General features: G+C 29.4%; 1 long non-coding RNA gene across 2 annotated transcripts; it reads right to left on the bottom strand.

Annotated features, from left to right (window-relative positions):
* Positions 1-11,201: 11,201 nt before the first annotated feature.
* Positions 11,202-11,970, bottom strand: LOC132740715 (uncharacterized). 2 transcript variants are annotated; one of them, XR_009627199.1, is made up of 3 exons: positions 11,844-11,970; positions 11,567-11,629; positions 11,202-11,313 (listed from the first exon to the last, which is right to left on the bottom strand). It is a non-coding gene; the product is annotated as an uncharacterized LOC132740715 (long non-coding RNA). The 2 variants fall into 2 exon arrangements; XR_009627198.1 differs by having other exon boundaries at positions 11,567-11,964.
* Between the last annotated feature and the right edge of the window lie 60,119 nt (positions 11,971-72,089).

Raw genomic sequence — 72,089 nt, forward strand, 5'->3', positions numbered from 1 at the left:
GCCAATTCAGACCAATTTGCAATGAAGAAAAATGAGGATAATGTCACTTTAATGTAATTATGCAATACATTAAAATATAGAACGTATCAAGGGCCAAATTGACAAGTATAGAAAGATTTTTGGGAACGCTAGTGTAAAGAAACATATGGACAATCCATATAAAGGACACATTCTTTGGATAAAATATATCGCTCTATACCTGTCTTTGTTCCCTTGATTCTACATCGTAATTGTTTTTTATTACTCACAACAAATGAATGATAGAATAATTATTACAAATAATGTATATAATCCGATGAATCTATCCCTATCTCAAGATGTTAAACTAGCTACGTTCAAACTCTTATACCTTATAGTCATATCAATAACAATGAGGTCTCTAATGAAACATCAATTTGTCCACAGTTTTGTGTAAGATAAATGTATAATAAGAAATATATATGAGTATATATTATTTATAGATTGAGACGAAAATCTGTAAATCTTACTTAGAGATATAAGGACCATTTATTCATCATTTGTGTCCTTAATTCACCATTTGAAAGACCACACGTTCTTCTTCAAATTATATCTGATAACATGTTACTAATATTACCTAAGTTGACATTATCGGCTATATCATTTCATGCACAAAGGAATTCATGAGTGTTTTCATTGTCTCGGATTTTACAAATCATTTCATAAAAGAACAAAACAGAACATAATTATAATTTCTGATTTGTACATAGTACATCGTCATAATTATACATAATTATTTTCAAGTAACCACGTAACATCTACTTTTCAGTGCAATCAATATAAATAAATCAATAATATAAATACTATTAAGAAATTAATAATTTTAAATTGTCATTAAGCCTCAGTTAATAGAGGATGAACATATTTCAGAAGAAAAATTGGATCATATCATTGAACATTATTTAATACTGAAGTTCTAACAGTCATAACAGTTATGTAATTATCAGCTAATTTATGTAGCTCACTTCTATTTTTACTTTGCGGCAATGCAATGAATTTGTACTTACTTGGGCTAACAAAATATTATCTTTTAATATAAAGGTTATGAATATTTGTATAACACGGACACATATTAACAAAATGAAATTCGTGTTCTTAGTCTTATACAGAAGAACATTGACAGTTGCGTGCATTTCTTTGTATTCTTTTTCTAGCATATCTACCAGTTTGTTCTGTACAGAAGCTCTCAATCTAGTAACAAGTCGTCTCAAATGTTCAGGCAATATATCTAAATAATCTTCGTAACAAAAATTTATTTTATATACATTATATAATTTCAATACAGAACTTGTTTTTTTAGATACATGCCACCCCTGTATAAAACAATCAAAAATCCGTTGTCTAAATATCGGGATCTTTTTGTAAATACAATATCATGTGGGGTATTCCAAACATCAGTAAAATCATAGTCACACAAACCCTTTATTACAATCATTTAATACTAGCTGATTAAATTAGCGTAAAATAATAGTGTCATCGTGCAGCAACTTGAACCAATATTTAGCAATGCGTACATAACGGGATATGAACAAATGATATCTTCTCAACTCACAGTACAGGTAGTTTATCTTACTAACAATATATTTTTACAAAATTTCAAATGTATCCTTTCAAATTTGTTTTGATTTTGTAAAGCCCCATATTTCTTAAGAATAAATCAAAATTGAGCCAACAAAAAAAGAGCTGACATAATAACTTTAGTTTAAAACAATACTTTTTACAATTCAAAAGCAAAACATTAAGCACCTCTAACGCTTTACCTGCAATTTCTGATTTAAAGTAAAAAAAATTTCAGTGTAATTGAAAACTCTTGCTAGATAATTAAAATCATTTACTACTTCAAATCATTATCATCATAATTATATATATATCGAAACCTCATTTCTTAGTTAAGCCCCTCTTTTCCTAAATAAAAACATTTTAGTTTTATCTGCATTAACTTATCATCCTCAACTTTTACAATATTCATATAATCTATCTAAATACATTTGCAATTCTTAAGAAAGAAGAGAGAGGAAGAGATCTGAAGAGAAGAGAAAACAAAACCAGCAAAGAAGGGCGGCATTCAATGATACGAATCCCCCAACACAGGACCATCGGCAATTAGCCCAGAAGTCCACCAAACATGATAGGGCTCACGGGCAAACATTGGCTGGGATAAAAAGTCTATTTCGATAACTTATACATATACAGCCTCTCATTATACACAAAAACAAAAATATCTATAAAGTTATCCCATTTAAATGAATCAATTACAGTGGAATTCGGTTCACTTGTCATTAATGAAAATAGAAACAAATGTTACATGCCAGCAGCTGCAATAATCAATTAGTGCTATAGTTTACAAAATCATAAACACATAAGATTGCAAATACAACAAATAGTTATTTAATGAATGATTTCATTTTTAAAGATTCATTATACTATTGACATGTTGTATAATTTTGTAAGTTCTTAATTGCAAGTTATTCACAAAGCCTCTTAATAATCAATTCAATAACTAATTGATATGCGTTTTTGTTTATAAAATATATCTTTAATTCCCACCATATTATTTTGTATTTCTTTTCATAAATGAAATGTTGTTCTTTTTGTTCAAGCATTTTAAACATTAATTTACAAAAACAATATTAACTAAGCGTTTTTCTAATACTTACCAATCAAAGAAAATTTAATTAAGGCTAAGAATAAACTAGCAAATAAGTTTACTTAAACGATGCCAATATTCCAATAAATCGTGACACAAAATCAAATAAAGAAATTCTATAATGCAATGTTGACACTTGCAGCACTTGCAAAAACATTTTTCATTTAAATTTGAAAGATAACAAACAAATTTCCATTAAAATTATTGAAAAACATTCACATAGAACTTATTTCGTTGATTTACAAGACCTTGATTTAAAATGTTTGATAAGGCATCATCAACTACAAAAATAAAACATGGAATGTAACTTTACATGATTAATTGCTGATTGTATACGTGTGAATATTTTATTCCATAGACTGATCATAATCAGATATTGATGGAAACTATTTTAGATTTTCATATTTAAAGATCATTTTAAAACTGAAAACATTCTAAGTTCCTTAAGATAGATTAAATGACTGTATTGGACATGTGCCAATATCTTAACTGATGAGAACAATTGATTTGTGATCGTGAAACAACATGATCGAACCTGGAGTCAAACGTCTTTGAAGGAGCGTCATTGTTGTTCAAATATTTAAAAATATAAATAATTTAAATGTATTGTAAAGAAAATATATTTAAGTTAACAAAACAAAGTATTTAACATATTGCAAATGGCACTTAAAATCTTCGAATATTACCAAAAGAGAATAGAATATACAAAATATAGCCCTTACTGCGTTAGTCACACATTAGAACCATGGTGATTCATACCAGTACTGCAAAATTTGTTGTTAAATGCAAGTAACAAGTAAATCATTTCTTGAATTGTGATTAATGTTTTTTTTACAAATCTTTTCTACGAATCTGTTTTCTACTTTTTTCTCAAGATAGATTTTCTTGCAATATTTTTGGCTCATCTGGAGGCATGCAGCTTTAAATCTTTAGCGCCTTTTAATTTTTGGCAACTTTGCATGATTAAAATTTGTATTGAGTAAATATAGAGTGAGCACATGTTCTGAAATTTTGCACAAAAGTTGATATTTATATTATTTAGAAGCAACGTTGCCCATTGAATATGACACCTATAGCTCACTGATTCAAATGTCAAGGGCACAGTGATTTTAATCAAAATCGTTGTCCAATCAGTGACTTCAAAAAGAATAAATGTACGGTTATAAAAAAGAAAATTGCATATTTTTAATGTTAAGGTTATCATGTTAATGTCGTAGTGACGCTTTGTATAAAATCCTTGTCGGCTTATTAATTAAAGGGTAATCAGCTTCTGTTAGTTATATTTAGTAGAGACATTGAACAAGGGTATACGTAGTAGGTGACCTTTTTTTATTCTTTTGTCATTTGCTAAAGCAAAAAATACACCTCATTTGAAATCCTTATCTTATCAAGATTATCTAGTCATATGTTTATGAAAGTAATTAGTGCTTATACAATTTATTCGGTATATGGTTTGATATTAAGGTATGAGCCCCCTTATTGGCACTTTAAGGAACTATAAAATTGACAACATAGGTCAGTTATATACCTTAAAAGACAGGTGTGTGCAAAATTTAAACAAAGTTTACCGTATGGTTGACGAGTAATGGAGATTGTTCTTAACCAAAACTTAGCTATTGGAAGGGCTCTTTTTCAGAAATGAGAAACTCTAAAAAGTCTATTATATAAACATTATTCAAGAATAGCTTTCCGACTGAACATTGTATAGAAACAAAGAATAGCATTCAGCTGCTTAAAAGTGTCATAAGTAAAATTATTGTTTCTACTCAAAATGTTTGAAATATGTATAAAAATGTTACCCTACCGCACCCATTTTAAATTGTTGTTTGACCATTTTCCTTCTTGGGGTGCCTTATTCAAAATATCCCTCAAATTTACCAAAATGAGGGGATGTTTACAAATTTTGCATACATTTCTAAAAAGTGTATATTGATTGATCTTTTTAAATATAAAATACTTTTACGGTCAAGTTTTTATTTTATTAGACTTTGAAAATATCAGGTACCATATTTAATAATACATTTTGCATAGTTTAGCCAATACATACCGATAATAATTTTATAATTAAAATGAAACATATTTTTCTTACCAATAGTCATACGAGAGACACATATTCAAAGAAAGAAAAAAAGAAAAGAAAAAAAGCCTCTTGTGGGCTTGAACCCACGCCCCTCAGTTTCAATCTCTAGCCTATTTGAATACTCTTCAAAGTGAAGGTAATGCATTAGGCGTGTCATACCTTAAGCTTATTTTCACAAAAGATTTGTAAGCACCATTTAGAATTAAATGTACAAAAAAACATATTCTTTTGAATAAATTAATATCTCCATTTGTCAATTCTTAGAGGCAGGATATTTGATCTTTTGAACCATTCAAGTTTTCAACTTACAGTCATCAAAATATTAAAAAATCAACAACAACAAATATTTTAAAATCTAAGCATGATTTTACATATACAAATAAAAGTAATGTAAAATTACTTTTAGCGAATGTTTAAAATATAAAATGTAAGAGATAGTATCAGTTTCCAATCGTCTTTATATCTGTGTAATACATCAAATTTATTTATCTATAAAATATTCTTTATCTGCCTCTTTCTCATATTCTGCTATATTTAACCTATACTGAAATATGGTATTTTCGAATTAAGACATTCATACAACGTCTCATACGTAGATAATTTCATCTGAGATATTGTACATTTTTAAAGAAACACTAAATAAAATCGTGAAAGTATCACGTGGTATTTCAAACATGCGCTGATGGCATCATAATTTTTTTGTCTACGATTACACTTTAATTAAATGATAGCATTGATACGTATAACATTAACACATTCGAAATGAATATTAGTTCTGGCATCGATTTCTCTGTAACTGTTACAATTGTAATAAATCATCTTTACATTTCTACAGTTTAAAACCATATTTGAAAGAATATAAATTGAAACCCATAAATCATCATGACAAGATTGTATTGCACTGACACTGACAAGTTACACTTAACGTATCAATAATGCTTTATTCCAGTAGTTTTTGTAATCGTCATATGATAAAAATTCATATTTAAGTGGAGACAACAGTAACACTCTTCACACATTCAAATCCGATGTAATTTGAAATTAATTACATGGTTTAAAGCGATAAATTTTGGCTTTCCTATTATTTAAAAAAACATAGTTTACATGAGTAAGTTAGGAACGTAATTCTCTTTTATTTACAAACTAAATTCTCATTTTGAAGTTGCTCCTCAACATTTCTGACCGGCTTCTTTATTAACTTTAACTTCAAGATAATTGTCTTCAATCTTTTACTTATTTAGAATATTTTTTCTGCGAATTAACCCGTATTTTGTATTCATCAAGCTGTCCATATATTGTTACAAAAAGAAATATAAAATATCTACAGCCATAGTGTAAAACAAACAAAAATGCCTTTCATTCTACATTCAATCATCATTTTTTTAGATTAATAGATAAACAATCTATCATGCTAAGTACCATGGTCGGACAATCTGATTCATAGGCAATTTTCGCATTTTTGTCAATGCAATTTTGATCAATTTACTGACAGATGGAATCCAATACCCATTTAATAACACACAAACATATTTTCTGGTAATTACCTGCAACATTTAACTACGTAAACAACAGTAAATTATTCAGTCTCATTAAGGTTTACCTACTTTGTTTTAATGTGTTTATTGTTCAAAACATATCAACATATGAACTTTACTAATTGCAACTGAACGTAAGTTTTCTTATTAAGAAATAACTTTTCTAGAGTGATTCCATTAAATAAAGATATGTCTATTAAATAACATATTGCATGTTTTAATAATGCTACATAAAAAACAACTGTGGTAGTATGCCATTTTGTGATATAATGTGTGCAAAACAAGGACATACGTAAAGCCACCATCACGTAAATGTTTGACAATTTCAAAACTAATTAAATAAATATAAAATGACTGAAGTATTGTCTAGATTTCAGTTTTACAATGCAATAGAATTTATTGAGATGATACAACAAAAATCATGTAAAAAAAGAAACACAATATTTATTTCTGTTTGTTCAATATTAAGTTGCTCACGTTGCTCAAGTACAATAATACTACTTTTAGTAGCCGCAAAAATAAAAGATACTAACTTTATAAGATGTGAATTATATTTATCTTTGCTGAAAAAAAAACATAATTAATAAATATCTTTTAAATAAGAACTTTTGTTTGTCAAGAGAATATCTCCAATTGTCCTTTACAACTACGATTCATCTTACCGCTGTGTTATCTTAATAGAAACAATAATTCATAATAGCATTTAAGTATTATTAATAGGTCTTAAAGGAAGACTGTACCTATATTTTTATCAAATTATATTCTTATAATATCAGTCGGTCAGTCACAAACAGGAATTTGTCTATAATTTGAATTACCTTCATGCATTTGTAAATAGCCAGGTTTCATACTTGAAATATTACTGTCTCGCACGCTTTTGGAGATATTAAGATAAAGTTTTATTTTATTTAAAAATAACATAAATGAACAATATCATTTAGTAGCAATTTAAAGTTCTAAGAGGTTCCTGGGTTTCTTAAAAAAGAAAACTTCTATTATGCAAATCGTCTATTCGTTTTACTCCAACTTTTAGATACGCGGAAATTTCATTAACATACAAAGTCATGTGGAATTTACTTAAGGTACTTGCAAATACCAATACTGTCCACGAACATTTCGTGTTAGACATATTGAGCTTCCAGGCTAGAGTTACTTTTACAACAAAACAACATTATATAAGCAAGTAATTATAAGATCATGTATACGGAAATTCATTAGATACAACATCCGTACAGTGAATATTAGTTGTTAACATAGCCGTTAACAATTCCGTCGGAACTAATTACGAACGTTTTCCTGAATTTATCAAAATGAACGTTTTGATCTTTTTCAAGTAATGTCTGAACGTTCCAATATAAACATGACCTAGGTAATTGTAATTTATGTCAGTAGAGCAAATTATCATTTCTTACGGTGAAACTAAACACTTGCTACCGGTTAAGTAGCTTTTTTCTAATTCGAAATTGAAGATAAAAAAACAAAAACAAATAGATTCATACAATTGCAGGTCACTAACTTAAGTTTAAAATATAGTTTAATTAGTTTAGCTTCTTGGAAGATTATAAAATGAATTAAAAAGTGTTTTTTGTTTACTCAATACTTATAAGTGATTAGCTTTAGTAAAAATCTTAACGTGACATTATGTCCATTCAAGGGTATATAGTTATTGAACATGTGAAAGTATAGTAAGCTTAGATTTCCATTTTTTATTTACTTTGGATGAACTATAAATAACTCAAACTGCCGTAGAAATCTTTCGCTTATATTAATCAGATTAACCTATAACATTCAATTCATGAAATTCGTGGGGCAGTCTTTTTACGTTTTAGGCAGACCTAATAATATCATCTGTTGGCCAATCACCATTATAACACTAAATATTTTGAAATATGCAGTTAAATAAGCTTAATTTGACAATGAAAAAAAATTACCATAATATCACTTTAATTTAATTATGGAATAAATTATAAAACATAATTTAAATTTCAACAGGACAAATTAACCCTTCCATTAAAGAAAGATTAAAGGAAAATGGTAGTCAAAACAGACATATTGACCATCCATATTAAGGACACATCTTTGCTCCCTGGATTCTACATCGTATTTGTTTTAATTAATCACAACGAATTAATGATATAATAATTATTACAAATAATGTATACAATCCGATGTATCTATCCCAAGACGTTAAACTAGCCACGTTCAAACTCTAATACCTTATAGTCATATATCAATAAGGTCTCTTATGACATATCAGTATGTCCACAGAGTTTGTAAGATAAATGTTTAATGAGAAATTGATATGTGTATATATCATTTATAAGTTGAGACGAAAATCTGGAAATCTTACTGAGTAGGTAGATACATATAATGACCATATATTCATCATTTGTGTCCTAAAGACACCATTTGACAGACCACACGTTCCTCACTGAATTACAACTGATAAGATGGTCCCGAGCAATTTTACCTTAGTTGACATAATCGGCTATACCATTTCATGAAAAGAGAAATGTATGAGTGTTTTCTTTGTCTCGGATTTAGCGAATCACTTTATAAATGAGAAAAAGAGATCAGATGAAAATATGTTAAACAAATCACATGGACGGGCAGGATTCAAAAATACGCGTCCTGAAAAACCGGACCATCGGCAAGGAGCCCAGCAGGAAATCCAACATGACAGGGCACATGGGCAAACATAGGCCGGGATTTAAAGTCTATTTTGATAATTTATACATAAACAGCTTCTCATTATAGACAAACACAAAAACTATAATAATTATAATGTAATCTCATTTAAATAAATCAATCACAATGTAATACGATTCATTTGTCATGAATTGAAATAGAAACGAATGTTACATGTCAGCAGCTGCAATACTCATTTAGTGTTATAGATTATGAAATCATAAACACATAGAATGTAAATACAACATATTGTTATATAATGAATGACTTCATTTTTTTAAATACTCATTATGCTATTGATATGTTGTTGTATAAGTTTGTTTATTCATTATGGTTGCAATTTACATAAACGCATTTCAAAGGATTTGTCAACATGAATTCCTTTTGTTAAACCTCTTAACGCTATCAAAATCATAAAACAGAAAGTCGTGTAGCCTAAATCTTTTAAAATATCACTAAATTAACTATAAGTTCACATTTTTTTTATTTTCGACAGGAGGAAAATTGCTGGATCTGCATCGCCTGAAAAGTGTATGATATTTATATATTATCTTTTATAAAAACTAATTATCTTGGAAACAAAACAGAAAATAATAACTCGTCAAGTGTAAGTTGCTCAAATACCTAACTAAAAAATTAAGACGATAGTCGCCAGCTTTTATTATTTAACAAATAGATATTAATTACATTAAATGTCAGCACGTATGTTTATAAATGAGAACGGCACTACCGTTAAAACATCATTAAAACGATACCGGATCACATTCCTATGTAATAAATATTTTCAGAATATGAACAAGTATGAATTGAATATTGAGAAATGTTTAGTCTTAAACATCTTTAAACAAATCATAGTTCTATTTCATTTTTTTCGCATACAGTCTATATTAAAAGAAAATGTACTACAAATTGGATATCAAACTATAAATAGATAACAACAAGATATTCAGAAAGCGTGTAACAACAAAAACACACATATGATGTATCAAGAAGTGAACAGTAGACATCTAGATAAAAACAAAAGCTGTTGTCTGCAATTTATCTGATAACAGAAATATTTCATTGTTTTTTTAATGATTGATTCATCACAGGCTATTTCTAGTATCCCTTGTCAAAATAGTTTTCAAGTGTATCTCGGATAATACACCTTAAGGTGATAGCGTAGGAAAGAAACGTACGCTTAGCTTAAAGTTTTCCAAGTACCGTACACATATTTGATAACCGCCGTAAAAACACTTCTGCGGATATTTATATATTCAGAATTTCACCATTTAAAATGTTGAATTCAGCTGATGCGGTGCTAGGGGTATAGACAGCGGCTTGCATTTGCCAGTACTATCCATATACATGCTCAATCAAACCGAACCTGCAACATTTTCAATTTTACTGATGGTTTATTGACGTCAAGTGATGTGGTATCATTCGTGTTTTTATGCTGTGTTTATATCGTGTAATATACTGAACTTGCACTATCATTTTAATGTGACGCATGTTAAATAGAATATTGGTTTACATCCACTTACTTTTTCTGCATGTTGTAATTCTTGAAAATAAATAAAACAAATTATTTTATTCATACAATATGATTTCATTAAGTAGTATGGAACTAAAAATGTGTAGTTGGAATTGTGATTATAAATCGATTGTGTTTTTTGTTGTTGTTGTTGTTTTCTAAATTCATTATCTCTCTAATGCTCAGATTTATGTTTTAAGTGTCAATACCGCACCAATTCGATAAAATGAATTAAAATGAAATTCTGGATGTTTGCCTGTCTGTTTGATTAGTAATTTTTATAATATTGTTCAAATTTCCAATGCTATTTTCGCAATGTAAGCATAAAAAGTAAATGTAAAAACTTTATAAATGTTTTTCCCATATTAAATTAACATGTTTAAAAGTTACAAATTCGATGTTTTATCTGTCCAGGATTGCATGTTTAGACTCATCAAAATCGTAAGACGTGTATCATTTCAGGCAGAAAGATCGTGGATCTGGTTTTCAATTTACATAAGTTATGACAGATTTTTACATTATGTTTATCTCTAACAAACATAAAAACCCGTATATTTACAAGAAAGGACCGTACGGGTATTAAAATATAAAAGGCTGGTAAACGGACTTTTATGTATTATACATAAAACACTAGATAAGTATCCTGAACGTCATATTCTTACTGTTACAGGGGGGTTTTCTTGGGTGAGATGGATACAGGTGGATAAACAACTAAAGAGGTTTCAGCTTCATCTTGGTTTATACAGTTTTTCTTTTATACATAGAATTCGACTTATGATATAGTTCTCTCAATTCTTCATAACCAAGCTAATACTTGTCAATAAAAAACGTCCTGAAACCAAGAAGAATTTATTAATAAAAAACATAAACTCATTACGAAAATAATTATTAAGACAGCATTACAACATTTCTCATTTTCAACATTTCACACAATGGTTCAAACAATATTAATGGTTCAAACAATATCAATGGTTCGAACAATATCATTAGATAGCTGGAACAGCATCTTATCAACTTATTAATTCTAAACAAGTATTTAACAAAGTTTAGTTTAATAAATAATAATAATTCAAGTCAACACTTACAAAGGATAAGCTCCTAACGACATATGACATTATAATCTTGGCATGTGCGTCTCTCTCTCATTCCTATATGGTGAAAAATAAAAGTGTTCATGCATATTAGACAGAGCAAAAGTAGTTATTTTAACTGCCCGAATATCGATGTAAATAATCTCAATATAATTGAAATAATAACATATAACGCGAGACCAAATACTCAACGATAGAAATAAACCAAAATCAAACTAAATACATTTCACTATTTAGAAGGATGGCTAGATATAAATACCAAAATTCCTACCTATCATAGATCTATCTGCAGCCTAACCGGAAAGAGAATGAAGCGCTACGTAAGATCAGCTGTTTATATATATTTTTTGTGATATGGTAGAACACCACCAAATAATCGAAATACACCACTAAATTTCACTTGTGATATCCTGTAATACTTTTTATAATGATATTTTTATAAAAATATTGTGAACACTTTTGTGTATATTTTGATCCCAAATTGGATAATTGATTAAGCATGTTGAAAGAATACTCTTTAATGTGTCAAACTACCAGGGAAATTAAATTGATAAAGATATCAATTCAAAATTTTTAATTAAAGGTACGTTTATTGATAAAAGACAGAAAAACAATAATGAAAAAAGAATCCCTAAGGAACGCCCGAATCTGAAAAAATGACAATTTTGCAGTTTTGTTTAATAGAGACTGTTCGTAATCCAGGACCCTTAGCCTCATATTAAACAATACATTATATCATAAGGCTACGCCCTCGTGATATAATTCCTCGCATCCGAACTCCAAACAGTGATGTTATTGTGCGATAAAATCACCGATTTGGATATATTATTTCGATTCTAACACGACATCAACAAATTTAAATGCTGCCGTACCTGATATTAAGCAAAATTGCGCCTGATTTGTTTCCGTACTTACTTTAAGCGCATCGGATTCTTTTAGTGGTTACGTCACATGTATAATGATTACGTCACATATCTAAATATAGAACGTCAACTGTGACTCTGTTGCATAATAACACACACTTTCGGTTCTTCTATATTCAATAGTGAAAAATGCAGGTCGTGTTAGAATAAACAATACAATCACTGCTGGGTACATATGTTCATGTTTTGCTTTAAAAAGGCGTTTTTGTATGTAAGCAATATATTTATTTCCCACGATACTATTTTATATTCATTTAAGAGTAAATAAAATTCTTGCTTTTTTCAAGCATTTGCATTTGAACCTAAATTTATCACAAACAATATTGGCGTTTTTGTAATACTTTCCATTCAAACAATATTGAATTAAGGCTGAGCATAAACTAGCACATAACTTTACTTAAACGTTGCCACTGTTCCTTGGAGTGGTGAAACCAAATCAAATAAAGAAATTCATAAAGCAATGTTGCATCTCGCAACACTTGCTAAAACAATTTTTCATTTACATTTCAAAGATAACAAAACACATTTTTCCATTAAAACGATTAAAAAAACATTCACATTGAACTTATTTCGTTGATTACAAGAACTTGTTTTACAATGTTTGATAAGGCATTATCAAAACAAAACATGAAATGTAACTTTACATGATTAATTGCTGCTTGCCTATGTGTGAACATTTTATTCCATAGACTGATCATTATCTGAAACTGCTTTAGATTTAAGTATCTAAATAACATTTTTTAAATGAAGACATTGTAAGTTCCTTAGACTAGACTTTATTTGGACACGTGACAATATTTTAACTGATGAGAACAACTGATTTGAGATTGTCACGAAAAATGGACCTGGAGTCAAACGTCTTTAAAGGATCGTCATTGGTGTTCAATTATTCAAAAAACATTTTATAATGTATTTAAAAAAAAAATCTACGAATATTACCTACAAAGGTCAGAATATACACAAATAGCTTTTACTGCGTTAGTCACACACATACATTAGATCTTTGGTGATTTATACTAGTACTGCAAAATAATTCATTGAATGCAAGTAACCTGTAAATCATGTCTTGAATTGTGATTTTTTTACTGTTCTTAAAATTTAAAATAAAAAAAATTAAATATCTTTTTTTCCTACATTTTTTCTCAAGGGTGACTTTTTGAAATAGTTTGGCTCATCTGGAGGCATGCTGCTTAAAAGCTTTAGTGCCTTTTAATTTTGGGCAATTTGCATAATTGAAATTGCTATTGAGGAAAAATGGAGGGAGCACATGTTCTGAAATTTTCCACAAAAGTTGAGAGTTATATTATTTTGAAGCAACTTTGCCAATTGCTTGAATATGACACCTATAGGTCACTGAGTTAAACTGTATGGTCAAAGTGACACTTTAATCAAAATCTTTGTCCGATCAGTAACTTTAGAAAGCATAAATTTACGGTTATAAAAAGAAGAATGCCTTCATTTAAAATTAAGACCATCAGATTAATGTCATAGTGGCGCTTTGTATAAAATCCTTGTCGGCTTATTTGTTAGAGGGTAATTAGCTTCTGTTACTTTAATATGGTAGAGACATTGAAAAATGGTAGATGACCCTTTTTGATTTTTTTTGGTTATATGGTTGAAGCTTAAATGCACCTAATGTAAAATACTTATCAAATAAAAATTACCCAGTCATATGATTATGAAACCAATTAGTGCTAATACAATTTGTTTACATATTTAACATATTCTTCGATGTTTGAAAATATGGTTTGATATTAAGCTTATTTCCACACAAGATTTGTAAGCACCATTTAGATTTAAATGTTCAAAAAGTATATTCGTTAGGTTAGATTTTAAATTTTATTTGTCAGTTCTTTTGACCTATTCAAGTTTTCAACTAAAATCACCATAAATGGTAAACAAAATCAACAACAACAACAATAAAAGAAACACTTTAAAAACTTAAAAGCACTATTTTACATGATAAAATTAAATAAGTGTATAATGACTTTTTGTAAATGTTTGAGATATAAAATGAAGGAGATAGTGATAGTTGCCAAACGTCTATATATCTGTGTAATATATCAAATTTATTTATCTTATAAAATATTCTTTATCTGTATCTTTCTCATATTCTGCTATATTTAACCTATACTGAAAGATAATATTATCGCATTGAAACATTTATACAAAGTCTGATACGTAAATAATTTCATCTCAGATATTGTACCAGATATATTGTCCTATTTTAAAGAAACACTTAATAAAATCGTGAAAGCATCACGGGATATCTCGAACAAGCGCTGATGGGATCCTAAATTTCTTTGTGTCTACGATTACACTTTTTTACACCGTTTTTACATAACATTTACAGATTCAAAACAAGTATTAGTTCTGGAATCGAACTCTCTTAAACAGTTGCATTTGCAATAAATCATCTTTACATTTCTACAGTTGAAAAGACATATTTGAAGGAATATAAATAGAAACCCATAAATCATAGCAAATTGTGTCAGGACTTTATTGTATTGCGCTTACATGTTACACTTAACATATCAAATATGCTTTATTCCAGTGGTTCTTGTATTCGCCATATGACATGAATTCATATTCAGATGACAAGAGTAACACTTTTTACACATTTAAATGCGATGTGACTTTTAATTTTATTACATGAGTTAAAGCGATACATTTTGGCTTTCCTGTTATTTAAAAACATAGTTTAAATGAGTTAGTAAATTTAGTTCTGGGCCTTCTGGCTTCAATAACTTTATATGTCGCTTTGATGTTGACGTTGTGCGACAGTAAAATTATGGGTCAACCCTATTTGCAAAGACTACCAGAATTTTGGCAGTTCCTGTGCCGTACATAAAAACCTATTTAAATCACCCTTATTAATCACATTTGGGTCAAATAAAAATACCATTTGATAAACAACCCAATTTTGAATCAATTCATGTTTTGTTTTTAAATAAAACTTCGATGACATTGTGTACCCAACTATTTGTAAGGTAAATATGAAGAGAATGTTTATTACCAATATGGAGTTTGCTTTCAAATAAAACCTCGAGGGAATTCTAGCATCTATTTTTAGTAACGGATTATACACTATTTTTAGTAAGTGTACGATTTTAAATAAAAACAAACAAATAATTCATGAATCATCACTCAAAACAATATAAATCCAACATGTTTTTGGTACAATGTCTGTTATTGAATAAATACACCGTTATTCATAATTGCAAAGTCTTGTTTTCAATTAAAAATAGCATTTGGGTCACGGGTCACCAAATGTCATGCAAAGGTATCCGAACATAAATTCTCGCTAGTCACGTGATAATTAGGGCAGCAATGGCGGCAAATTTAATGAAATATGAACCCACTGATAACTTTGAGGCGTTTTATTTAAATTCTCATTTTGAAGTTGTTCCTTAACATTTCTGAACATTGCTTTTGGTTTAACTTTAACTTCAAGATAATTTCTCCTATTAAGAAAATATTTAACTGCCAATTAACCTGTATTTTTGTATTCATCAAGCTGTCCATATATTATTACATAAAAATATATAACATCTACAGCCATATTGTCAAACAAAACACATGTTTTTTCTACATCCAATAACCATTTTTTAGATTAACAGGTTAACAATCTATCATGCTAAGTATCAAGGTCGAACAATCCGATTCATAGCATTTTTCGCATTTTTGTCAATGCAAATTTTATCAATTTACTGACGAATTAAATCCAATACCTATTTAATAAGAAACATACATATTATGTGGTAATTACCTGCAGCATTTAACTACGTAAATGATTCAATCTCATTAAGCTTCACTTGTTGCTTGTTCATACCCTATCGAGATATGAACTTTACCAATTGCAACTGAACGTGGTTTTCCTTATTTAGAAATAACTTTTCTAGAGTGATTCCATCAAATAAAGTTATGTCTATTAAAATAACATATTGCATGTTTTAATAATGCTACATAAAATACAACTGTGATAGTACGCCATTTTGTGTTATAATGTGTGCAAAACAAGGACATACGTAATGCCAGCATGACATAAATGTTTGACGATTTCAGAACTAATTAAATAAATATAAAATGACTGACGCATTGTCTAGACTAATTGTCTAGTTTTCAGTTTTACAAAACAATATAATTTATTGAGATGATAAAACAAAAATGATGTAAAAAAGAAGAAATACAATACTTATTTCTGTTTGTTCAATATTAAGTTGCTCACGTACAATAATACCACTTTCAGTAGCCGCAAAAATAACAGATACTAACTTTATAAGATGTGAATTATATTTATCTTTGCTGAAAAAAAATCAAAATTGATAAATATTTTTAAATCAGAACTTTTGTTTGTCAAGAGAATATCTCCAATTGTCCTTTACAACTACGATTCATCTTACCGCTGTGTTATCTTAATAGAAACAATAATTCATTATATCATATAGTTATTATTAATAAGTCTTAAAGGAAGACTGTACTTATCTTTTTATTATATCATATTCTAATATACTAATTATATTAGTTGGTCAGTCACAACAGGAATTTGTCTATAATTTGAATTACCTTCATTCATGTAAATAGCCAGGTTTCATACTTGAAATATTGCTGTATCACATGCCTTTTGGGGATATCTAAAACTATATTTTAATAAAAAAAAAATAACATAAATGAACAATAGCATTTAGTAGCAATTTAAAGTTCTAAGAGGTTCCTGAGTTTCTTAAAGAAAGCAAAATTCTATTGAAGCAAATCGTCTATTCGTTTAACCCAAAATTTTAGATACGCGGGAATTTCATTAACATACGCGTGGAATTTTACTAAGGGTACTTGCAAATACCAATAGTGTCCACGAACATTTCGTGTTAGACATATTGAGTTTCCAGACTCGAGTTATTTATACAACATAACAACATTATATAAGCAAGTAATTATAAGACCATGTATACATACAGCATCCTTACAGTAAATATCAGTTAACATAGCCGTTAACAATTCCGTCGAAACTAATTACGAACGTTTTCCTGAAATTATCAAAATGAATGCTTTGATGTTTTTGAAGTAGTGTCTGAACGTTCAAATATAAACATGAACTAGGTAATTGCAATGTATTTCAGTAGAACAAATTACCATTTCTTATGGTGAAACTTAATACTTGTTACCGGATAAGATAGGTTTTTTTCTTCGAAATTTAAGTGTAAACATATGAACAAATAAATTTGTAAAATTGCAAAAATGCAGGTCACTGGTTGAAGTAAGGTTTAATCCTTTACGCTTCTTGGAAGAAGAAAAAAATGTTTCTGCAGTCAAATTTGTTAAAAAGTATCTCCTTTATGGAAATAAATTAAAGAATAAAAAATATTTCAAAATGAAATGCAATAGATCTACTTATTTAAAAGTTAGCAAACCTTTTATTTGTGATCACATTAATGTTTTTAACATGCCTTCCAGTAGACTATATCAGGATAAATACATTATATTCTCGGCATATTACATTCCAAATAGTGATTAGCTTAAGTTGTAATCTGAAAGTGACATTATGTCCATTCAAAGTTATATGAATATTTTTTATTTACTTCGCACGAATGATAAATAACTTACATAGCCTAAGGAAATACTTTGTTAACGTCTTTCAAGAATTTACCTAAATTTTATCTATATCACGAGTAGGTCAATCTTCTTATATTTTAGGCAGACCTTAATCTTTTCCAATATCAACTGTTGAGCAATCATCACCTAACAATCTTTTAAAAACATGTATTCAATTCAGCTCAATTTGACATTGAAAAAATGAGCATAATAACACTTTCTTTAATGATGCAATAAACTGTTCAGCATTTTACACTTAACTTATTTCCCTCTACATTTAAAAAGTTTTTTTTTAAATAAATCATATAAAAATAGTATAAAACGATTCATAACTCAAAGTAAAAATATTACATTTTTAAAATATAAAGCATAGGATGTATCTGAAATGTCAATTGGTACAATAAATTTCACTTAAAAAGAAAAAAAAAAGCTAATCTTAAACAAACAAATGGACCATCCATATAAAGGACAGATCCTTTGGATAAAATATATCGCTATATACCCGTTTTTTGTTCCCTGGATTCTACATCGTATTTGTTTTGTTTTCATCATTCACAACGAATTAATGATAGAAAAAATATTACAGATAATGGAAACAATCTGATGTATCTATCCCAAGACGTTAAACTAGCTACGTTCAAACCCTTATACCTGATAGTCATATCAATAACAATAAGGTCTCTAATGACACATCAATATGTCCGATAAATGTTATAATGAGAAATAAATATGTGTATATCATTTATAGGTCGAGACGAAAATCTGTAAGTATTACTGAGTAGGTCGATACATAAAATGACCATATATTCATCAATTGTGTCCTAAAGACACCATTTGACAGAGCACACGTTCTTCAATAATTACATCTGATAAAATGTGGGTAATATTACCTTAGTTGACATTATCGTCTATACAATTTCCTGACAAGAGAAATTTATGAGTCTTTTGCGAATCACTTCACAAGAGATAATAAAAGATCAGATGAGAAGAGATTATGAAACAAAAGTCAACAAGATAAGGATTAAAGGATACGCATCCCCCAAGATAGGACCACCGGGAAGAAGCAAAGCAGGACACCAAACATGACAGGGCACACGGGCAAACAATGGCTGGGAAAAGATGTCTATTTCGATAAATTATACATATTCAGCTTCATATTATACATAAACACAAAAACAGAATATTTATAATGTTTTTTTCATTTAAACAAATCAATTATAGTGGAATTCAATTCAGTTGACATGAATGAAAATAGAAACGAATGTTACATGCCAACAGCTGCAATACTCATTTAATGTTATAGATTATGAAATAGAATGCAAATACAACATATCGTTATTTAATGAATGACTACATTTGTTAAATACTCATTATGCTATTGATATGTTTTTGTATAATTTTTTTATTCATTATTGGTGCAATTTACACAAACGCATTTAAAAGGATGTGTCAACATCAATTCGCTTTGGTAAACCTCTTAACGCTATCAAAATCATAAAACAGAAAGTCGTGTAGCCTAAATCTTTTAAAATATCACAAAATTAACAATAAGTTCACTTTTTTTTATTTTCGACAGGAGGAAAATTGCTGGATATGCACCGCCTGAAAAGGTTAATAATATTTATATATTATCTTTTATAAAAACTAATAATCTTTGAAACAAATCAAAATATAATAACTCGTCAAGTGTAAGTTGCTCAAATACCTAACTAAAACATTAAGACGATAGTCGCCAGCCTTTATTATTTAACAAATAGATATTAATGCAGTTTGTGATGTAGATTGTTGAAAAATAACAAGTCTTATTGGAAGGGTATCTTGATTGAATATAAAAAGTTATATTGACTGGAGTCCACACTACCATGTCAGGACCTCAAATCGGGGACACCAAGCGTGATCTAATCTGTTCTTGTACAATCTCAAAGTCAATTACCAGTAAGAAAACAAAATGCTCTTACACTAACCTATAAATACCTATTCATATTTAACAACGTATTATCTTAGCAACGTCAAACAATAAGAACTTCATTCAGTTATGTATGTTACATTAAATGTCAGAACGTACGTTTATAAATGTGAACGGCACTACCGTTAAAAAATCAACAAAACGACACCGGATCACATTCTTATGCAATAATTGTTTTCAGAATATGAACAAGTATAAAATGAATATTGAGAAATGTTTAGTCTTAAACATCTTTAAACAACTCATAGTTCTATAACATTTTTTCGCACACAGTCTATATTAAAAGAAAATGTACTACATATTGGATATCAAACTCTGAACAACAAGATATTCAGAAAGCGTGATACAAAAAAAACAACACACATATGAGATATCAAGAAGTGAACAGTAGACAATTTGATAAAACAAAAGCTGTTGTCTATAATTTATCTGATAAAAGAAATATTTCATTGTTTTTTTAATGATTGATTCACAAAGGCTTTTTCTAGTATTCCTTGTCAAAATAGTTTTCAAGTGTATCTCGGATAATACACCTTAAGATGATAGCGTAAGAAAGAAACGTACGCTTAGCTTACTGTAAAGTTTTCCCAGTAATTTGATTACCGCCGTATAAACACTTCTGCGGATATTTAATTATTCCAAATTTCACCATTCAGTTCATGCGGTGGTAGGGGTATAGACCATATAAATGCACTATCAAACCGAACTTGCAACATTTTTAATTTCACTGATGGCTTATTGACGTCATACCTGACGTCATGTGATGTTCTAGCATTCGTGTTTTTATGCTGTGTTTATATCGTGTAATATAATGTACTTGATTTCACTATCATTTTGATAGGGAATTAATGTAACGCGTGTTAAATAGAATATTGCTTTACATCCGCTTACTTTATTTGCATGTTGTAATTCTTGTTAAAAAATAAAACAAATTATTTTATTCATACACTATAATTTTATTAAATGGTATGGATTTCAAGATGTGAAGTTATTGAATGTAGGAGTCTTTTCAAAGCAGGAATAGTGATTTTAAACCGATTGTGTTTTTTTCTAAACTCATTATCACTCTAATGCTCAGATTTATATTTTAAGTGTCAATACCGCATCAGATCGATAAAATGAACATCTCACATTTTGTTTCCATATCTCTTATACTTACACAGGAAACTAGATGGTTATAAAATTATTTCGATTGGGAGTTTCCCATTGGTGAGTTTCCATTTTTTGTTTCTCTGCTGATTGTTTCTCAATTCCACATCAGTTCGAAATTTTCGAAATAAATTCTCGAGCGATCGTGAATTTATTACATGTTATCTCTTCGTACTTTCTTACTGATTTTTTGTCAAAGAAGATCACATGGCACGGTTTCCGTTCTTTTACGAAATTGTGTGAACTTTTTCTTAATACTCAGAATTTAAGAGATAATTTGGGGTATTATATCCTTTTATATCTGTTGTTTTTTCATTCATCCCAGTAAAAAGTATTTTTAAATCGCAATTTTAATTCAAAAAAGTATGTTTAAAACACAGGTTTTTTTAAAAGGGCTTTATTTTTTGAGGGGCCCTTAATTGCCAGGGGTTTTTGAAAAAAAAAAATTCCCGTTGAAAGGGCAAAGATAAATGCTGCCGACCCTTTTTAAATTTCTATTTTTTGATAAAAATATTGTAAAAATTTAAGATGAAAAAGAAACATTCATAAACGCCCATCACGATATAACACTATTAATGGTATGCACATGAACTAATTATTTTTTTGTATTAAAATTTTACAGCTTTTAAGTCCTAAATAATTTTTATGTGTAATTTTTAAATTTTGGGAAGATTGCTTTTTAGTAAAATGTTTTTAAAACCCTTACTTTGTTTTTAAAATTTGGTGTCAGTTTTTTGATAATTGTCATGTGACTAAATTAATTTGATTCTTTTATAAGTTTAATTTGTAGTATTTTCCCAAAAAGGGCAAATTTCAATAATAAAAAACAAAAAAATAACATGGCAATTTTTTATGTCTTTTTTCAAAAGGGGTTTATTTTTTAAAAGGTTTTTTATCAAAAATTTACAAAAAACACAAAAAAAACCAGGCAGTTTGAATATTTTTCTTTTTTTCAACAGCTGACACTATTAAACAGTTAAGAGATACAAAAATGTTAATGTACTTTTTATGTTCGATAAGGCACCATAATAAATAACATCAAAATAGCAAGAAAACGAAAAAAATATTAACAAAAATACGCATGATGTATTGAAAAATGGATACAGTAGTTAAAAACACAAGCTTCAAACTACAATTTATCTGATAAAAAAAATCTTTTATTGCTTTATCATATAGTGATTCGTTGTAAGAATTGTTGCATTTATCATTTATATATACAACAAATGCAACTGAATGAAAATAATGATTAAAATTTGCTTTTAAAAATACATAAATTAACAAAATGATAAGTACACGCTTTAATCAGTTATTCAATAACAATAATATATTTAAACAGATAATGAAAAACTGTGTATATAGAGAATTTCGGACCTTTTAAAAATAAGTTCTTTTTCTTTCCTTTTTGCATTAACGTTAAATCACTTTCCTAGATATTGACTTAGTAAATATCGTATCAAATAATTATTATTTACACCTAAAAACTGTCTAGATTAATACTAGCGATAAATGCGCTATCAAAATAGAATACATTGTAAACACTGTTTCGTGAAAAAGTTTGTCTAAATATGATTTCATGTTGGCCTCTTGCAATGTTCATCATTATGATACCACTTACCTGATATGTAATATAACAGTTAAATGTCCGTTTTAAGCAATCATTTTAATCAAACCTTCATTAAGTCGTTTTTAATTAGTTTTTGAAAATGTTGGAACTTATAAAATTATAGAAACACCCTCAAGTCCGTTCCTGAAACCAACATGTGTAAGGCAGTATGTGAACATTTCTTGCAAAAGAAAACAACGGCATTACTACCCTACTGGCTAGAAATTACTGGTCTGGCTTGTTACTTCTCCATCTGCTCTCTTATCCAGTCTATACACTGTATTGACAAGCCCGCCACGTGACTATAGAGGGTAAACATACACATGAATGCTGTTGAAAATACTACACTTTACTATGGAGTATGAAGAAAAACACACATCTTGACCACGCCACATTAATTACTGATAAGCTCAAGTATAAGATAACATTACAGGTCTATTTTCAGGTTGCAAACATCCATTAATAATTTTCAATGTTCAATGTGTTATTAAATATTGTAAATGCAGTTTAAACTACTGTTATGTCTTTAGATATAAAGTGTTCATAGCCAAAAAAACTCTGTTAAAACATATGGATGAAAATTATAAGAAAGTTGAAGAAAAAGAAAGGACTCGTGATAAAGGTTTAATCTTTTTTACTCTAAAGGTTACATTTGTTTGTACAAATGAACATGAAGCATTTGCTTGTAAATTTTAAATGTGGAGTAGAGAAGCCCATTGTAGGAAATCATGTATATGGTGACATATATGTAGGAAAAATATACTGAATGTTTCTCAATTTTGGAAAAGTCCCGTTGAAGTATTCTTCCACAAATATATCTGTCAACATTCACTGTAATATCACGTTAACAAAGTTGATCTTGCATCTAACATAAAAAATATGACAAGATAGGCAACACATATAGTAGCATGTACAAAACAAGTTTAATGGTAACTTCTATTTGTGGTTATTTTTATAAATTAGAATTGGCAAATTATTTAAAAACCATGCTTATATTTTAAAAATGAAATGCCTAGAATGTTAAAGACCTACACAGTATGTGTACAGGTATACAAACTAGATGTGTGATACCTTAAAAATAATGATAATGGTAAGACAGAAGAGAGTCAGCTTTATCTGAAACACACAAACATCTGATTCGAAGAACATGTACTTATAACAGAATAAGTTGAAACTTTCTGACATGGGAAGCTGCCATTACTTTATAGGTTTTCACTTTTCTTTATCAACATAGCTTCCAGATATTGCTAGTCATATTTTTTAGAAAAAAAAAATATGAGGTAATTTTTTTCATAGAAATAAGTTTGAGAAAAATGTAATTGGTCTTCGTTTCAACATTACAGTAGGGGTCGATAGTTAACTTTGAATACCAAGGTCATCAATTTGTTCATTAATTAATCCATGTTTCAATTTCATAAGTGTTAGTAAAACATTTATTTAAACAAAAGTATGATATATACATGTATTATTTGAACAAGTAGTTCAAGGACTGTTGAAAAGAAATATTTATTTGAAAACCAAATGTAAGATTAAGTCTAGGGTTAAAGCTAAGAAATGTTTTTGTTAAAACAGATTGAGCACTACTGCAGACAACCTTGGTCTCGGCTTCCACTCTATCCCCTCAAACAGATGATCCCGTTTGAGTCTAATCACTTTTATAATGTCTCTTTTTTATATAGATTACCTTTCCAGGAAAACACTGACAGATATTGCAGATGCTGCAAGTTTCCTGTCTACTTTGTAGTCAATAAAATATATTACTAGGAAATGACCTTAACAAATATTGATAATGTTAATAACTTTGTATAGGTGATGATCACCGGATTCATTCCAAAGATATAATGGTTTGTTTTATTTAAAAGTAACCATTTCAAATTGTTTATTTTTAACTTTTACCGGACTTTCAAGATAAAAAAGTAATGCTATTATATAGTGGGCATTGACAGAATTTGTCTTATTATTACACTATAATCTCTTTCAATAAAGTAACAAAATTGTCTAATTTTAGCTTCAGCTGAAAAGAAATTAATCTGATGTGTAAAACTGTACTATTCATTATCTTGAAAGTTTAAGTTTAATAATATTTTTTAATAATTAATTTTGTGTAGTGTTTGTCCTTTTTATAAGAATACATGCATAAAATTGTTTATCAGTAAATCACCTACTTTATTGACTGCTAAACGTTTGTAGCAAGTTTAAATGTAGGTAAACGATGGGATGTTTACTTTCTTCAGGTCACGTGACTCCCTTCATCGAAACAGTATATACTGAGCATTAAATGCTATAACAAATAACTTTATCAAATCGTCTATAAAACTTTCCTGAATTTTGTGATACTTTATTTTTCGCCCTAAAATGTTGCCGTAAATATTCTCAGTTACCTAGTTTAAACAACAAATGCTATAACATTTGAGGACTACTGTGTATTTTTCTAGATGATCTTAAAAATGGCGGCGCCGAAGGATATGCAAAGTGCAGTCGTTGACAAAGTGATATATGGGATCGAAATTGTTAATGCAATCCTTGCGTGGAAAGGTTCTTTGATGACAATGTCATTATTTACATGCTTTGACAAATTAGTTCATGGAACCGATACAACTAGTGCACGGTGACTTATGCACGAATGAATATGTTTGTAATAGGGCGCTGTAATCGAATATACTAGTATTGATCAACAAGTACATACCCAGCCAAGACTTACCAAATACTGTTTTATGTCTTAATATTTGAACTGAAAAAATAATGATAACCTTATTATTACAAATGCTACATACATGTGTTTATTTAAGTTTAATTTCATTATTTGTATAAATCGCTTGAATACACACTTCATTTATGATAAATGCTATCGGGGCCATTTGTTCTCAATGCTAATTTAATAACCAAATGAAGTTTATAGTCAAAAGTACGATGAGGAAAATACTAGAGAAAGGTAAGAGGAAAGTATTTAAGCTAGTATGTCATAATTGTAAATATCATAATTAAGAAAGAAAAGCTGTCATTTAATTACGTTTTCATAGACATACATCTTTATTCTAATAGGGACCAAATATTTTTTTTTTTTATTTTCATGTAAAAGTATTGAAGTGCCAGAGTTATGAAGATTTAGATAATTTAAAAAACAAATTTGCACCAATCTACATATTGCTTAATAGTGTCCCGTTTTACAACCTTTTTCCAAGCAAAACTTGTTCACTGGCATAAGATTTCGCTAAAGTTTGTCTGTCAATAAAATCGCTCTATTTTGTTTAAAATTTGCCAAAACATTTACCGTATAGTGATGTAACTCAACTGTATGTATAAGTCATAGGTTATATACAGAGTTTTAAGAATTTAATTTTCGAGCAAACCACGTGAAGAGAGATAAATAGTTTATATAACCTATAACCGACTCACAGTTCTATCGCGTGCATTATGTAAATAGGTGGAGTCCATTAAATCGACTCATTTAACGTATAACTTATTTAATGCTTACATTGCGACCTTTTGTATTCAAATTTCATTTTACACATATAGGGAGTAGGACACTTATAATAATATATAATCTGTTTAACTTACAATTCGAGAATTTATACAATCAGATGGTCGACAACATTGTATTACTAGCAAAGAGTAACATATTTTTGGTAATAGTTGCATACTTTGAAAACATACATAATGCTTGATGTTGTGTTTGGAAAAAATCATACATTTTTTTCACTCTATTTATTCACCTTTCAAAGGGAAGGTATTTTTAAAAGGTCTTGTTTATTATAGTGTCACCCCTACTGAAAGGGCCAGCCATTTTGACTTATGAGACACCTTTTGCTTGCATACCATGTACCTCCCAATTCCTACCACTAGGCCAGGCGCCAGGCGGATAGAAATCGGTAACCATTCATTTTAACTACCTCGCGGCTCACGAAGCGGCCATTTCGGAACGAGTCCCACGAGAAACATTCATCCTTCAATTAACGCTCCCCGTGGGGCTCGAACCTTCGACCTCCCGATCCGAAGGCGGACGCCTTAACCACTAGGCCAACGGTACCGGTATTTTTAAATTGTCGAACAATGTTTCCACCATTTTTACGGAAAAATATCAACAAAGGACGTGATAAATAGAAGATACGATGAAATTTTTTTATTTAATGTAGCAAGGAAGTTAATTACTATATTAAAAGAAACCATTTCAAACAAGAACGACAACAAGAACAACAACAAAATAAGAAGTAAATAATATTTCCACGAAAGATAATGTATAAGCTAGTTATTCAGACAAAATACAGTTACACCAACCACATTTCATAACTAGAAATTTAATTACAATTTGTATTTAAGCTTTTATTTTAAACGGTAGCTATTTCATTTGATTCCGCCTAACAACATGCACTTGAATAACCGAAACATGAATGATCATTAGAGACACCATTAACATTGTATAAAATTGCACAAAAATCACACACTGTTTTCTAGACTGAATAAATAGAATAACACCTAAAGAATGTGTTCTACTGAACCTTTTGAGACGCAATATGTTTCCTAAAACCAAACTGCTGTGACATGTTTGGAATGAGTGAAATATGTAATATGTCAAAATAAGACAAAAATATAAACAATGTACACCAAAAATGTCTCAAATAACCAGCGATGGCAAAGTACGACTTAAACCGCACATATAGAACAATTGTCAAATGGTTAATTCGACAGTATTAACGGAGAACGAAAAGAAAGTGTCCATGCAAACGCATTCAGGCATATCAACTGATAAATATGTGGTAAAAAGTGATTCCTCGGAAGCAATAAAACAGCAAAATTACATGAAAATTGCAGACTCGGTTTAATTGAGTCTACACATGAGGGATAAAGAAAAGGTGCAACATCCCTCACGACCTCCCACCATCGGCTTTAGCGACACTTAAAAGTGCTAAGTTTGCTTCTAATAATATACTGTCACTCCTACAAATTAATATAGCTTTAAGTACTTGGTTCAAGTCAGCTGTTCTCTAATAAAATTGGATTTTTTAGAATGTCGAAAGATGAATATTTACAAATTTCAACAAAGACAAAATACTGGGACCTCGTTCATTTTTAACACGATATTATAAATGTATTATCACATTACTTTAAGTATAGCCTGAAAGACGACATCAGTAAATAGTGTGAAAAATATCAACGAAATATCCCTACAGGGTTTCTTTGGTAATTCATTCGGGTCTGATAAGCTAATACAGGCTTAAACATCCATTAGTTTTCGTGCCAATAAAAACCAAGTTGTTCACAATATTGATTACGAACGGATGTATTTCAACAATTTTGTCAGCGATGGCAAGTTTCTTTCTCGGAAAGCTATTTAAGTATATTTTCATCGCCAATTACCGGTATGAAGCATGAGTTATCTCAGTGACTGCTTACAGTTATATGAAATACATTTAAAATCATATATACACAACTTTCAGTGACATTTCACACAATTTTGTTTATATACACAGATGATATAAATGTTTCGATCAAAGTTTCACAAATGAAAACCGGTTTTATTAACGTATAGTTAAACTCCTCTATTTAGACCAGCAATGGGATTGGGCCAAAGTGGTCTTTATTGCGAGGTAGTCTTATTAGTGAATATAATTACCGAAGACCATTTTTTACTTTGGCAATATATATACATGATATATATGGACTTGTTCAAAGTATATATACTATAACCTTCAAATACGAAAAACAAAAGTATGTAATACTTATTTATTATGAGATATTGGAGCAGTTTGATATTAAAGAATACATTTTTATAGGCGTTGTTTCAATATTAATTAAGGTACATAATTCACCTATACGTCTTCACAAAATAAATGTTCAGAAAGCAACATAAAACCACTTTTGCCTTTCTTTTTTAAGATATCTAAATTATTACAGTTTTTAAACATCAAGTTTCATCAAGTGTCATGCCTATGAGCATCGAAACATATAATAACAGCAAACTTGTAATCTAAATTGGTGTTTTCAATTCAGTGGTCTTTAAAGTGGGATTGAGTAAAGATTAAAACATTGCATTGGGACTAAAACATGCGGTCTTAATTGTGGCTAAGCGATGTGGTTTTAAATGTTGATCGTGTAAAACAGAAAATTCTGTTCTTTTGAAAATTTTCCTTAATAGCGATGTGTTTTAAAAAGGGTTTTTAAAAAGAGTTTTTACTCTATAATATTCCTGTACCTCATTAACATACTCAATGCAATGACAATGGTTTTTAACTCTTTAACTTAGCTTTTAATACTTGACATGATTCGACGTTTATTACTTGACATGATTCGACGTGAGTGTTGCAACCATGTTTTTGTTTTGTTTTTGATTTAGTACAACTTACTTAACTTCAATGTTGTTATATTTTTCTGGTCTTTCGGGATCATTGATGCCATCACTATTTAATGTAAATAATTGAGATCCGCTCATGTACAGACTCAATCAAATCGAGTCTGCAATTCTTATGTTATTTTGTTTAGAGTAATGCTTCCGAGGGATCACTTTGTTTCCAGATCGTTTTTTTTTCTGGCAACTGGAATTTCTTCAGCAGAAATGTTATTTTACATGCGCATACAAAGCACTTAGCAAAGTTAAAGGATATCATATTTTGACAGAAATGAATTGATCGCATGCTTTTTAATAGCTGCAGGAAATTAATACCACAATTATTTTGACATTTTTCAGACAGATATGGAAATCTTAATGAATTTCTTTCCTGCTTAGTGTGGAATTCATTATGACTCAATTCCGATTAATTCACAAAAGCAATTGAATTCACTATTTATTTTAAACAATTACGCATTTATCAGATTGTTAAATAAAATTTTTCCTTATAGAGCTATAACTAAAATACGAGTAATCAATGCACCTAAGCACGACATGGTGACTTCTTGCTAGATTTCAATTACAATCGATTTAGTACCTACAATTAAGTCACCTCCAAATGACATGCACAATCACAGTCTTCTGATCCATGTTATTCTTATATGTTGATCCTTCAATTGCCCATCCACTCTCCGGTCCCCTCTGGTATTCCCTTCTAAACATTTATCTGTGTTTGTACCTTTTGGTTGATTGCCTCATGATTTTCTTTTAAATAAGTGAAATACTTTTAATTAATAAAAACGTCCCATTCGTGCTTTTCATATTTGCACCTGCCTTTGAAGGATGTTTGATAATTGTCTGACTAAATATGCTAATTAAATCTGCAGTGTTCATTTGAATACGTTTCATGGGCAATTCAAACTCAAATAAAGAACATAGCCTGCAACACTTTCAATTATTTTTCATTTTGGGCGTTCTTTAGGGATTCCGTTTTTCTAAATTTTACTTCTTGAATAAAAATCAAAAACTTTATGTAAATTTCCGACAATTATTTTGGATTAACCCTTATTTTATTATAATGCCACTGTTTTCTCTCGATTTTTGTCACGGTATTTGGTACATAATGGGTGGTATATTTATAAAAAAAAAATGCCTCTCTTTTTCCCACTCAATAAACTGCATTAACAAAATATGAAATTCCATCAATACTATTTCTGCCAATTCATCAGAAATTATCCATTTGTTGACAGCTGAATTAAGATAGAATGATATCAAATGACCTGCTATTACGTATTTACGTCAATCATATTCGTCTAAATTCACAGCAGATGTTATACTAGTAATTGTATAATATCACAATCATTTTTATAGATTAAGTAGTCAAATGTTTAATTAAAATGTTCGATAATATGTCGTTTCAAAGATGTGTCGGAAGTATTTGTCTTCTGTTAAAAATGCGAGAATTTCATACAATACAAAATATGAATTAATTATTAAAAAATATTGGAATCTCTAGGTAGTTTTTGAAACAACGTTTTACCTTAAAATATTAAAATAAGAAACTACATAAATTTCATTAACTGAATCCAAATATCTTGCATTTCAGAAAAAAAAAACATTGAAATCTTTTGTAGATTTGCAATTTATTTAAATTGACTTTATAAATTGTATAAGAAAATCTGTTAAAAAAGTTAAAATGTCCATACATTTAACCCCAAGTTTTGTTTTGCTTGCATTGAATTTTTTTTCTGAAACCCGTTAATAATGTGCGATAAATTTAATGCGGATACTTTAGCAACACGTTAAAAATGGTTCTTTCGCGTCTTATAAAAATAATATTAAACAAATCCTGAAAAGCAAAAGAAATTGCCTTCAGAAGGCCTTTTTTAAAAAGCTAAAATTCCTGACTGAGCTTTGACATTCAAACGTAATGACTTACCCACGCCATTCTTCCTTAAATCCACAACCAAGTATGTACCTTTGGAGAAAAATGAGAAAACAGTAAATAGTCTCGTAGACTGTAATTTTCCCTATCATTTTTATAGATTAAAATTCTACGTGCGAATCCTATCAGTTTTCATTTTCTAATTAGTGTTTACATCTTCTACTAATGAGTTAACAGTTTGAGTTCGTTTTCTCATTATTCAGATATATAAAAGGTAAAAATGAGAGGGTTTTTATTTTTAAAAGTTTAATCATTTATTTTCTATATTCATGTACAAGGATTTTTGTGTTTAGGTGCAATATGTTTGAGTACAATGTACACAGTATCCTAATCAGCGTTGAAAAAACAGAACAGATGCTAAAGTGAATTATTGTAGACGATATATTTACAGTCACGTAAAGAAATGTATTAAAATTATCATAGCTGACATGATTTTATGTAGTCATTAACAAAACATTAGTTTACGTTGCGCAAAGATTATAAGCATTATATATGGTATATAAAGTATCTCTATTTGAAATAAGGCTAGGATCTGTACACCAGAATTAAAATATTATATAATGGCTTGTTGTGACATCTTGTTTTCAGCTAATAATACATTTAAAATTGGAGAAAAGTTTTATTAAACATACAGATCATCAGATACATATGTTTAATCATACACCCCAAGTTCAATTTTGTTCGATTTAAATTTTATAACAGTGTTTTTATGAAAAAATGTTGATTTAATCTTTCAAAAAATATCCGACCGGGCATGTCAATGGATCTATTCAAAAAATGTTGAATCCAAAGGGGGTTAAATATGGGGATTTCAGTTTTAAAAATCGAACAAAAAGTTTGCAATCTAATTCTATGCCCCCAAAATATTACCCTTTAAGCTATTAAAATACTCCCAATTTTTACCTTTAAATAAGTGGAATTTATTTGTAAACAAAAAAAAGAAAAAATTTTTTAATTTGTCTGGTAATTTAAAATTTTATAAAAAAAATTTAAATTAACGTATTAATCTAAAAGTCTTCGGGATTTTTTCTTAAATTAAATTGCATTATTAACCCTTTTCAATGAAAAGAAAAAAATTTTAAAAAACCCTTGATATTTCAGAAAGGGTATGATTTTGTAATATGTTAAAATGTTAAATACCAGTTGAACATGCAGAGGACTTAAGACACACATATAACATTTAAACATCTAACGTATCAAGGCATTTATCCCATTTTGCAACAATTGATGTAATTCATGCCAATGTCGTTAAATATTTGTGTTCATATAATGCACTTTGCATTTTCTTTTTGATCGTTATAAAATTTTAGAAAATGTTTCAACGTCAAGAAATCCAATATAATATATTAAGCAATCCTATCCAATATTTAGCAGCTACAAATTAAAGTTAATGTAATTAGTAAAGCGTATACTGCTAATTAAATCTCATGCTGATAATTCAGTGCGGAGGTAGAAAAGAATGAGTGCAGGTAAAAACGCAAGCAATTAGTACGTTGAACCGCAAAAGAGAAAATAAATAATATAAAAACATTTTAAAGGTAAATATTGCCTATTAAGTCTTTTGATTATTTTGTTAATTTTTTAAAATGTTTAAAAATTGTCCCCAAAAAATTTATTTAATAATTTTATAAAATGGAATTTAATTTAAAAATTGAAGAAAATATTGCCCGTAATGTCATGCAAAAGCAAACCCCCCCCTATTTGACTTTTAAAACAAAAAAACTCTTCTTAATAAAATATTTAAAAATTAAAGCGCAAAAATGGTATAGAAATTGGGAAAAGAGATTTTATTTAAATTTTCAATTAAAAAAACAAAAATAAAAAGCTTTTGAGAAAGAAAAAGATAGCATTTTTCAGGGATAATTATTGGGGTTTAAAATTTTTAAAATTTTACATTTTAAATTCTGATTAAACTGGTATTTAATTTAATTTTTATGGTTTTACTGATAACAATCATTTACACATTATTTATACCCTTTTTTCTTTTTGCCCTTTTAAACCCCAAACCAAAATGTTTAAAATTATATGTTCCTTCCCTTTGGGCGACTCAGTTTCCCCCCCTTGTTAAAAATTTTTGGAAAAAAAATGATCCTCGGGAAGGGCTTAATCACAACAAAAAAACATTTAAAAATTGCAGACTCGGTTGATTGAGTCCGTACGGGATAATGAATAAGTGCAAAATCCCCTCACCCCCCTAGCAACCCCGGGTTTAGCGTACTTTAATTTTTCAACTTTTTTGTTGGGTCAATGATTCCCCAAGGGGCCCGAAAATATAAAAAACACTGAAGTGAAGTACGGGGCAAATTTTTACGGCCCCCACACGGCACCCTTTCCCCCCTGTGTTGTGAAGTACAAAAAATTTTTGGAAAAAAATAACCCTCGGAAAACATTAATCCAAAAAAAATAAAATTTAAAAATTTCCCAAATCGGTTTTATTTCGTACTGGGGTGTAAAGAATTTAAATTTCAAATCACTCACGCCCCCCGCCCGGCTTGGCGGGACCAAATTTTTCCAAAAATTTATGTGTTGGATCAATTATCCCGAAAGGGCCCGAAAAAAATAACAACTGAAATGGGAAAACGGGGGGAATTTTTTCGCTGCCCCACGGGACTTGACAACCCCGCTGTTGTAAGTCCCAAAATTCTGGAAACAAAGATCCCTCGGGAAACCCTTAATTCCCCAATAAAAAAAAATAAGAATTGGGAACTCCTTTTCACAAAACGGAAAAACCCGGAAATAAAAAAACCAAAGGCCCGTAAAAATACCCGAATAGAATTTTTTCACATAAATTAGTTTAAAACTCAAACAGTGGGGTTTTCATGTGGTTTAAACAATTTTGAAAAAGACGTTTTACATTTTTAAAATTTTTCTTTTTTTTCTTTGTTGTGAAATTCATTTTATCTATTACTTAACTGTTAAAATTTTCCCGAAACCCCCTCAAAAATTAAAGTTAAAATTTTTTTTAAACGTTTAATTAGGATACTTGAAGTCTGTATTTTTAAAGATAAATAACATGGGATAAAAAAAAATTTTTTTTTAAAATACAGAAACCAGATTTAAAACCTTTTAAAAAATAATTGATTTTAAACAAATAAATTTCCTAATGACCCGGGGTTTACAAAAAAATAAAATTAAATGGGAAATTTTTAGGTGCCTCCCCTTTAAAGGAAATTATTGATTTATCAAAAATCAAATAACCCTCTCAAAAAAACGCTTGGGCTTTACCTGTAAAATAACGTTTTTTAACCTAACAAGGGTGTTTTCAAAATAAAATTTAAAAAAAAATCGGAGGGAAATAATGGGGTATAATTTTTTTCCCCTTAAATTTTTTTCTGATGTGTCTGTCTGTATTTTGTTCAATACAGGAAAAAAAGAAAACTTTTAAAAAAAATATAAAAAAATTTAAGACAAATCCTGCTTGAATATTGTATTCACCAAAAAAGATTTAAGGGTGAGATTTTCAAAATTTAAAAAAAAAATATTAGGCTAAAAAAAGGGATCTGGTTAAATTTTTAAGGGCTTTCGTTTAATTTGGTTCGTTTTTTGCAATTTAAAAAAAAAAAATTTTCCCTTGGGATATATCCCGAAACAATCTGAGCGGACAAATGAAAAAGGAATTTTTCCCGGGACCAGAGGTTAGAACCTGCATATTTAAGATAATACGTCAAAAAAAGGGAAATTTTAAAAAAACAGGGAAAAATCCTAAAGGGGGATTTAACCCGTATTTTAAGGGAATATGGGAAACCCCCCAATTTTAAAAAGGGCCCCCTAAAGAAAAAATCCCAAAAAACCAAAATAACTAATACCCCAACAATTATGTCTGCCTGACAATCTTTAAGATCGAAAAATAATCCCTTTTATTAAATGTACGGGGGAATTTTTTTGGCCGCCCCACCGGGACAAAAAAACCCCTGATGTACTATAAAAAAGGATAAAAAAAATCCCCCAAAAAAACCAAACACGGGAAAATTAAAAATGTTGCAGGCCTTTGGTTTGTTGATTTCCCGTTCTGACGGTAATGGAAATACAAGGTTTCCGGGCCCCGCCCTCTAGGGCCCGGTTTTAAACAAAATCAAAATTAAAAAATGAATGGTAGAATAGTTGCCTTTTACAGAAGGGGGAAAATGTATTCATTTTCTTTGATTAAATAAAAGAAATTTAAAAAAATTGCCTTATTAATAAACCCATCGTTTCGTGTTCACCCTCTAATTTTCATCAACCTAGCTTTTTTCTTTTGGAATGCGGATCTAATGTTTTTGAAAGACGAATAAACCCAAAAAAAGAGTAAAAAAAAATTGTGTATAGCCTCCTTACGCCATACAAGGTACGCCATACAAGGTATTATCAACAGAGCTTTTGTATTCCTTGCAGGATCTCGATTTCTTTTAACTGACAGAATGACATTATAATAATGAAAATAAAAAGAGGTGCATGGCAATAGACAACAGGCTCAATCAATCCGAGCCTACAATAATTTTAATTTTGTCGTTTTGGGTTTTCTGTAGAAATTCCGTTTCTCTGTTTTAAACTAACTAGAGTTACATGAAATTATATTGTAATTATATGTAGTTTATAGGAATCAGTCAAACAAATACTCCATGTCTGTTATTTATGCAGGTGTTTGTATTACCCTGATGTATGACAAAAATGTTAAAAACGTTGTACGGCATTTCAGTTATTATAAGCACTATTAAAAACCATCTTGATAAAAGAAACATCTTATAAACCATTTCTAATAAGGGGTCAAAATTAAAGACCCTACAGGCAACTTGATTTGGGAAAAGGAAAAAAAGTTTTTAAAACATCCCCAAATTGATTTTCAAAAACGGAGACGATATTTCTTGCGGAAAAGAATTTATTATTAACTCTATAAAAATTCTATCAAAATACCACATATTCCTTATTATTATCGTAAAAGAAACGAAGATAGTCTGGTAATTAACTTTGGCATTGATATAGATAATGTGAGAATGATAAATACAAACTGTCCTTAAGTTTAACATATTCTGTTATCTTTCATCATTGATAAATATTAGTATATTGTTCATTCAACTTACAGTATCCATACAGACCATTGAAGGATGTTTCGATTGAAAAGCACAGAGAAACTGTGCAGGAGGATTTACGCAAAAAGTACTATTTTGATGGCTTATCTAAATTTGAGGAAAGCATAAGAAAAGCATAATATCAAATGTTTTCTCAAAAGATTGTAACAAAAATAAATAAATAAAAAAACATTACACTTCTGTTGCATAAAAGCAAAAAAAATCAGTTAGAACTAACCTTGCGGTAATTTTTTAACAGGAAAAATACTAGTCGATCAATCTTTAATCATTGATATGTGTAACCTATAAATAAATCAAAAGCGTGCGAAAACAGATAGATTCATTAACCGTGGATTTTGCCCAAATATTTTGAGAAACAAAATTTTTGAATAAAAGTTTATGTTTAGTAATCCATTCATAAGTTCCATCTTTCAACTGTCAAATATATTTGAATTTAAAGGCATATGTTCAAGTTCTGTATTACTTATATTAAATAAAAGGACCCGTATTTCAAAACTATGATAAGTACAAATGTATCTTATCCCGGCTGCCGATAAAAGACCCGAATAATTAGCTCGAGGGTAACGTTTACGGCGGTAACGAGTCTCTGCCGAGTTTCCGCTAAATTGTTTCCTGAGGCCTAGATATTCCTGTATGTGACTCATGCTGTTTTTTTTTCTCTTTTTTTCTTGCATATAACAAATCAATCATAATTAGGACGGATATCATAAAAGTTATATTTCCATTTACCTTTTTTTTTTCTTATACTAGCTTCATTCAAACTGACGTCATTCTAAGAAAGCAACTCATTCATAAACGGCGTGCTGGAAAAAAATCACCTTAAGCACGTGACTTGTCTTATATGGGAGTGTAAGGATTTTCTAGCATTGATGTAAAACGTAGATAATCCTGTCTGATAATCAAGGATAACTTATTCTAACATTTAAACATACAACAACACAACAGTCCAGCTTCTAAAAATAAATCACACAATGACTTTAAGATATATACGCTAACCTGCGATTCAGTTTGAAATCAGGTAATAACTTTATGTCGTAGTGTTATATTTTATATTAATTTTAATACATTAAGACCATGAATCAGGTATATGACCGTTCATAATTATCTATTTATGTACATATTTCCTAGAATTGCGTAATATATTAAGATATATGTATGCTTGGAAATCATTTATAGCAAATTATAATCCGTACATGATTGAGTTTTGTTATAACTTCCACCAGTTTCCAATAAAACAGACGTAAACAAAGCTACTGACAGGTATGCTGTGTACTTGCTTTAAGTAAATGTAAATAAATGCAGAAATTCCTTTAGTTAATTCAAAGATACTTGATTCTTAAAATAACCAAGTTTTGTTTCTTTTCAGTGTTTTTTTCTGTTTGTTTTTCATTAATCTTTAAAGTGTTGATTTTGAATTTGAAATTTGGATGGGCCTAATGTTATTTTAAATGTGTCTTTTTCACAGCTTGTATGAGATATTCACACTTTATAACCTGTTTCCATTTTAAATTCATTGTTTTCTCGTTTAGGGCACAAAATTTTTATTTTTGGACCATACACCGCTTTTCATGAAATCGCAGTAACGTGTCACGTTGATTGTTCCATAATAAGCGCCGTATGATTAATAATGTACCGTTTCATGATAATGTTTAGTTCTGCTTAGGCAGGTGCTAGGGGCATTGAAGAAAGCTTGCAATTTCGAGCACCGTTAATGAACAGGCTCAATCAAACTGAGATTGCAACATTTTCATTTAATTTTCTTTTTCGTTTTGGATTTTTTAGAGATTCTATTTCTCTCAATTTAAACACAACAGAATAGGTGTTAAAATTATTTGAAGGAAACGACTTATTCTACAGTTCATAAAGATAAAGACTTAGAGATTAAATAGATATTTGTCCGCCATGTCAATGACTTACATACATCAAAGTCACCACTTTCTGGAAGTATTCGCATTACCCTGACATTTATTATTCTTACACTGATATATAGGTCCCAAATAGAACACGTTGCTTGTGAAAATAAGTATAAATGGTTAGGACATACTGAAGATATTTATAATAAATCATCCTGTTGTCGTCTGACCATTTCTTCTTAAAGGAACGTGATTTACATATATTTCAATATAAATGGATTCGATGTCAGTTTAATATCGTTTTTTTTTCGCGGGAAACAGTTGTGGTGAGACGTTTCTTGGCCGTGTACTTTCGTAATATAAATTTTGTAACAGAATGTACTACTTGTAACGATGGCAAAATATCATTTGTAAAAGAATTACAAGTTGCCTAATAGGTAGCATGAATCTTTTATAAAATAGAAACAAAATTGTCGCAGATTTTAATAAGATCACACTACACACTTGTTCAAGATTTAAAACATAATATTAATATACCAAAAACCTTAAAAGAAAAAGACTCTTCCTTCACAACTCAAAATAATTTAATGCAGTCAATGACATTTTAGGCCACATGGGGACAAAAGTCATTTGTTTTGAAGCTGTATTGAAATATTTCAGTTTGGCATGTAATTGCACCTGTCATAATAGCGATAAAATGGTTCATATCGTCTTTCTTGTCACAAATACATTGTTCACAATCACGAATGCAATTCCTGCTACGTAAATAACATTGTATGATCAATTCGTTCGTTTTATATGTTTTACAAACTGCTTTGATTTTCTCACTCCTATAATTCAAGTTGCTATATCAAGCTTATGTGATAAATCAGCTTCATTTTATACAGTATCATGCATTCTGAAAAAGTAAAGGAAATCACACGCTGACACCGCTATTTAAAAGAAAAGGTAAACAGTAAGATGAATGCAGGTATGAAAATAATGAATGAGAAGAGAGATAAGAATAACTGTAGAATTTCTAGATAAGACTGATCTCTATCGAAATAGACTTGTTTTTCATGTAGACGGATTCGTTAGAATATTCATTCATTTTATTATACTTTTAAAGTTAGTTTACCATAAAATAAAGAAATTGCCTAAAGCACGTAACTTGTCTTATATTGGAGTGTGAGGATTTTTCTAGCATTGATGTAAAACGTAGATAATCCTGTCTGATTACCAAGGAAAAAGTTATTTTAACGTTTAAACATACAACAACACAACAGTCCAGCTTCTCAAAATAAATCACACAATGACTGCTTTCTTTAGGGATTCTGTTTTTCACTATTTCATTGTCACATCCGTGTTATTTGTGCCGTGTGGCGGCTGTAAAAAGTCTCCCCGTACATTTAATCAATGATGTTATATTTTAGATCCTTGAAGATCGCTCAGCATGACATTATTGTTGTGTCTACATATATGATGGTATTTTTAGTTTCTTGTATTTGGCCTTTTTCAATTTGGGTGATTCCAGTATTCCTACTTGAATACTGTATAATCACCCTTAGGATATGTTGCCTGCTTTTTAAATTTGTTTTTTGACGTCTTATCTGTGATATGCAGGCTTCATAACCTCAGATCCCCTTTCAAAATTCCATTTTATGTAGTTCCGCCCATTGTTTTCTCGTTTAGGGCACACGCATTCTTTTACTTGGGGACCATACGCCGCTTTTCATGGAATGACACTACTGTGTCACATTGAAGGTTCCATGATAACCGCCGTATGAATACATCAGCGGATGTTTCTAAATTCAAAATTCTCCATTTTTGTGTTTAAATGTTGATTTCTGCTTAAGCCGGTGCTAGGGGGCGTGGACGGTTGCTTGCACTTTCCAGTACCGACCATGAACAGGCTCAATCAAACCGAGCCTGCAACATTTTACAATTTTGCCGTGTTGGGCTTTCTTTAGGGATTCTGTTTTTCACTATATTTAAGTTATAAACGCTAACCTGATATTTAATTTGAAATCAGGTAATAACTTTATGTCGTCGTGTTATATTTTGTATTACTTTCAATACATTAAGACCATGAAACATGTATATGGCCGTTCATAATTATCTATTTATGTACATATTTCATAGAATTGCGTAATATATCAAGATAAATGTATGCTCGGGAATCATTTATAGCAAATTATAATCCTTACATGATTGAGTTTTGGTATGAGTTCCACCAGTTTCCAATAAAACAGACGTAAACAAAGCTACTGACAGGTATGCTGTGTACTTGCTTTTAGTAAATGTAAATAAATGCAGAAATTCCTTTAGTTAATTAATTCAAAGATACTTGATTCTTAAAATAACCGAGTTTCGTTTCTTTTCTGTGATTTTTTTGTTTGTTTTTCATTACTCTTTTGAGAGTTGATGTTGAATTTGAAGCTTAGATGGGCTTAATGTTATTTTAAATTTGTCTTTTTCACAGTTTGTATGAGATATTCAGACTTAATAACCTGTTTCCATTTTAAATAGTTCCGTTCATTGTTTTCTCGTTTAGTGCACACACTTTTTATTTTAGGACCAAACACCGCTTTTCATGAAATCGCACTAACGTATCACGTTGAATGTTCCATAATAACCGCCGTATGATTAATATTGTACCGTTTTATGATAAATGTTTAGTGCTGCTTAGACAGGGGCATTGAAGAAAGCTTGCACTTTCGAGCACCGTCAATGAACAGACTCAATCAAACTGAGATTGCAACATTTTCATTTTTTTTATTTTTCGTTTTGGACTTCTTACGGATTTTATTTCTCTCTTTAAAGCAGAACTGAAGAGTTGTTAAAATTATTTATAGGAAACGACTTATTTATAGTTATTACTAATAGATATTTGTCCGCCATGTCAATGACATACATACATCAAAGTCACCACTTTCTGGAAGTATCTGTCATTGACCTGACATTAATTATTCTTACACTGATATATAGGTCCCAAATAGAACACGTTGCTTGTGAAAATAACTATAAATGGTTAGGGCATACTGAAGATATTTATAATAATTAATCCTGTTGTTGTCTGAACATTTCTTCTGAAAGGAACACGATTTACATATATTTCAATATAAATGGATTAGACGTCAGTTTCATGTCGGTATTTTCCGCGGGAAACAGTTGTGTTGAGACGTTTCTTGGCCGTGTACTTTCGTAGTATTTGTAACAAAGTGTTCTACTTGTAACGATGGCAAAATATCATTTGTAAAACAATTACAAGTTGCCTAATAGGTAGCATAAATCGTTTATTAAATAGAAAAAATTGTCGAAGATTTTTGATAAGAACACACTACACAATTGTTCAAGATTTAAAACATATGATACCGAAAACCTAAAAATAAAAAGACGCTTCCTTCACAACACAAAAACAAACAACTTGCACTTACTTTAAATCTAATGCAATCAATGACATTTTGTGCCACATAGAGACCAAAATCACTTATTTTAAAGTTACGTTGAATTGTTTCAGATTGGCATGCAATTGCAACTCTTATAATATTTGAACTCAAGCGATAGAATGGTTCATATCAGTTTGTCGTGAAGCTTTATAATGTGTTTTTCTTGTAAGAAATACACTGTTCACATTAACGAATGTAGTTCCTGTTACGTAAAGAACATTTTATTATCGATTCGTTCGTTGTATATGTTTTACAAATTGCCTTAATTTTCTCACTCGTAATTCAAGTTGCTATAAATATCACGCTAATGTGATAAATCAGCTTTATTTGATACAGTATCATGCATTCTGAAAAAGTAAAGGAAATCACACGCTGACACTGCTAGTGAAAAGGTAAACAGTAAGCTGAATGCAGGTATGAAAATAATGAATGAGAAGAGAGATAAGAATAACTGTAGAATTTCCAGATAAGACTGATCTCTAACGAAAGAGACTTGTTTTTCATGTAGACGAATTTGTTAGAATATTCATTCATTTTATATTTTTAAAGTTATTTTACCATAAAATAAACAAATTTCATGTTTCATATGAAACCTGGACATAAACCAGAAAATATTTCCGCTGCTGCAAAGAATTAAAACATCGTGTCAAGCTAGGACAAATATTATGATAAATATGCAAGACAGATTTAAAATAATTCTGTATGTTTAAACATATGCTTTGTTCTTCAATTCTAACACATGCTATCAATAATAATTACGTTTTTTTGTCAGATGAATATTCTATCGGCATTGCATACTTGACATTTAAGTTATTTGCTTCTTAGCTTTAATGTGATTGGCGACTTACAATACAATATAAACTGCCTTGAATTTTGTATTACAGTTGCGAGAATTTGAAAATGCCTATGTTTTAGCTTAAATGATTAACCACTAATGATTGAGTGATCTCTATAAAATATCAACAATTGACACATTTAGCATGTAGTCAAACTTGCATTTCTTCATGTCATATAAAACATTTTTGAATTGTTAGTTTTACAGAAATGTGTTATGTATGAAACATTAAATTTCAAAGATGCTGGCACCGAAAGCTTACTTGGTGTTATTAGTTTATTGATAGCAGAACACGGAAAAGATACGGTTTAAGACATATAGATATAATATGCTCACCCTTTGGTAAAATACTTTTATTGCAGACAATTATCATTAACCAGGAAATTCTTACTAAACGTAAGATAATGCACAAACGATATTTTGGATATTATATGTCTGGTCAAGTGGATTTTGTCTTAACTGTCAAATCCTGGCAGTGTTTATTTCTTGATACCATGTCTTCATACTTTTTTTACCTACAGTGTGTTTGGCTTTTAGAGTGTGTGTTTGTTTAGTTTCTTTAGAAATAGGTTATATAGCAATTATTAGTATTTTCAAATCTCAAATTTCAGGATAATATATCTTTAACATAACTTTGAAAATGATGTTAAACCGATATTACTCCTCTGAAGTTTTGATAAAAAACAGTTCTGTTCTAAAAAAAAAAGCATATGAGGTGAAGAACAATAGCATAATAAATTATCATAAGAAAATGAAATGTAATTACTCTGTATCAACAAAATTGACATTGTTAAAACCGTCCATTTCCCAATAAACATAGGAAGAGTACTGCATGATTATCTCATCAAGTACACTGACAAAAATATAAAAAATCAATACTTTTGAAAGACATATACAGTGTTCACTGTTGTACAGCGTCCACCGGATATAGCCCCTAAAACACCGAAAACGAAAGTAGAAAGCTGCACACCGAGTACACCTAAGGTAATGTTTTAACTTATTTCTTCATCATATCTTCATCGATTTTCCCAAACTAAACAATTTTGTGAAGCTAAATGGTTCTTGTTTAAGAGCAATATTTGCTGTTTTCTGCAAATTGAATACTTTGTGTTAACTTGGCGATAAAATGTAGCGTATTTGTTGATATGTGCGAACGATGTTGATATTTACCACTAAATAAAGTCCAAAACGCATTTGCTGTATCAAAATTCGCCATTTAACACAAACTATAGTCCTCCCTCTACTTAGATTTGAGTTTACACCCTTCAACTCGAGCTGCTTTTAACAAAATTTGCAAAAAACGGCCTTGCCTTGTGAACAGAGTCTAGCAAAGAAAACAAATTTAAGTGAACGGGGTGTAGTAGTTTAATGTACAGGGTTAAGTAGATGTGTACGGTGTCTAGCAGTCAAATATTTTTAAAGTATAGTCTTTTATATTATTTTTAATTGGAAATAATCTCATTTCAGACTAAAGATGGGTAGATTAGAGGACGACACAGAGGTATTTGGTAAATAATGTAACTTTTTAGTGTTTTTGAGCCTAACAGTATAGCTGCGTTTAATTTTTATTGTCATGCCATCAGCTGAATAGTGTCTGTCGGTATTTTTAGACATGTTGAGGAGTCTTCTGACAAACTCGCTGAATGGAAATGGTCCGAATGGGGATTTATATATATACATGTATAACTAGCCTACACGTGCACATAAGACATGAGGTTGATAATTGATCAGACAATTAAAAGATTATGCACGAGTGTTATTTTCTACAAAACGGCATTAGCACTGTCTTCAATAAAACAGTTTTAGCCGCCTTATATAAGCTATTAATCGACTCAAAAGATACCGGTAATAATATGCCGAATAGACTCTTTAAATGTTTCACATCACTCTGCACACTCTGAACATTGGTATGGCATTGTTGAACTGAAAACATAAAATACCATTATTATCATCATCGTCATCATCATCATTGAATAGTCATCATTATCATTATAATTTTTAGAAAAAGCAGCAACATAAGCGGCAGCATTGTATTTATTAAACAATATCGAAATCACAAGTGAGGTCACCCGAGTTTGACTGCAAAAAATATGAAAGACTTTATAGCCACAGTGATTAACCTAACTAATCAAGGCGGATATTTTACCAAAGCTCATTAACATATGTTTGTTTTTTCAATGAAGTCTTAATACCAGTGAAATAATAACCCAATATAACAAGTTTAGATCAAGCATAACCCAAACATGGTTTGAAATTGTTTAAGACAAATTATAGAATTTGCTGAACATAATGTTCTACCACTATGGAATGAAATTGTGGTCTTTTGAGTTTTACGATTTCCCTATTACAAATGTATTAACTTTTAGTCACGAATAAAAAGTGGAATAGCAGGACGGAAACTGTTTACTGCAATTAATATACATGTTGCGTAACATGTTTACAATTTAAACATTTTCATCTTTTATAAAATAAAAATCTTTCACTTCACAATCCCTGCTCCCGACATTAATCGTTATTTCTTCATCAGCGTACCTGTATATGCTCTGGTACTGAATTTATTTTGCAGAAAATGACATTCGTTTTCCTACTACACCCCGTACAATCGCTAACAGTTTTTCATCTACACCCCGTACACGTCCGTGCTAGACTCTGTACACAAGGCAAGGTCGTTTTTCGCAAATTTTATTAAAAGCAGCCCAAGTTGAAGGGTGAAAACTCAAATATAAGTAGAGGGATGGATATAGTTTGTATTAACGGCGGAATTCGATACAGCAAATGCGTTTTGGGCTGGTTTTAGTGGTAAATATCAACATCGTTCGTAAATGTCAACAAATACGCTACAATTCATCACCAATTTAACAAAAAGTATTCAATTTGCAGACAAAAGCAAATATTGCGCTAAAACAAGAACCATTTAGCTTCACAAAATTGTTTAGTTTAATTTAATCAATGAAGTTATGATGAAGAAATAAGTTAAAACATTATCTTTGGTGTACTCAGTGTGAAGCTTTCTACTTTCGTTTTCGTTGTTTTTAGGGGCTATATCCGGTGGACGCTGTACAACAGTGGTGTTAGTTATATTTGTAGTTATTACAGATATGTGATTCTTTTTTGTAAAGGTAAAATCTTTTCAAAATAGTTTAATGAACGACATCCCATAAAAGAATCCGAGTAATGTTCAGATTGCTATTTATATATCCTAAAATAAATGCAGATAACATATTATGAGGAAGATATTCTTGATAACAAACAAAAAGTTGCAAAGTATAAATTATGGTGCATTCAACAGTTTCATTTTTATAACCTAGAGCAATTTCTCTTTCGATAGACCGAAATACTGTTTACGCTGATACAAGGTCTAACGTGATCATTGATTTTGTAATCTGATTTATAGACCAAAACACTTAGGCATTTCTAAAGGGGAATATTTAAAGGTAATACATTCATGTATCAAGTTGTATTGAAACTGCAAAATAAAACCTACACATTTACAGTACTTTTTTACTTACGATTGTTATGCAATAACTTTAACCACTCATAACGAAGACAACCAATGTGCATCTTAGGGCATATACCGTTCATTCTGTGGACTTTAGAATTAGTCTAACTTTATTCATGTTCCTGTTATATACACACTGCAATATATTCTAAATCATCGTTATAATATTTTGAACATATTTGCAGATCGTGTTGAATTTGCAAGCTGTAAAGCTTGAGTATATTGTAGTACATACATTGATAGAAACATAGGTACTTTAAATATTGACAGGATTAAGAAAACACAATGTTTATAACAGTTTAATACAAAGGGATGGTCTCTTAAAAGCACAGTTGTCTACTGAATATTCAATACGATACAAATAACATATATATCACTCATAACAAGCAGAACATATTTTATTTGTTTTTTTGTTTTTGCTTCTTGTTTTATTTTGCCGATTATTCCTTACATATCAAACGGTATTTTAATCATAGATGTTCAGCATATGATGCATTGTAAGTTCGATTTTCCCTACATGATAATTTCGTTCAATATTGCTAAGGATGTGCATTCATTTTGATTATTTTCTTTGTTTGACAAGTAATACTAGCTCTTTAAATGAGACATTTCCGTCAATTCTTTGCAATATTTTTAATATATATTTTTGGTTAATGTACATTTATGAAATAAAAATCTGTTTAAATAAGATTTTGCAATATGTCAATGTTGTCTTGCCCTTTTAATATATGTTCTCAATTTTGTTTAAATTTATCAATACAGTGACACTAAAACCATAACAACTATGAAATAAATAACTCTTAAATAATTTGTCGCTGTAAGAGCAGCATTAAGTGACACTGACAGAAACAATTATTTTAAAAGTTATTTAAGAATATTCCATTAAATGCTAAAAACCATATATAATATAACGCTTTATCAATTTCGAAGTTACAAACCCGTTTTACCGTATTAACAAATGAGACAGACAGATAGGTCATTAATTTCCAAAGGTTTTAAACAATCTTTCATTGTACAATGACAAATCGGTAAGATAACAGTCATCTGCAACTGTTAGCAACAAACTATATCAATAGTCATATAACGTGTTGCATAAAATGCAAAGATGCTTGCAAATTTAAGACTGTATCCTATCAAAATAACACATGCGCCTACTTATCATACTGAGTACAATGATATAATGAATACAATTAACAAAGTCAAATTTGTCAAAATGGCCCGGTTAAAATAAAAACAACAATTATTTTAATGTGTTTTTTCAACTCCTATGTTTAATGTTTAATCCTTTGAATGTCATAAGTGCTATTGTTTCAAAATAGTTTATTTTTGATAATCGTTATAGATAATTGTGATCTGCAAATCAAAATTAAGAAAATACAATAAGCAAACAACACGAATAGCTTTACGCAATTTGCATTTTGAAGCGTTTGAACTGAAAATAACAGAAAAGATAATAATTTTAACTTTTGGCACAATGCCTAGACTAATCCAAAACAATCTTCTTTTATTTATTTCTGAGATAAATCATACTGATTGTCAGAAAGAAGGGTATAACCTTTGCCAATTGATGGTCTGCATATTTTGTTTATTGTCGAATATTTATTACGACACTAAAATAATTCTATATTTGAGGTCGCCAAAATTAACTAAATATTTTATATCACAATAATGTTCTTATATATTTATTTATACCACTCAACACGGAAGACATTCATGTATGTTTTACCATTATTATTTCATTTAAACGTCAGTTATATTAAAATAAAAAGAATAAAAAACCTACATTTTTTTCACCAGTGTTTTGTGTTAACATCAATGCTATTTTAAGCACTTGTTTACATGTGGAATAAACTTTTCTCAAAAAAAAAATCTAGGCTAATAATTACTGGTAAATTTGTTTTGCCAAGGTAAAAATGCTTAGAATTCTTGGAGTAAAAGACAAGAACGAACAATATAAACCTGAACGTGTTTCTATCAAACATTGTTCAACATGAAGTGCTTCGTGTTGAGGTTATGGATGAAATGATATTAAAGAGATACGCTGAGTATCTTGTAAATATTCACAGAAATAATAAAAGTGTCTCAAAACTAGTGGACAAGCCTACCGAATTCAATTTCATAGCAATAATTATATTTTATTAGATTAACTTGTATTGCAAAAAAGATGTTACAAATCCGACAAGTTACTGCAGTACAACACAATGATAATTAATACAAATCATAATATACACAATGTTTCATTTCAAAGCCATCTAAAATACCAAACTAAACCCTTATTAATGATGAATGTTAAAGTGATAGTATGCTGTCAAGTTGTTCTGAATTACCGATACATTTCAAACGATTGACTGTTATAATATGGCAGCATGGTCGAGTTGTAAACGCGTCGGACTAGTGACATAAGGATCTGAAGGTTGGGTTCAAATCCGTCAGGTGAAATCCTTGTTTCATTGAGCAAGACATTTTACACGAATTGCTCAGTAATGGTTGGTTCAACGAATATAATATTCTGTATAATATTTTTAGCTTTTAAAATACTTTTAAGATTATATCATTTTACAATGCAGATGTAAACGTTAAATCTTGAAAACTTAATATATGATATTTCAGAATTTTAATTCATTTATGTAAATTAAACGTACAATCTTTGAGGTCACATATATGTATGTTTTTTAAAATTACTTTTTTATGTTTGTGTTCCATTGAGTGCCATTATTCTTAATCTTTGGAAAACGGTCCCAATGTTACTCCAGAACAAATAGGGTATGTCAGTTACAAAAACATTACACTGAGCGTGACGATTTTGAAGCAAGTTTCAGGGTAATGCATTTCAGGATTTAAATGAGCAGGTAGGGAAACAAGAAATATCAAAAGACGGAAAGAATTGACAATAAACATATCTAATCATAATGTTCGCAGACATGAAATTACAAAGGTATTGAAAATTGCAAATGAAAAACAAAACAGAAAAGAATCTCATCGTCAGTACATGAGTGGCAGAAAATGTCGTTTATAATAGTTGGAGTGATTGAGATAGGGTAAATATGCACTTTGTAAGATATCGGAAAAGGACTCAGTGGATTATAGATGAAATATGAATGCGCAAATACACTTCTCTATCATAAGTAAAGAATGTTGATATAACATTGACACGCAAGCCTAATGCGCTTCTAACCGAATCATGAATACTTTTATGAAAAGATGGCTTGTTCAGTAAATAAAGTGAAAATGATAATTCAAAAAAGGAGTATAAGAGTAAGTTACTAAGTGTGACTTATCTTAATGAGTCGGGATTATAGATGATCACGTGAATATTTTGCAGATTATTCTTATTTCTAGAACAAAGTAAAGTGACAGAATAATAAAAACTGTAAAATAAGCATAAGCATATTCATTGCAGAGAGTCTTGCAGTATTTACTTATTATGACTGAATAGAAACAATAAGATAATTTTAAAAGACAATTCAAATTTTCTTCCTCGTTTACAATTTTAATAAAGGTAGTCAGAAAACACACGACACTTGCAAGAAGACTTGAACTTAGATGAATAATGTTCAGACAATGTTATCCCTTAGATGTAATAGTGTTACACTTTTTCAATGAAACGCAAATATCTAGTGAATGTCTCTTGAAACGTAAATCAGAGAAAAGAGCAACAAGGGTATCTAACACAATTTGATATGGAAAAATAAAAAAGGAAAAAATAAAAAGATCAAAAATCGAAAACTGCCCATTGAGCTCATAATATTATTGTTTACAATTTTTCTTTTATTATATTTTAAGATTATCCAAAGTATGAATAACTTCTGTTGTACGGTTTTCCTTTTCCCAATATGTTCGTATAGCTATAGTATACTTTTTGTCTGTTTATCCGAAAATCAAATGTCAAAGATTAAGAAGTTAATTCATAAATTTATAGTTTATTAATACTTATTGACTGACAAAAGGTTATACAATAGCCATACATGATCCCGTTAATGTTACTTTTATTGTGCACAAAGCACTGCCTTACAGACAAGTGACGTTATCATAATACAATCTAAATTAGATTGTCTGAATTACCACAGGGAGAGTTTTAACTACGATCAAATTGGCACTATGTAAAATAATATCTAATATGTCAGTACCTTCAAGCCGAAGCGTACATAACACACGACGTGAATTTAATAATAAAAGATTATAGAATCTACATTTTAAGCAACACACCATAGAATGAGTAAAATTATTTTTTGATACATTTAAGGTCAGAAGCGAAAATGTATGTAATAATAGATATTCAAATAGTAATACCGAGAATGTTTCATGCAAAAAACAGCATGATTTGTTAAATATCTTTTAAAAAAAAATTGTTAACATTGTTAACGTGAAATTAAAAGTATTCAAAGTTTGACAAGTTATACAAAATTACTATAGGGAGTAGTTGACTAAGGCTAAGTTAAATGTCTGAACATGTACATTTGCCTCATATTTATTTTATTGAAATAACACGTACATTTTCACTAACAGTGACACAAATGTGAAGGGGTTTACATAGGAGATGAACAAATGAAGATATACACAGTGCCAATGTTAAACAAAAAAGCTTAGTTAATTGGGTTGAACAGTTGAAAGTCTGTAAAACAAGTTCAAATGAGCTTTTAATGTTGCTAACATTTTGATTTTTAATCCAAACAACGTTCACATTCTAAGCAAAATTCAAATGAGTATGTTAACATATGTAACAATAATATCCATTTTACTTCATTCTGATTGATCCTAATGAGAATTTGCTTTCATTGGTAACAGTTTGTTGTCTTTTTAAGAGATTATGAGACGTATTGAAGAGTGGGATAAACTAGTTATTACCTTATGGTGACTCTTTTCTTTGTGTTCTGTTCTTTTACTGATATTTGAATAATCTTTAAAATAGAAAAAATGTACCAACTATTAAGGAGATGCAATAAAATTTTAGTTCAATAAATCTTTTCTTTAATGTGTATACCAAAATATAGCCAGCAATTTGATCCTATTAAACTGTGATTATCCGAAAAAATACGTATATAAGTTAATGTACTAACTATTCATTTAAACTAGAATTATGTTTTTTTTTCAGATGAGGAAAAGAATATTTCCGCATGACAAGTTACAATTACATTTAAACATTTACTGGAACTTATTTCTTTCTTAATATATAAAACATTTTCAATTTGATAGAACAATCAATTTTTTTCAAGGAGACGGAGAGCATGTACATTATAAAAATAAGCATAGTAAATGAGTTTATAGATAAGTATCTATTGCCATATCAATAGCTTACCTACACCTCAGTCGGTCTATCGTTAATCTGACAATAATAATTCTTAACACTGATGTCTGGAATAAATCACTTTCCTAAGGTAAGGTATATTTTAGTCACAATTACACAATTACAATAAAGGTACATTAAGTCTCAGAAATGACAACATGTTTCCTCTCAAGAAAAGACAAACATGTGTTTTATTATATTCTAATAACATAATTATTAATACTATGCTAGATCTTTGTCATGTATCATAAATTGTTCATCCTTAAAGCAATTCATGGTTCAGAGGTATCGCCAATGGTGACCATGTCTGGAAATTACAAGAGTACACTACAACTTAAAAACCGTAGCGAACGATTTGTAATTTTTTAGAGTTCTACTAAGGCAGGTGCTCGAGTCTGCACTCTCCAGCACCGTCAATGAACATGCTCTATCAAACCAAGACTGCAGCACTTTCTTTTTTTTTTCGTCTTGAACTTTTCTATTTCTCTCTATTTTAGCAGAACTGAACAGACGTTAAAATTATTTGACGAAAACTACTTATTCCACAGTTCAGGTAAATATAGACTAAGAGATTGAATAGATAGATTTTTGTTACCATTTTCTGGAAGTATCTGTCATAACTCTGACATTTATCATTCTTACACGGATATATAGGTCCCAAATAGAACACGTTACTTGTGAATAAAACTAATAATTATTAGGATATAGTGGAGATATTTATAATAATAAATCGTGTTGTCGTCTGAACATTTCTTCTAAAAGAAATATTATTTACATATATTTCATTATTAATGGATTAGAAGTCAGTTAAATGTCGGTATTTTCTGTGGGAAAGAGCTGTGGTGTGAAATTTCTTGGCCGTAGATACAATTAATAGCAGCTATAAACAGAAATGCTTATTCTTGTACGATGATCAGATGCTAATGATCTGTCATTGTATAAATTGTACACACTAAGTTTTACAAAGTTGTCTCTATAAGGATACTCCCGATATAATCTCATAATAATTTTACGATTTTCTATAAGAACCCTACACAATTGTTCCAGATTTAAAAAACATATGATAACGAAAACCTTAAAAATGAAAAAGACTCTTCCTTCACAACTCTAAACATTTGCACTTACCATAAATCTAATGCGGTCAATAACATTTTGTGCTACATAGAGACCAAAGTCAAATATTTTAAAATCATAATGAATCATTCAATTTGGCATGCAATTGCAACTGTTATAAGTTTTGAACTCAAGCGATAGAATTGTTCATATCGTTTGTAATGAAGCATTATAATGTGTTTTTTTCTTGTAACGCATTTATTGTTCACAGTCACGGATGTTATTCCTGTTACTAAAGAACATTTTATGATCCATTCATTCGTTTTTATGTTCCAACAACATGTTTTACAAACTGCCTTGATCTTCTCACTCCTGTAGTTGCTATAAATATCACGTTAGTGTGATAAATCAGCTTTATTTGATACAGTATCATGCATTCTGAGAGAGTAAAGGTAATCACACACTGACTCTGCTAGTGAAAAGGTAAGTGAAAACAGTAAGCTGAATGCAGGTATGAAAATAATTAAGAAGAGAGATAAGAATAACTGTAGAAGTTCCAGATAGGACTGAAAAAATATTCAATCGGCAATGCATACTTGTCATTTAACTTGTTTGCTTCTTAGCTTCAAAAAACATTAATTGCAACTGCCAGGGTAAGTGACCACGTCACATGTGTTTACAGTGACAATAAGTCACTGCTAAAGGTTATTTGCTAATTTTTGTTATATTTTTCAATATTTATTTATAAACAAGCACCATGTTCTCGGCAAATATTTGCAAATTCAAATGGTATATAAGTTTTTATTGTAGCTCTCTACGTTTTCCAGATAGGCTTGCAAAATTATTTTATGTGGCAATAAAGTAATCAAAAATATCGGTCACGTGATCATCAAAATATTTTATTAACATAACATAGCAGTGTATTTTACATTTTGTACAGTAATTAATATAAGAACTAATTTTAATACAGAAGAAGTTTTAGATTAAATTAAATAATTGAATTGCTTAAGGTTTTCAAAACATTTGAAAGGTAAATTTTATATTTAAAAATAAATGTATCTTTGAAACGATATTAAAGTGACATTATGTCCATCCAAGGGTATGTAGTGAGTGAACAGGTGAAAGTCAAAATAAGTTTTATTTTTTTGCGATCATTCCTTCCAATTTTATGGTTTAATTTATTGGCGATAAATAACTCGCGGGGTCCAATGAAAGTTTTATAAATATCTAGCAGACTTTACCTGTTATGTTCACTTTTATAAAAGAGTGAGGCAGTTCTTTTTATATTTTATACAGATTTATATTTTATCCTGAACAAGTTTCGGTATCAACCGTTGGTCAATCACCGTTAAAACAGAAAATCTTTTGTAATATATTGTCAAAACAGCTCAACTTGACAATAAAAATATGAGCATAATGCCACTTCAACTCAATGATTTTACATTCAAATATGAGTTAAACGTTGAATTATGTTTGAGTAGATGCTTTATGAGAAGTATGACAGATATAAAACAAAAATGCACAATCTATTATAATTAACAACAAATTAGCACTATATTTAGCAAATTACGAGTAAAGCTTTGAACATTTGATAGTACAAGGGTAATCGCATCCTTCTAAGATTTTTAACAAATCTTGGAATATATAGAGCAGGATTTTAACGTGTCTACATAGACTGCTTGTAAACTTATTGAAAGACGAGTCAGAAGGATTCAATGTTGTTGATTATTTACAATCAAATCTAAAATACCTTGGATTTTGCTGGTAATGTAGCATACACAGAAATACTTAAGTTACAGGAATATTAAAATGCCTAAGTTATAGCTTAAATGATGCTCAAAACTGATAGACATATTTAGCATGTAATTGAACTTTTTCCATCTCTTCAAGTCATATGAAACATAATTGAATTGTTTGTGGGCAGAAATGTTTACCTCTATTGTACAACGTTTTTGGAGTTGTGTTTGTTTATTGTTTATTCAGAAGAGACTGTAATTGCAATTAAGTATTTCATATATAGATTTATGCAAATTTTTATTATAAGATTTCCATGATTTCGTAGTATAGTTAACATATATCACTCCCTGAACAGAAACTGTTTTTGTAGAAACGTATGAGGTGAAGAAAAAAGGTGATATATGGTTATTGTAAGAAATGAACTTGTATTACTCTGTTAAACAAATTTGTTATTGTTATTTTCAATTAAACTTTTACTAAAATTACTGCATTAATTTCCCATAAAGTACTGAAAATTTAAAATTTAAAATATTTTTTATTATGAAAGAGTACACGAATTTAAGTTATGTCCTGGTTCTTTTGTCAGGTAAATGCTTCAAATAGTTTAGTGAACGACATCCCATTAGATTTATGTATTCTTAAATATATTATGAGAAAGATGTTTTTGATAAAAAGAAAACAGTTGCAAAGTATGAATTATGGTGTATGCATTCAACAGCTTCATTTTTATAACCATTTCTCTTTTTCGTTAGTCCACAATACCGTTTACGCTGATATAAGTTCTAATGTGATAATAGATTTTGTAAACTGATTTATAGACCAAAAGCACTTAAGCATTCTGAATGGGAATATTTTTAGATAAAATTAGATTGATGTATCAAGTTATATTGAAACTGAAAAATTATTACTCACATATTTACAGTACTTTTACGAACGTTAGGGATTACTTTAAACATTACATTACGGGGACATCCAATGTGCGTTTAAGGACATACACCATTTATACTGTGGATTTCAGAATGATTCATGTAGTTTCTATATAACTTGTTTGATGTTCCTGTTATATACACTTAATCTTCGTTATAATATTTTGAAAATATTTGCAGATCGTGTTGGGAACCTCAATATTTAAGTTTCTTGAATTTGCAAGCTGTGAAGCTTGAGTTAAACATTTTTGTTCGTTTGTTTTTTGTAATTTCTTGGCTAAATATTCCTTTTATATCTAACGCTATTTTGAACATAGATGCCCAGCATATGATACCTTATAAGTTCCTTTTTTCTCAACATGATAATTTCGTTCGATATTGCTAAGGATGTACATGTATTTTCATTATTGCAATTTATTGGTTAATGTACATTTATAAAATAATCATCTGTGTAAATAACACTTTACATTATGTAAACTTTATCTTGCCCTTTTAATATATATTCTCAATTTTGTTTAAATTTATTAGTACAATGTCACTAAAACTATTACAATTATGGAATAGAAAGCTCTAAAATAATCTGATGCTTTAAGAGAAGAAAATTACACTGACAGATACATGGACAATAATTTTAAAAGTTATTTAAGAGGATTTCATTAAGATATAATATAATACTTTGTCACTTTCAAACTCATTTTACCGTAGTAACAAATGAGACAGTAGACAAATAGGACAAATATTGATACCTTATTATTTCAATAGATTTTAGAAACCAGTTTCCATTTTGCAATGACACTCCAGATAGAAAGCCATGTGCACCTGTTAGCAACAAACTATATAGTCATATAACGTGTTACATGAAATACAAAGGCGCTTGCAAATTTAAATCAAAGCACTGAATGTACTGATGGGGAGGCTATGACAGAATGTTTCAGACTTATAGTTTCTTTTCTTTTTGCTTAAAATGTGCTGTTAAATAAGAAGATATGCACATTGCGCCATTTATCGTTCAGCCATTCATATATATGGTTAATATGGTTGACTATTCATTTTGTTTATATTCCAGAACATTTCATTGAGGTCTACATTCGGATTGTTAATCATGCAAATTTTGAAAAACCTAAAAACCATTTTTAAAATGACATACCAGCAGGTATGACGACTGTTCATTATAAGATCATAATACCATTTTACAACTGACGGTTCCTTATCAAAATATTCTAGGACTGTTCATCATAAATACTTTATGTCATTTTAATATCATTGAATGATAATAACAACTGCAAGTTAAGCAACATTTTAATTGAACATAAAAATTATACATATTTACATTTACCATAATTGAGATCAATAAGACACTGTCTTGTGATGAGTATTAATATTCATGCTCTACGGACAGAAAGTTGTCTTCTCCCGAAGCAAATCTCGAATAAAATCACGTTTCAGAAAATTATTCCCAGCTGACTTTGACGGCTTCGGATAATATTAAAGCTAAATATTTCTTGAAAAAAATACATATCTGCATAGCTTATTCAAAATTGAATCAACCTAAGTGAAAATTGATCAGGAAGTTATATATCTTTTTTTTACCGCCAACACTCAACCAACTTATGGTAGTTAATCGATAGATTTTAAACCTCACTAGCTTGAAATATATACTGCGGAAAATCTGTTGTTAACAGGGTGTGCGGTTATTACGTAGGGTTTTCCTTGTCGACCATTTCCCGGCAAATAGATGAGAACACCGAAGCGTCAGTGCTATGAATGGTGTTATAAATAGCGTGTTTTGGAGGTTTTTGTTGAAACTTCTCCAAATCCCTCCAGAGGTATGCACGTCGCGGAGAAGGCACACGGCAGGTCAAGGTCAAGTTATCTCAAGTACCAGAGGTGATTGGTTGACCTGTCGTAACTTACTCTGGAGGTTTGGCGCTAATGAATGCCGTTTTTTGTTGTCGTCAGTCAGGAAGTTGATGCCTTGACAGTACTGTCGTCTCTTTACCACTAACGAAACGAAGAATGGGCTACCAGGAAGATTCTGCTTGAAAAAGACGTCCCTGAATGTATAATCTCGGACATATGGTTATTCCGGTGCGAGAATAAATGAACTTAAAACACACACTCTTGTTGAAAACAAAACAAAAAAAAAAACAACATATTTTCTGTAGTAATTTTTCAAGTGTTGTAAAATGAAAACGAAATTCGTCTTGTGCCGCCAATTATTTTTAGAGTTCTTTTAATTTGATTTATTCAAATAAACATTAATCACTTCAGCGCGCGCAAATATCGTTTTCATATTAAAATTTCGTAAGATATGTTGATGAATTTCCGATGCTCGACTGTAAGTCATTCGTATATATATGCGGATTTTTTTGTCTTGTTTTTTAAAGCTTCTTATTCTTTAATATTTTTATGTATCTCATAATCTGTATTGAAAATTTTATTACACATGGACTATCAAATTATGATTCGTTGCCCTAGAATTGAATAAACTTTCTAATTACACAATACGGGGTCATTCATTTGATTGAAGACTGATCTTTGCGTCTTTCTCTGAAATAATTATTTCCTTGTTAAAACATATTTGACCACATATTTCTGTCATTTAACTGTTCACTTTACTTCCGATTTTTGTTGTACCGAAACACATGTTTCTATTTGTGTTTTCTATTCGAATCTATAATCAGTTTAATGGGATCACCACCGGGTAAACGACTACTAGGTACTTTGGTCATGTTTTTTACCCCAAATATTTGAATGTTTGTATTGTGATTAAAATGAGCGTAGATAACTAAACTACTGGTTGTATAAATCCCTGACCTGTCTAATTCTAATTATGAGATTAGTGGATATATTAAGACTTTCACTACAAAATATTCCTAAACAAAATAGCACATGTTTAAATTTATTCCTTTACAAATAAAAGATCAGAGTAGGGATCTGTCAGTTGCCAGACATATTTTTAAAATATACTTTTATGTTAAGTTTGATTAATGAATTATGTAAGATGAAAATATAAGTATTGCTTTTTTTTTGCTAATATTAAATGTAATCTTGTGGTGAAATTTTGTCGGAGGGTCCTTACGGATCTTGTAATCAAATAGTTTTTTTTTTTCGGCGATACATGATTTAAGAATATAATGTTTTCAAACTATATGTTCATCACCATTATTGAATTTTTAGTATATTTACTAGATCTAACAGCTATATGATATAGAGGTTTATGAGCGTTTTCCGCGTACAGCCTCCTAAGGTGTACTAATCAGTTAGTTTTCCTTAGTTATCACGCAAGCATGATCCATGTCTCTGATGTAAGCGACAGTTTACCATTATTTGTCTTTAAAAAATATTAAGGACTTTTAATGGTTTATAACAACAAAAGAACATGCATGATATTGAGACTACGGTGTTACAACGTTCTAGTTAATGGCCCGTCATAAACAGTTGGTCGCTGCGTAGTAATTGGAAAATTGTTATCAAAAATAATAAAGAATATTTGCCACCTAATTAAATCATTTACCTATACATTTTCATTTATGCTTTTTGTTTTTTAAAAAATATTGATAAAGTTATTATATAGAAGGGTTTTCATACCAGAACTATTTATTACCAACGTGCGTATGCCTAAACCTGATTACCGCGGCAGTATGACGTCACGGAGTAGTGATTTTGAAAAAATAACAAACAAAAATCAAGAATTTTTCAGAGAATTATTATCTTTACGAATTGCAGATATGAAATAAAAGAATGAAAATATTTTCATATTGTAAATGTCTGTGATGAGTGATCAGTCAGCTTAGAAAAAAATCAAGGTACTATTTTTTGACCTGATTACCGCGGCAGTAAGATTTGACGGATGGTATTAACATTGGGGAGGCATAGCCTCCCCAAAAATCCAACATACCCACTCAGGTTGTATGCTATCATTCGTTGGCATACGAACGTCATACATGCGCATACTTATTACTACAATGATATAATGAATATAATTTACAAAGCCAAATTTGTCAACGGCCTTGTTACAATTTCCAACACTTATTGCAATGTGTTTACAACTTTTATGTATACTCCTTTGCAAGTCATAGGTGTTCTTGTTTAAAATAGTTTCTTCTAATCGTTAAAGATAATTTTGTCTTACAAATCGAAATGAAAACGAAAAACAAGATAATAACTCCACGTATAGCTTTGCGCAATTTTGAAAGGATTCGAGCTAAATATCACAGAAAGTATAATAACTCCATTATGGCACACAGTCTAGACTAATCTAAAATAATATTTCTATGATTTATTTCTGAGATACACCATATTGATTGTCAGAAAGAAGGGTGCAAACTTTTCAAATTGATGGACTGCACATTTTTATTGTCAGATATTTACTACGATATAAAAATAAATCTATATTTTAGGTCACTTAAAATAACAAAACATTTATAACAGAATAATGGTGTAATATATCTATGCATACCAGTGAAAACGGAAGACATTCATATATGTATTACCATTATTATTTCATTTAGACGTAAATAATAAAAAAATAAATATAAAAAGAAAACATTTATTTTCACAAGTGTTTTGTTTTAACATCAATGCTATTTTTAGCCGTTGTTGACATTTGGAAGAAACTTTTCTCAAACAAATCTAGGCTAATTACTACTGGTAAATTTGTTTTGCCAAGGTGAAAATGCTTGGAATTCATGAAGAAAAAGACAAAAGCGAGCAATTTAAAACTGAACTTGACTTGTTTCTATCAAATATCTTTCAACATGTAGTACTCAGTACATTATATAGGTTATAAGTTGAATGATGTTATTTAGTCTGAATATCCTGTTAATATTATTCACAACAATAATAATAATCGTTTCTCAATATGGACAAAAAAATCTAGAAACAAAGTGATCCTTAAAAGCCTACATAATTCGATTTCATAGCAATAATTTAAAGATTAGTTTATATTGCAAAAAATGTTACAAATGAAAAGTTATTCCCCTAAACAAAAAATGTTAATTTAAAAGCTTTTCTTACTTCCCAACCCCAAGGGGTATGTTTTATTTTCTAATTATGGTAATTTTAAAAAAACATATTTTTTATTTTGCTGTCATGAATTTACATTATATTTTTCAAAAGTTATAGGCGAGCTGTTAACGTGTCGGACTAGTATTCTAAGGAGCTTTAACCGGTTAGGTTCAAACCCCATCAGGTGAAACCGTTGTTTCCTTGAGAAAGAAACTTTACTCGCATTGCTCAGTACTGGTTGGTTCAAAGAACAGCTTTGATATTGTATTTATAAGCTTATAGCTTCATATACAATTGAACTTAAAACATCCTGTTTAAACGTTTTAGCTTTAACAAATCGTTAAAGATTATACCATTCATCATGCAGATGCAACAATTTATTTTTGAAAACTTAATGAATGATTAAATAACAAGAGGATTTTATGTAGTGTACATTTTTCGAGGCCACATATATTCAATTCATTTACTTTTTGTTATGTCTGTGTTTCATTGCGTGCCTTTTTTCTTAATGATTTAAAGTATCTTTTGGGAAAAAGTTCCAATGTTACTTCAGATTAAGAATGTAGGGTATGTCTGTTACAAAAGTTTTCACTCTACACTTGACAAATTCTCATCAAAAGAAATTTCATGCTGATACATTTAGGGATTGAATCGTACAGGTAGAGAAACACGAAAACATGAAAAGGTGGATACACATATCTAATCATAATGTTCACAGACATTAAATTACAAATGTAATGAAAATTGCAAATGAAAAACAAAACAGAAAAGAACCATATTAACAATACATTAGTGACAGAAAGATGAAGTATTTGAACTGGAAATGGAGTGAAATTGAAATTTATAATAATAAAGCACAAAATGATTCAGCAGATTGTAGCCGAAACAAAAATGCGCAAGTTAAATAACCAAAAATGTTATCTCTCGTATTGTTTGACGAAGACCACTTATTTTTAATAAATACATTTTATTTTACTTTTTTGCATATAAGTATTACTGCTTTATTGCTATTGAACATAAACTATTTCAATCCCAAATTTACCTCAAGTTTAGTTATCTTAATTTCTTACAAATGGTGATACATTTTAAGATATTTTTTATCACTTCTTTCGCTGAATATCAGATATATCTGTCTTCCTCAGACTGCCTTTAAGCATACCCACAGAAATTAAAGAAAATTTCAATTTCCTTTCTCTTTCAGAACCTCTGCAAAAAAAGCGTTTTAAAACACATTTTCGTTTGCAAGTAAATTTGCTATATACCAAACTAATCTGCATTAAGTAATACATTGCATGAAGCCATCTTAATGCAAATGTCAAATATTCAATCTTATTTTGCCAATAAGATAAGATTTAAAACAGGATTTCCTAACAATACAGAAAAACATACAGCTGGAAGTCATGTAACATTGATTAAATAAAGAGCAAATGTCAAGTCATTCTAGTATTGTCTAACCAATATTTTAAAAACACATAAAACATGAAACAAAAATGATAATCTTTAAAGCTAGTAAAATTATTAGAGGAAATGCATAACTCATGTCTATAATAAGATGGCAGTTTTTCTTTTTAAACATTTGCACTGGCCTTTATTAAAAGCAGGATACTTTTTGGATATGACTAACAAAACTTTGGCACTAAATGAAGATGAATTACTTCCTTCTTTTTATAAAAAATAGTTCTATGTTTGTATTGAGGTAACGAATCGGAATTGATTATGATTGAAAAATAATTTATATTTTACGCCACTCATTGGCTAAACCTTTTTACCTTAGTCAAACAGAAACGAAGATCAAATAGATACTTACAGATTCATGTATACATTCATATATGCTTTATTAACAAGCAGAAAATAGATGAAAATTTAAAAATATATTATATATAACTTTAACATAGCAAATAAATGTATTTTCTCCAAAGCCCATATGAAAAAACGGAAACAAGCAGATTAACAAAATTATACAATATAACGCTAGAACATGAAAATGAATGTTGAACTGTTTTCGTGTTACTGCCAGATATGCACCTATTTCCATTACATATACGGTGCAGAATAGGGCAGTAAACCGAATCAAGTTTAAAAAATGCATGAAAATTACTGGAAAACTAAACATTAACAAGTAACATGTTAATTCTAAAATTAGTTATAATAGTTCATCATCATGATATCAAAGAAGAAGGGCAATATATTGGAGTTTCGCATGAGTAGCTTATCAGCATCAATTAATCTTTATAGATAATAACGACAATAAATAAGCTTAATATACTTTCTAAATTGTATTCTGATTAAAACAATTAACGAAGTTTATTATGATTACCCATCTCTTACAAACTGTTATTTAATTTGTATTTATTTTCGTCATAGTGTTATTATCATGACACTCCTATCTCTTAGATATGAACATTAAACAGTTAAATATGCAGGACAAAGCGCCAGTCTTATTGAAAACAGACACTGGAATACTGTTGCTACTCGGTTCAATCAGGAAGAAACTCGCATTTTATAAAAGTATGATATTGTATTTTCAATTAAAAGTGTCATGAAGCTATTTTTTTGATAAAAAGCCTTATACATTGAGTTATATTCTTTGTTTGTCAAAACCAAATAGTAACTACGATTGTTAAATCGAACTCAAAGAAATATATCACTTACACATAACATAAAAATGAACTTCTAAGTCACAAATGTATATATTAAAAATCTTTGATGTTTGTGTTCAAGTTGCACGTCGTGATTTCCTATTGACGTCAATGGCCAAGAGATAAGCTCTTAGCATATTTATGACCATGTCATTTGCTAAAATATCAACATATGGCTACTATTAATTGACCATCATAATCAAAGAAAGTTTCAAACCGATTGATACATTAGACGCGTTGAAAAAGCAGGTAAGGAAACACAGAATATTAAAAGACGGAAGAAAATGAACATTTAAATACTTTATTCTAATCTTCAAAAGCATTCAAATAAAAATATATAAATAGAAAACTAAGTATTAAAATGTATAATAATGAGACAGGCACCCTATCAGTTTTCTGATTGTATAATGCGCATTTTATGAAACGTATAAGCAAAGATGATTTGTTCAGTAAATTATGTAAATATTGACAAGTTGGTTTACTACTGTCAAACTAAGTTAATGAGCATATAATTTCTTTCGTAAACGTATTTGAAAGATGTGTAGGCTTACTCTGTGAACAAAACAAGTAAAGTAATATTATCATGTCAATATTAGATACATTACAAAATAACTGATGAAACAATAGCATTTTCCACCAAGAAAGATAGCCTTTGTTGTAATGCAGAGCGTCTGATAAACAAATTTACCACTGGCGGTATGGAAACATTAGACAGATTGTGGAAGACAATTCAATTTCCTTTATCGTTTACAATCTAAATAAAGGAGTAAGAAGACAAACTCTACCCTTTTGCTAAACGACTGGAACATAAATGAATATTGTTGTAAAAATCTTATCTCCAAGATAAAACATATGACTATATCAATCAAACGAAACTTTCTTGTACAGCCTGTCACCTTCCCATGTTATCTTCTTTTTCTTAAATACCAGATATAAACGACTGATGCATAAGGTTGTGGAGATTATCAGACAGTAAAGAAATTAACTGACTAACAAATTTTTGCACATTTCAGACATTGTTAAGTCTTTGTGAAACAGTATCAAAATTAGTCAGTATTAAAGGGAGCTTTTAACCATGATTTTGTGTTGTTTTTGCGCTTTTGGACCACAATGAAGTTCTTTGCATTTTATCTTTGCAAGATAAAATCGATGCAGCATTTTCATCAGTATATCGACGGTTCCCCACGGCTTATTTTACGTACATACTACGATACCATTAGTATAAAAAAGCAATATCAAAATAGTATTTTCAAATATAAGGAATGATATAATGTTATTAGCACTGCTCAAAGTCAAAACTAGTTCCCGTTCATTGAATGCAACTATGACTCTTGCTTCTGATATTTCATAAAATTGAAAAACTAAAATTCGATAGTGTTTGGTTACCCTCGATTATAATGCTTGCTCATTCATTTATAGAACCTTGCAATGAGAAGTAAATAAAAATCAAGAATAAAGTTATAACTATTTCGAAATTGTTGATATTTTAAATATGCCCATAAGCAAAAAGAGAACAACAGAATCCCTAAAGAAAGCACAACAAGGCAATATATTGAAAATGTTTCAGATTCGGTTTGATTATGCCTGTTCATGGACGGTGTTGAATGCAAGTTACAGTCTATGTCCGTGTTAGCTTTTTAATAACTTGGTTATGTCTTTCTTTATTATCATAAAACACTTACTCATATCAGTATTATGTAGGTTTAATAGTAAAGCAATATAAGGTAAAAAGGATCTGATAAAATTTAACTCTATTGGTTTAAAGTTTTAAAACTTTCCATGTAATATCATTTACCATATATGAAACAGAATTATCTCATATATTTGCAAATTCGTTTAAATGAAACACTCGCTGATGTTTATATCAAATATTCGTTTCAAAATATCTGTTTCCAAGTAAGAAATACGACATATGTAAAAACGATAAAGCATTTCATTTTGTACCTATTCTGTAATTTACTATCGTATTACAAATGTTATGTCAAAGAAACTGTCAGTTAATCAATTGATTTGATATAACATTCCAACAATAATAATTCACTGCCAAAAAATATTTTATTTGTAAAACAAAATGATTACAACAATTCAATTTGACGTCATGTGAGCGATATTAATATGCCACAATAGTTCAATGAAACTATCAAGAAATCAACTGTTTGATATCATATAAAGTTTTCTTTTAATAAATAATAATTCTTGATCAATAAAGTTTTTTTGTAAGTTGATGTCAAGTGAGCTATAAATAAATGTCACATTGGCATTTTGTTTTTGTCATCCTAAGTTAACATTATCCTGCAATTTCTTTTGTTGTTATTAATTTATCTTTAAAGACTTTCAGTCATTTAAACCAATGGCAAAATGCAGTAAACACGTTTAAGATATGTTGTTTTGAGACTCAAACGATATGAACGATTGTGTCGTCAAAAATGTTAGCAATGCTACCTAAATCAAAGCAATTATCGACATATATTGAAGATTAAAAGCACTAAAAATAAACCATTTAAAAGTAAAGAGAAAAAGTAAGAAACATGATTACAAACTAAGTGAAAAGCTATGTTCACATTCATGCATGAAACATAAGCGTGAGTACAGTCAATAAGTGTTATGCTTAGACACGACAATCATACATTTTACTACAATTTGCTAGTACATGTAAGAAATAATCATATGCTTTTGATTTAGATTCTACTGCGGTACATTGTATTTTTTACAGGGAAATTACATTTGTATGTTAATATTTACTTCGGATGAATTATGGAAGATAACAATGTTTAAACATCTTTTATGTACAAAACTTCTGATTTCTTTATATCTTTATGCATGCATGCATTTTATGTTAACATGATGCTTATTGTTAGATATGTTGTTGTCGTGGATGTTCTGGAATTTGCTTGAATAAAAAATCTTAATCTAAATTGAAAGAATATATTAATCTTTTCTTTATAATTCACAATTTATTATCATAAATAAGAAAGCGGGTTAGGCAAATTACCTGATTTAAGTCCTTCCTTTGACGCGTTTTCTTAGCTCATATTCTGCTGTCATGTGCATATGTATAAGACATTTTTGGAAAAGATAATTAATATAATAGTTCAATACAAATATTTTTTCCTTTTTATTTTTCAAACTATTTACAACATTAACTTCCTTTTTGTTTATGATGTCATTAACATATCACCACTGAATGCGAAATACATATTTTGCCATTACTTATTTCAAAAACAGTGATTTTTTTTTCTTTTCTACAATGATCACTAGCTATCATTACAAATGAAGGTAAAATAAATCACTGTCAGTTTTCTTTCATTCAAAGATTTTTTTCTCATTTTTCAGTTAGCTTATTTGGATAGTAGTTTAGATAATAAACGTTTGTTCCGTTAACATTGAAAGGTACTATCTATTGGTGTGTTAATCAGTGTTTTTCTTTTGTTTTTTTACTATGAAATAATCATTAATTTTCTATAAACAAGATCAATTAAAAAGAGTCTGCAACATTTACATTGCCATTTTGACGTTCTTTCAGATCAACATATTAGTGCAAATAATGACCCCTATGCAATATATATACCGAAACTTAAACACAATTTTGACGTAGAAAAATGTTACTCTGTTCAGTGTCATTCAATTATACTCATTTGAAATATAAATGTCTGTGATAAATGAATGGTTTAAACTCGAACATTGACGTAACATTTCAATATCATTTAATGATGACGTAAATTACTAGTATTATCTCAAATTAAGCGCATGCTCGTAGAATGTAATTCAAGGTACACTTTTATTGCTTTTCTCAATTATTTACAAATTTACATATATTACCAAAACTCCGAGCATTCATCAACGTAAGTGTAGCATTCACTATTATTAGATGTAGTAATAAATCACTGTCAGTACTTTTTCCCTTTTCAAATACAATTAGATAACATGGTTGTTAATATGTATTCTGTGTAAGCTCTTAGATATTTATCAAACATTCCCTTTTGTGTTCTTATTGTACATTCTTCCGGCTGATTTATAAAAAAAGGTTTACAACCATCATATGTGAATTGAATAATTCTCAGAATAACTTGCAACCGTCAGTCTGACATAAAAGAAAGGCAAATTAAGTCAACTTAAAAAGAATGTATTACGGATTAAAAAAAAGATAACAAAAATGTATTACGGTAACAAACAAAATCAAAACCCCTTTTCTGCTATAAACATTGAATTTATTTTATGGTTTGACAGCATGGTAATTTCCTACTTAAACAAGAACCATTAATTAAACTCTATCACCATTCGAATTAAAGTCTACAAACACTGTTGTTTATTACATTTGACAGACAGATAAAGACATCTTTATACATGTTACTGTGATAAATCTAAATTAGATCGTCTGCAGAACGAATGTCCAACAGTAAGGTTAAAAGTTGTTTTTAAAACTTAGCCTGTGTGCAGATTATCAGTTCATTTGTTTTCTCAGTTTTCCAGAATAATCATCATTATAAGAGAGGAAAAGGTTATATGATTAATAATTAAAGGTCTCATTACCCACAATATTGCTTCTTTTTACTAAAGTTAATGCAAAATGATATTCTGAAACTATCAATGTATTTTATATACTTAAATGTCATGGTGATAATTCACATCAAATGGATAATTGAACTATATTTTTGCAAAGAACCATTTGTTTTATACGGTATATAAATGACATAATATAATACAGTTTGTTCATTAATGATATCAACCTGCAAAGGTAATAGCTATTATAAGCACGTGACCACATACTGGTGATTTCAATAATACATTTAAAATTAAATCTCTGCAGATCATTCACGTTTGTTAAGAATTTTACTTCTAACTAAAATTTAATGATATCGAAAAAAAACTAATAACTATATACATTTATATTTTGTTTTCATGTATTTATATTATGTGCATGAACTGCCCTATAAGAAACTAGATTCTCCTAAGGCATCTCTAAGGTAAGGCATAGCTAAAACAGCTTCTATTTTTCTCCCGATTGAAGGTTATTGTACTGAAAACAGTTCGACATATTCTCATTATCCGTATAATATAAGTTATTAACGCCATTATGTCGCTAGATCGGATTTGTTAAAACTTATTTGAATCTTATTTCAGCCTGATATAAAAATTGTTAATAGAACATTTAAATTTGAACAAGGTTGCGGAGAAAGAAAACGAGTGTACATTATTTAAAAATTTCGAAGTATAAACGATTTAGAAAATCAAAATTAGATCAAAAGTATTAAATTGTTAATGTAACGCAGTTATTGAAATCGAATACATTTTAAAACGCTTTAAAGTATGATACGTACAATAGTTCGGTTGCGTAGACTTATTTAATGCAAATCTAAATTTAGATGATATAGGGCGATGTATATATAGCAATGGCTTTGCTACCCAAAAATATGAGTCACATCGCATTTGAAGCATAAATCCTAAACCGAAAACCATTTTAACATAAATACAGTAAAATACGCTGTAATTTATGTCAATTCTTTTGTTTGTACCAAATACAAAATTTGTATGTTACAAAAAATTGACATGACTGACTAAATGTACAGCTAAGTGAATTAATAGATAAGTATTTATTGCCATTTCAATAGCTTACATACATCCCAGGAACAACTATCTGACATTATGTATCGTTAATCTGACAATAAAAATTTCTCAACCCTGGTGTCTCGAATACTAGTAAATCACTTTCCTAGTGGAGAAATTAAGATATTGTTAGATATGAACGACTATATTTATAATAATTATTCCTGTTTTTGTCTGGTCTAAGCATTTCTTTCTTTATGATTATAATCTACAAATACTTCCATGATATAAATGTAGTAGAGGCCAGTATATTGTCGTTACATTCTGCGGGGAAAAATGTAATACGGTCCTATGCAGTACCCAAACAGTATTTATAACCGATTGTTCTATGTGTGACCAGAAGTAAAAACATTTTGTGTCATTTATATAATTATGAATATATCATAGAATTGAAAAAAAGGTATTCAATACAGATCTTTGAACAATAATTATATTGGCACACATTTTCATTTGAATCACCCTTTTTGTTTTTAAAAATATCCAATATTCAGAATTATATGATGCAAAACAGCTTAAATCTTAGCTTAAAGCCATTCTCTTCACAACTCTGAAGTCTTGACTACACTAACCTTAAATCTTATGCACTCATTGACGTTTCAGTGATAGATCAAGAACTTATTTTAAAATTTCTATTGAATTACACTGATTTAACATGCAATAGCACCTGTTTTATAATTGCAACTCGAGACGCAATGGTACATATTACATTACAAATGGCATACAGCCTGATAATGCGTTTACCTTGTAAGGCTTACTTTACTCATAACCACGCATGTTATCTTTGGTATTTTACTTTTATTTAAATTCGTTTGTTTCAACTCGTTAGTGAACAAATGTCTGCGGTTTTCACATTAATGCAATTGAAGTGTTATAAATATAACACTAATGAGATAATAAGTTTTTAATTAACACATTATCGAAGCAAGTATTTTGAACTGAAAACCCCCATTTTCTTAGTTCTGTGTCGTCACACAGTTATACGCTTGCTTTAAAAGAGAATGGTGTTTAGAAATACGCCTTTCATACTTAAGGCACATTAAGCATCATAAATGACATCATATTTCCTCTCAAGAAAACACAAACATGGGTTTAATTATATTTTAACAATAAATTGTACCATACATTATTTATTCACTATTACTTTACTTAAAGCAACTAAGTTGTCCAGATAAATTGCCAATGATACTAATCTCAGGAAACTGCAACGGTACATTACAAATTAAATACTTAAGAGAAAGGTTTGAAAAAATAGCCTGGTCTTAAATGACCAAAACTGTTTTCTCTCGTATAGTTTGACGAAGACCAGTTATTTTGATTAAATACATTTTTTTTACTTTTTTACTTTTTTGCATATAAATAATTATAAGTATTACTGCCTTATAGCTATTATACATAAACTATTTAGGAATATTAGAAAATTATAATTCAAATTTACATCCAGTTTAGTTATCTTAATTTCTTACAAAAGGTATTAATACATTTTAAGATATTTTTTATCACTTCTTGGGCTGAATATCAGATATATCTGTCTACCTCAGAATGCCTTTAAGCATACTCACAGAAATTAAAGTAAATTTCAATTTCCTTTCTCTTTCAGAACCTCTGCGCAAAAAGTGATTCAAAACACATTGTCGTTTGCAAGTTAATTTGCTATATACCAAACTAATCTGCATTAAGTAATGCATTGCATGAAGCCATTTTAATACAAATGATGAAAATTCAATCTCATTTTTGCCCATAAGATAAGACGTTAAACAGGATTTCCTAACAATACAGAAAAACATACAGCTGGAAGTCATGTAACATTGATAAAATAAAGAGAAAATGTCAAGTCATTCTAGTATTTTCTCAACAATATGTTAAAGACACATAAAAACATGAATCTTTAAAGCTCGTAAAAATATTACAAAATAATTTGTAAGAGGAAACGCATAACTGATGTTTATAATAAGATGGTAGTATTTCTTTTTAAACATTTGCACTGACCTTTATTAAAAGCACGATACTTATGGGATATGACTAACAAAACTTTGGCACTAAATGAAGATAAAATACTTCCTTCTTTTTATAAAAATAGTTCTATGTTTGTTTAGAGGTAACAAATCGGAATAGATAATGATTGAAAAATAATTCTATTTTACGTCACTCATTGGCAAAACCTTTCCCTCGGTAAAACTGAAACAACGATAAGATAGATACTTACAGATTCATGTATACATTCATATATGCTTTATTAACAAGCAGAAAATAGATGGAAATTAAAAAAAATATAACTTAAATTAAACATAGCAAATAAATGCACTTTCTTAAACATAAAAACTAAAACATGCTGATAAAAAAGTTTCGTGCTACCCTTTTAAAGATAAATGAAATACTTATACCTTGAGTTATATTCTTTGTTTGTAAAAAACAAATAGTAATTACGACTGTTAAATCGAACTCAAAGAAATATATCACTTACACATAGCATAAAAATGAACTTCTAAGTCACACATGTATATATTAAAAAATATATTAAAAGTCTTTGATGTTTGTGTTCAAGTTGCGCGTCAAGATTTCCTATTGACGTAAATGACACAAGTATTATCTCTAAGCATATTTATGACCATGTCATTTGCTAAAATATCACGCTATGGCTACTGTTAATCGCATTATGATCAAAGAAAGTTTCACACCGAATGATACATTAGACGCTTTGAAAAAACAGGTAAGGAAACACAGAATATTAAAAGACGGAAGTAAATCAACAATTTAATACTAAATAGAATCAAATAAAATAGCAAACTAAGTATTAAAATGTATAATAATGAGACGGGCGGCTTATCATTTTTCTGATTGTCTGAATAATGCGCATTTTATGAAAGATATAAGCAAAGATGATTTGTTCAGTAAATAATGTAAATATTGAAAAGTTGGTTTACTACTGTCCAGCTAAGTAAATGACCATATCATTTCTTTCGTGTTTGAAAGTTTAAACAACTAATATCGGTCGTTCCGGCAAATTCACAGCAAAGAAAATATCTCGAGCCTTAATAACTCATAACTAGAATTCGTTATTAATTTTTTTTATTTTATCTGTTTATTATCGCAAAACGCATACCCATTTTAGTATTTGGCTGGTTTAATAGTAATAGTAAAGGGTAATAAGTTAAAGAGGGTCTGATGAAATTTAACTCTAATGGTTAAAAGTTCTAAAACTTTCTATGTTTAACCAATATCATTTTCCATATATGAAACTTTGTTTTCAATTTGTGTGCACATTTTGTTTACAAAATGAAACAATTTGTTATAACAAATATTTCGTATTCTAAAAGATCTAATAAGAAATTTGAAATTTCATAATTTAAATTGATAAAGCATTTCATTTTTAGCTATTCTGTAATTTACTATCGTATATCAAATGTTATGAACATCAATAGCTCAATGGAACTGTCAATAAATCAACTGTTTTGATAAAACAATCCAGCAATGATAATTCACTGCCAAAATACTTTTTCATTTGTAAAACAAACTGATGATGATAATAAATCAATTTGATGTGATTTGAGCGATATAAATAAGCCTCAATAGTTCAATGAAACCGTCAATAAATCGCCTCCAAAAGTTTTCTTTTAACAAATACTAGTTTGTTGGCCATAAAATTTTTATGTGCAACTTGATGTCAAGTGACGAAAAATAAATGCCACATTGGCATTTTTTTTTATAAATAAAACATCCAATGTTATCTTTATTCTTCAGATAGATCGATTCCAATCTATTTTCGTTTTTATTCATTTATTTTTCCAGACTTAAAGTTATTCAAACCAATGGTAAAATGAAGTAAACACGTTTTAAATATATTAATTTGAGACTCAAACGTAAAAACTTTAGCACCTTAACCAAAGTAATTACTGACAATTACTGAAGATTAATAACACTTGAAATAAGCAATTTAAAGTAATGAGAGAAAGTAAGAAACATGATTTCTAACTTAGTGTAAATCTAGGTTAATTCATATTCATGCATGAAACATGTGCGTCAGTACAGCTGACAGTCAATAAGCTTAGACACGGCAATCATACATTTGCTACAATTTGCAAGTACATG

Source organism: Ruditapes philippinarum, unplaced genomic scaffold (assembly GCF_026571515.1).
Source record: "Ruditapes philippinarum isolate M1 unplaced genomic scaffold, ASM2657151v2 ctg3948_1_1_1_1, whole genome shotgun sequence".
NCBI classification, from domain to species: domain Eukaryota; kingdom Metazoa; phylum Mollusca; class Bivalvia; order Venerida; family Veneridae; genus Ruditapes; species Ruditapes philippinarum.